At 42.9% G+C, this 72,089-nt stretch overlaps 1 protein-coding gene across 2 annotated transcripts; it reads left to right on the top strand.

Annotated features, from left to right (window-relative positions):
- The first annotated feature begins 34,697 nt into the window (after nt 1-34,697).
- Nucleotides 34,698-52,149, top strand: SC5D (sterol-C5-desaturase). Of its 2 annotated transcripts, XM_045192781.3 has the most exons (6): nt 34,716-34,824; nt 42,848-43,046; nt 47,364-47,581; nt 48,344-48,476; nt 49,972-50,072; nt 50,387-52,149. In XM_045192781.3, the coding sequence occupies exons 3-6, from the start codon at nt 47,372-47,374 to the stop codon at nt 50,840-50,842; spliced, it is 900 nt and encodes a 299-aa protein (XP_045048716.1). In that variant the 5' UTR covers nt 34,716-34,824; nt 42,848-43,046; nt 47,364-47,371; the 3' UTR covers nt 50,843-52,149. The 2 variants fall into 2 exon arrangements, with proteins under 2 accessions (XP_024413214.1, XP_045048716.1); XM_024557446.4 differs by lacking the exon at nt 42,848-43,046 and having other exon boundaries at nt 34,698-34,824.
- Nucleotides 52,150-72,089: the final 19,940 nt, after the last annotated feature.

Genomic DNA, 72,089 nt, shown 5'->3' with positions numbered 1-72,089 from the left:
GACATGGCATGTGACCAGAGTGCTAGGTTCCAAAACACACACATCCAAACGCTAGTAAAGCTGATCCCTGGGCTGTCTACTTTTACTTTCTGTTGCTTTAGAAACAAGAAATGATCTTTAAAAAAGAGGTACTTCTAGAAAAATGTTGATAAAACTCACTGATTTATCAACATTTGCTGAATCAAGATCAGCCAAGCTTGCACCCACTTTGACACGTTTGCAAAGAATACCGCCAGCTACGTCTTCTGTTCTTCAATTGATGAACAAATGACTGAAATTCATAGAAATTCTAGTAGATGGCATCAAAAGTTGCAGTTTTTTAAAAATTATTTTATTGTTGTTCAATTACAGTTGTCTACATTTAACCCCTACCACTTTCCCTGCACCCCAGCCAAACCCCCCTCCCTCTCTTGCTTCCACCCCCCATTGGTTTTGTCCATAAGTCCTTTTTAGTTGTTCCTGAAAACCCTTCCCCCCATTATCCCCTCCCACCTCCTCTCTGGTTACTGTCCGATTGTTCTTAATTTCAATGTCTCTGGTTATATTTTGCTTGCTTTTTTCTTTTGTTGATTAGGTTCCTGTTAAAGGTGAGATCATATGGTATTTGTTCCACACCGCCTGGCTTATATTCACTTAGCATAATGCTCTCCAGTTCCATCCATGCTGTTGCAAAGGGTATAAGATCCTTCTTTCTCTCTGCTGTGTAGAATTCCATTGTGTAAATGTACCATAGTTTTTGGATCCACTCATTTGCTGATGGGCACTTAGGTTGCTTCTAGTACTTGGCTATTGTAAATTGTGCTGCTATGAACATTGGGGTGCATAGGTTCTTTTGGAATGGTGTTTCAGGGCTCTTAGGGTGTAATCCCAGCAGTGGAATTGCTGGGTCAAAAGACAGTTTCATTTTTAGTTTTCTAAGGAAATTCCACACTGTTTTCCACAGTGGCCGCACCAGTCTGCAATCCCACCAACAGTGCACTAGGGTTCCCTTTTCTCCGCATTCTCTCCAACGCTTGTTTGTTGATTTGTTTATAATAGCCATTCTGACCAGTGTGAGGTGGTACCTCATTGTGGTTTTAATTTGTATCTCTCTGATGGCTAGTGATGCTACGTATCTTTTTATATGTCTCTGGGTCCTCCGTATGTCCTCCTTGGAGAAGTGCCTGTTCAAGTCTTTTGCCCATTTTTTAATTGGATTTTTTGTCTTCCTGGAGTGGAGCTGTGTGAGTTCTTTATATATTTTGGAGATCAAACGCTTGTCCAAGGTGTCATTGGAAAATATGTTTCCCATATAGTTTGTTCTCTTTTCATTTTAATGCTGTTTTCTTTAGCCAGGCAGAAGCTTTTTGATTTGATGAGGTCCCATTTGTTTATTCTTTCCTTTATGTCCCTTGTTTTAGGGGACATATCAGTGAAGATATTGCTGCATGGAATGTATGAGATATTCCTGCTGATATTTCCTTCTAGGACTTTTATGGTGTCATGACTTATATTTAAATCTTCTATCCACTTGAATTTATTTTTGTGTATGTTGTAAGTTCATGCTTGAGTTTCATTTTTTTTTTTTTTGCATGTAGCTGTCCAGCTCTCCCAATACTACTTGTTGAAGAGGATATTTTTACTCCATTTCATGCTGCTTTCCCCTTTGTCAAATATTGATTGATCATAGAGACTTGGGTTTATTTCTAGGTTCTTTTTTCTGTTCCATTGGTCTATGTGTCTTTTCTTATGCCAGTACCAGGCTGTTTTGATTACAGTGGCCTAGTAATACAGTTTGATATCAGGTATTATGATCCCTCCTACATTGTTCTTCTTTCTCTAAATTGCTGCACCTATTCAGGGTTGTTTATGGTTCCATATAAATTTTTGAAGTGTTTGTTCTATATCTGTGAAGTATGTCATTGGTACTTTAATAGGTATTGCACTGAATCTATACATTGCTTTCGGTAGTATGGACATTTTGATGTTAATTCATCCAATCCATGAACATGGTATATGTTTCAATAGTTTGTGTCTTATTTAATTTCTTTCTTCAGTGTTGTGTAGTTTTCTGAGTACAGGTCTTTTACCTCCTTGGTTAGGTTTATTCCTAGGTACTTTATTTTTCTTCTTGCTATATCAAATGGGATTTTTTTCCTGATTTCTGTTTCTGATATTTCATTGTTGGTGTACAAGCATAGTGTTAATTTCTGAGTATTGACATTGTATCCAGCTGTTTTGCCAAATTCATTTATTAGGTTGAGTGGTTTTTGGTGGAGTCTATAGGATTTTCTATGTACACTATCATGTCATCTGCAAACAATGACAGTTTTGCTTCCTCCTTTCCAGTTTGGATTCCTTTTATTTCTTTTTCTTGTCTGATTGGCTAGGACTTCCAATACTACTGTGAATTGTGGGCTTCACGACTGGCTTTCTATTCCCTTCTCTTTCTTCCTTCTTTTTGGGCCTACCTTGCTGCCTGTCATCTGACAGAGTGGCCTGACAGTCTGGGGAGGGGCACACAGGCGTGCTGCGCTGGAGCGGGGCACAGGTTGCTGCAGGAAGGAGGTCAAGGTAACCAAGGACACTGTTGATGGCATTTCACATGTAGGAGATCTTGACTCGTCCCAGTTCCAAGGAGTGAGCGGGACCTTCTGTCTCTAGACTCACGGCTGCTCTGGGGATGTCACATGGGAGGAATCAGATATTTGTCTTGCTGAGACTGGCCTCTCTCACTGAGCGTAATGTCTTCAAGGTCCATCCAGGTGGTAGCATGTGTCACAATGTCCTTCCTTTTCCTTTTAATTGCATCTACTGGGATGACATTGTTATTAAAATTACATAGGGTTCAGGTGTACAATTCTACAGAATACATCGTCTATCTAGCAGACTTTTTTTTTCTTGTGATTGGTTTCTGGTTCCATACCATTATGGTCAGAGAAGATATTTGGCATGATTTCAGGCTTCTTAAATTTATTGAGACTTGTTTTGCATCCAGGGTGTGGTCTCTCCTAGGAAATTTTCCATGTGTACTTGAAGGGAATGAGTGCTCAGCTGCTGTGGGATGAAATGCTCTGAAGATACCAAGTCAATCCCTCTGGTCTCGGGTGTCATTTAAGGCCGCTGTTTTCTTGTTGATGTTCTGTCTGGAAGATCTATCCATGGATGTCATGGGGTGTTAACATCCCCTGCTGTGGCTGTATTTCTGTCCATCTCTTCCTTTACACCCACCAAGGTTTGCTTCATATATTTAGGTGCTCCTATGTTGGATGCATAAAGGTTCACAAGGGTTCTACCGTCTTGTTAGTTTAGTATCTATCTCTTTATGTAGTGCCCATCTTTGTCTCTTAATGTAGCCTTTGTTTTGCCCTGGCTGTGTGGCTCAGTGGATTGACTGCTGGCCTGCAAACCAAAGGGCTGCTGGTTTGATTTCCAGTCTAGGGCACATGCCTGGGTTGCAGGCCAAGTCCCCAGTAGGGGGTGCGCAAGAGGCAACCACACACTGATGTTTCCCTCTTTCTCCTTCCCTGCCCCTCTCTAAAAAAAGTAAATAAAGTTCTGTATAAATCTTTAAAAAAAAGAAAACATTTTTTAAAAATGTAGCCATTGTTTTAAATTCTATTTCATCAGATATAGGTATTGCTACCCCTGTTTTTTCATTTACATTTGCATAAAGTATCTTTTTTTATCCCTTTACTTCTAGGCAGTGTGTATCTTTCATTCTGAGTTGGGTCTCTTGTAGACAGCGTATAATACGGGTCTTCTTTTCATATCCACTCAGGTACCATACCTTTGGATTGGAGCATTTACGCTCCTTACATGTACAGTGATTATTGACAGGTACATATTTGTTGGCATTGTATTTGTTTAACTATGTTCCTCTGGTTTTTTTTTTTTCTGCTTCTTAAAGAAGACCATTTAAGAGTCTTGTTACACTGGTTTTGTGGTAATGAACTCTAGTTTTTTCTTGTATGGAGAGCTTTGTATTTCTTCAGATTTATTATGTTTTACAATTTTAATTTAGTGATTACAGAGAAGAAGGGAGAAGGAGAGAGAGGGAAAAACTTTGGCATGTTGTTCGACGCATCTACGCATTCATTGGTTGACTCTTGTGTGTGCCCCGACTGGGGATGGAACCTGCAGCCCTGGCACACTGGGACTATGCTGCAACCAACTGAGCCATTCAGCCAGGGTTCTTTCAATTTTAAATGACAGCCTTGCTGGGTAGAGTAGTCTTGGTTGTAGGTCCTCGCTTTTTGTCACTTTGAAAATTTTGTGCCAGTTTCTTCCGGCCTGAAATGTTTCTGTTGAAAAAGCAGCTTACAGTCTTATGTGGGCTCCCTTGTTCTTAACTGTCTTTCTTGTGCTGCTTTTAAGATTCTTTCTCTTTCAATTTTGCCATTTTGATTATGCTGTGTCTTGTTGGGCCTTTTTGGATTCATTTTACTTGGGACTCTTTGGGCTTCCTGGAGTTGTGTGTCTTTTTTTTTCCACCAGGTTAGAGAAGTTTTCAGTTAGTATTTCTTTTAATCGGTTCTCGATACCTTGTTCTCTCTTTTACCTGGTATCCCTATGATGTGGATGTTGTTATGCTTCATGTCTCAAAGTTCTTTTAAACTATCCTCATTTTTAATTTTTCTTTCTACTCTGATTGAGTGTCTTCTGCTACCCTGTCTTCCAAATCACTACTCAATCCTCTGCTTCATCCAGATACTGTATTCTTCATTTCTGATTGTTCCTTTTATTTTTTATCATCCTCTGATGACAGGCTCATCACATGTAGAGAGAGGGGTAGGAGGGAGAGAGAGAGAGAAATGCAGACATTGATGTGAAGGAGAAACACTGTTCAGTTGCTTCTTGTACACACCCTGACCAGGGACCAAACCCCCAACCTAGGCGTGCACCCCGGCCAGGAATCAGACCCACGACCTTTCAGTCTACAGGATGATGCTCTGACAAACCAAGCCACAGCAGACGGGGCTCACTGGTTCTTTTTATTGTTTCTATGTCCTTTTTCATGCTAACTATCCCTCTGTTTAAGATCTCACTGATCTCATCCATTATTCCCCCAAGTTCCTGGAACATCCTTGTGACCATTGTTTTGAGCTCTGTATCTGACCAATTGCTTGCCTCGTCTTCATTGAGCTTTTTTCTGGAGGTGTCTCCTGCTCTTTATTTTGAGGCATGTGTTTTTGTCTCGACATTTCGGCTGGCCCTCTGGGTTTGCTCTGTGTCATGGGTGGATCTGCCATGGCTCGCAGTCCCGGTAGGGTGGCCTTATGTAGGGGGTGTCCTGTGGGACCCAGGGGTGCTCCAGGAATGCCCTTGGGGGGGTTATGTGGGTCCCCCTGTTATAACAGGGTCTTGATTACTATGGCCCGTTCATGTGTGGGGTGGACCCTCAGGCTGGCTGACTGTGAGGCTCAGCACGGACCACAGTTTATGAGCTGCTGGGCAGGTGCTGACCACACCGAGTGGAATTCGCCTCAGTGAAGTCTGCTGCCTGTCGTGCTCCCCCTTTGGACATGCTGCTGGTGAAGCTAATGGATCTGCTCTGATGCTGTCTGAAGCTGGCCCACCAGATGTGTTGGGGCTGGGGTCTCTTGCGGTGGACTTTGGTGCCAGCCAATGCCAGGTGCTTGCTGGACTGACCCTGGGCCACCTGCTTCGAGGTACAAAGCAATCCAGTTTGTGGCTGCCTCTGCTGGGCCTGAGTGACCACGGGAAGGTCCAAGCAAGGCACCAAGGCTGGCTTTTACCAGCACCGGGCCTTGGGGCAGCTCAGCATATGTCCCAAGGTAGTTCAAGGTCTGCTTCCACGTGCCCCCAGCTGCCGGCTGCCTATTAGGCTCAGTCCCTGAAAGAGCCTCTGGCAGTACTTGAGTTGCATGAGGCAGGTTCTCAGTGAGTCTCCAGGAAGAGGTAACTGGTGTTCACAGACTGATACAGGCTGGTGAACGCACTGTCTGTGTTGAGTCTAAAGCCCCTCACACATGGTCCAGGGTGCACTAGGTCTAGCTGCCCTTGGCTGGGTGCTCACACATCTTAGAGCAGTGCACAAGGCCCCCAGACCTGGCTTTCTTCGTAAGAGTGGAATTGAAAGGTTGAAACTGGCCACATCCCAGGAGTTAAGGTGTCTGGGACCCACAGTCTGAGATCAGCCTTGGGAGCTCAAGGGCTCTACAGAGTGTCCATGGGTTCTCAGAGTCCAGAGAGGTGCCTCCTGCTGGGGTCATTCATGGGTCCCCTGGGATATGATGGGGGAGTGAGACCCGGGTGGGTTCATGCAGCTGTGCTCCCGTCACTGGGTCCAGAACAGTTTAGTCCTTCGTGCGTAGCTGATCCTACAGGGGCCTCCCTCCATTTCCTTCCTAAGAGAGCTGCAGTTCTGGTCAGACACCCAATCAGAAGCATGTTCACTGGCCGCTTGGTGTGCACCAGCCTGGCCTTCTGCCCCCAAGGTGGGGCGAGCCAGGCTGGCTAGGGGTGCTGGCGTGCTAAGGGTTGTGGTCGGTGCATGAAGGTTTCTGGGGTGGGTTGAAAATAGTGACAGAACCATAAAGGCTTTAAAGAAAATTTATGTGTGTGTGTGTGTCTTCTCCCACGCTAGAACTGAGCAGCCAAAGTGAATGCTTGGCACACTCTCAAGGAAGCACAGTTCTGCCTGCACCACTGCCAGACGCCACCAGCACAGTGACAGAGGCACTGGGAGGGAGAAGACAGGACACTTCTCTCCCCGCAGTGTCTGTCCATCCCAGCAGTGAGCCCGTCTGCACAGCTGACTGCTGCTGCAGCCAGTGAGGCTTTTGGACATGAGAATGCCATGAACTGATTTATATTTTTTAAAGATCACTCTGATTTATATTTTTATTTACATATCTTAATTTTATTTGTTTACTTCATTTATTTTTATATATTCAAAATTTTCTTAAAATTTTATATTACAGTTGATATTTGATATTAGTTTCATGTTTATAGCATGGTGGTTAGACACTTATAAAACTTACAGAGTGGTCCGGCCGAGAAGTCTAGTATGGGGTCGCTTTTAAAAGAGTATCAGTCTCATTCATGAGGGCTTCGCCCTCATGATCTAATCGCTCTCAAAGGCCCCCACCTTCTATCTATTTTAATTGAGTTGATTGGGGCGACCTTGGTTCGTCAAATCACACAGGTGTCAGGTACACCGTGCAGTGCCGCATCACCTGTGCAGAGTGCGTTCACCACCCCGAGTCTCCCTCCCTCACCATGTATGCGCCCTGCACCCTCTCCACTCCCCCTGCCCCCTTCCCCTCTGGACACCACGCTGTGATTTGACACTTGAGATGAGAGCTGACATGTGTCCTGAGAGTAGGTGGGATTTAGACCAGGGGTTTTTGACCAGGGGTTTTTTACCAGTGTGCTGCGGCACATGGTGTCCTGCAAGAAGTTTTAGAACATGCACTATCTGACCATTTAGTCAGGGACCCTGGTCCCTTTTCAAGGCTTTTATATATGTTTTTCTTTTTCTCTCCATTTTCCCCTTCGTTTCTCCTTTCTCTCTCTCTCTCCTCTATTCTCAGATGTTTCTAATGAATTAACTGTTACATTTCCTAAGTTCTGAAGTGGCCAACAGACCACAGAAAGACATTTCTTTAGGCTCCTGGTTGAAGCCATGTTGTCATTATTTAAAATCTGACAATCTAAGGGAAAAGGGTCAGTGCCCCTGACTAAACAGTCAGGTATTTCATGTTTTAAAAACCTGCGTGGCACACGGGGAGAAGATCACTCAGATGAAGAGGGTGAGGTGTGCTTCAGGTACAGAGAGTGGACACGCATCCAGGAGGCAGGAGAGATGAAGCCAGCAGACCAGGGCAGCCGTCCCTCAGAGGTCTGTGAGTGAGGGGACAGAGCAGGTGAGCAGAAGACCCTCTATGAAGAAGGGAGGATGGGCGACGGGGACCCTCCATGGAGGAAGCAGGCAGGGAACAGAAGACCGGGAAGGGGCACAGCAGCGGGGACAGGGGGCCCTCCACGGATGTCACAGGTCCCTCATCCCTTGGCCCTCCTGCCCTTCCCCAGCCATAAAAGGTCCCCATTACCCCTATCCTGTCCCAGTCATGGAGAGTCCCATACACCCACTGCCCTGGCCCCTCCATGCAGGGTCCCCATCTCCCCTGCCCCACCCCCTCCGTGGAGGGTCTTCCGTTTCCCTGCCTTGTCCCTCACTCACAGGTCTCTTCCTGCCGTGCACTCTGGTCTCTGGTCTTCAGGTCTCCCGCCTCTGGGCCTTGTGCCCAGGTCTCTGTCCCTGAAGCACTTGCCTCACCACCCTCCTCTGTGTAAACCCTACCTGTGCTCTCAAGGCCCATCTCAAATAGGATTTCAAATGTCAGATCACAGCATGATCTTTAAATAATATACATGAGGTGATACCATTCTCGTGCCTAAAATCCTTCATTGTTGTGATAGCACTTTCAGCCCACCTGAGGGCCCTTTATCTGCCCACCTGCCCTGCACCCCAGCCAGCCTGGCTGTCCCTGTCCTGCGGGCACTTGCTGTCCCTTTTGGAGACGCTTCCCCAATTCTCCATCTGGCCAGCTAAGTCTGTCATAACAGTTAATTCTAGGTTTGAATATGACAAGATCTTGGGGGGCCCTTCCCTGACCCTGCTGGTGAGTCACTGCAGAGGTCCCAGTGCAGCACCATGAGGTATCATAGCACAGCAGGTCACAGAGCTAAGACAGGTCACAACGGTGAGACAGGTCATGGAGGTAAACCGTCCTGGGTCAGACAGGGGGGCCAAGGTAACCTGCTGAGGCTGGATGAAGGGACAACAGGCCAAGGTTTTGGGGGGCCCCTGGAATCCGGGAGCGGCTTTGGCAGGGACAAGGGAGGCAACTGTCCCGGAAGGAGTGGATTCTGCCAGCAGCGCAGGAGCAGGGGCCAGGGCCTCCCGCAGCCTCAGGGGCTGAGCACAGCCTGACGCACCTGCTCAGGTTTCTGACCCACAGCTCCTGCGATGGGTCGCACACTGTGTGGTGTGGGCCACTCTGTCTGAGGCCAGGTGTTAGGGCCCCAGTGGAAATCCAGTATCGTCCCCACCTCTCCCTAGTCTCATCGCCTAAGTCTGTACATCTTCCAAATACAGTGCTGTTCTTGCTCACCTGTCTGTCTCTCAGCACCTGCAAGGTGGCCTGTGAAGGCCCCGCCCCTGAGACCCAGGCACAGTGAGGGCCACAGAGGACTTGACGGCACACACGTGTTGAAAAATTTCAGGAGGGAAGGGCTCTTCTCTGATTTCTCACAGTTTTATTTTAGTAATAAAACTGATTCATTAACCTGTAAATACATATGATTTCTTCCACTTTGTTAGGATATCCCAAATAAATAAATTCATGAATGAAAAAACCTAATTTTTTTTTGGTCAATACCTGCATGTCAATTTTCGGTCCAGAGTTGCAGTTGCCGCTCTGTGTGCTGCCTCATGGCAGGAGAGGGTCCTGACTGCAGACAGGCTCACACTAGGATGTGTCTCCTGTCCCCATCCCCACACACCTGCCCTCAGGCCTCAGGGGGCCAGTTCAGCCTAGTGTTCCTCCAGAGGGGCCAGGGGACTCCCATCACGGGGCTGCGACGGCCCTGGTGATCTCAGCTCCTCGAGTTTGAGTTTTTGTTCATTTCTTTCTGGGGACCAGGAGTTGTGGCCATTGGAAGTGGGGACAGCTCGGATGCTGTGTGCTCGTGGCTGCAGGCCTGTAGGGGGGCAGGTGATGTGGGGTGGCCCCTCCAGAAGCCCCCCACTAGCTGGCCCGCTGTCAAGCTACCCACCAACAGCAACTCCCCTTCAGTTCTGTTTGGGGTTCCCAGGAACAGTTTCAGGGACACAGTGACATCCGGTCATGATGGGGCAGCCTGTGCCCCTGGCCACAGGTTTTGCTGAGGTGGTACCTGAGTGGAGATGACCTTCCTCAGCGGTGGTCCTGGTGGTGAGGACTGAGCAGGGGGTCCGAGGGCCTCTAAGCAGCGGAACTTGGGGAGCTGGATCTGGACCGAGGCCCAGAGTCTTTGGGCATGAGGGGTGGCTCCATCAGGGGGCCAGGTGCCCTGGCCCCTGGGGTGGCCTGGGAGCTGCCCCTCCAGCTCTGGACCTGCCCCGGGGCTGTGCAGGCTCAGCTCCATGGCTTGACAAGTAGGGCTGCCAGATACAGCCAATCAGGCGTGAACTATTGCATGAGACACATGAATACAGAAGGGTTATTTGTTGTTCATCTGAAATTCAAATTTAACTGGGTGCACTATTGACAAGGCCTCTGGGTGCAGGGTACTAGGAACGTAGCCTCAGACTCTGGAGCCTGGGTGGCTCATGAATAATTAGGTGCTCCTGCAGGCCTCGGTCTCCCCACCTATCAGGCGGCACAGGACAGACAGCTCCTATGTAATTGAGGCCCAAGCAGCTCAGAAACCAGCTCCAGGAGGCCTGAGGGAGCAAGCCAGCCAAATCCTGGAGGGCCCTCCCAGCCATGGCCACCAGAGGGCAGCAGCACACAGTGCTGAGGGTCCTGTGCAGGTCTTGGGCCCTAACCAAGTTGTCAGGTCACTCAGTCACTGTGCAAACTCTGACAGAGCCCATTGGGACAGGAGGGCTGTGGGGATGAGAGTGCAGCCTGACGCAGGGAGACCCAGGACCTGCCACATCAGGGTACCCAGGGCTTTGAGGAAGGGGCTCCTGACAGCCTTGTTCCCACACCAGGCTGCTTCCCCTGAAACCCTTCCTGCGCCCCACAGGGGAAGCCCACCCCAGCTCAGCCCTAGCCTCCTGCCTCAGGCCCAGTGAACAGTAGGTGGGTCTCTGCCGCCTGTCTTCTTGCTGCCCCCTGCTGTCGGGAGTGGGTAATGCCCGCCTCCAGTCACCTGCTGAAGTACCCTCAGGCCCTGCAGGCCTGGGTTCTGCTCACAGCCCACCCCACCCTGGTTGTGCAGCAGGTGAGGGCTGGAGAAGCAGGGGGTGCTGCCCTCGCCCATCCCCTCATCCCCCAGAGCCGGCCCTGATTCCAAGGTCCAGGTCCTTGTCTCCACCCACCTGTCCCAGGGCTGCCTGCTTCACTCCTCTGCATGGCTCTGTCTGAGCTCTTCCCACCCTGGGGCTGCCTGACAGGGGTGTCTGGTCCCAGCCCATGCTCTGCCCCACATATAGAGGAGCTGGGGCGCTCCCGGAGCTTGCCCTGAGGCAGAACGTCGGGGCAGATCCTGTCCCACTGGGGGACTTTGCACCACCCAGGGGTTTTGGCACTTCTTTCCCTCCCAGCACCAGCTGGTCAGCCTGGCCATGGCTGTGTGGAGGCCTGGCTACTGCGGGAGCCAGGAGGCTCTGTCCTCGGCCAGCACCCCCTGAATTCCCGGATCCCAGCACAGGGAGGCTCGGAGAGCACGTGCACCACCTGCCATTCATTTGCCACCTTAGTCCCATTGCTGAAGGCACCCTCGCCTGTCAAACTGCATTGCCCGTGAATCACCTGGGCAAGTTCTGATGCTGTGGGTCTGCGGTGGGCCTGAGGGTCTGCACTGCCACCAAGGTCCCCCCTGATACACAAGCTGCTGGGTCACAGGCCACACACTCTGAGTATCAGCTTCCAGAGCCAAGTTCCGCAGATGTGTTGCCCGTAGCCCATGCTTTAGGGAAAGCTGGTTAAGTGACTCTGAAACTAGCCTGCAGCAGCCCGAGGGGCATGTGGGAGGGTCCTGAGCAAAGTCTTCACTGAGGAGAGCAGTTCAGGGACTCGGGGACACACACGGGGACTGGGAATCCAGGCTGCAGCACTGTCTCCGGGGTGCCCAGGCCTGCACCTGCTCTCGGTTCCAGGTTCTGCACAGCCATGTCTTGCCCGATGTCCTTGGGTGACAGGGCACTTTGTCCCTGGGCCTCTGCCCTCATGGGGACTCTGCCATGAGGTTGAAAGCTGACACTTCAAAAGAAAGGAAGGCCGGCATGAACGACTCCTGACTGCATAGTGGGTCGCGTGTCCAGGTGCCGACCCCCATGGGCCTCTCTGAGCAAAAGCCAGACTTCAGGGGCCGGAGTGCCCAGGGCTGGGGGTGCGTCTCGGCATCACCCCTCCACTTCAGAGTTATCTCTCCTTCTCCAACACTGTCTGCACGCTGGGTGGTGGGAGGTACTGAAAACCTCTGCGTTTCCTATCAAGGCCTGGACAGGAGTCTGGGGGGGTGCTTGGCGATGGCCTCTCCTGAGGCCTGCCCTGCGTGGGCAGGTGGAAGGGCCACTGTACCCAAGAGTGGAGTCCGGTGGCACATAGGCTTCTCTGAAACAGCTTCAGCTCCACCCCTGAGACCAGTTTCCTAGGGGAAGAAGAGGAAAAGGAGACTCAGGAGATGGGAAGATCATTCAGGAGGGAGGCCATGTCCAAGGCTTTCTCTGGGCCCTGTCAGGGTGAACGTCTGGGCTGCAGGTGTTGAGAGGGCACCTGGACCAAATGCTCCACTTAGAGGAGGGCTGGCCCAGGCCCAGGGCTCTCCCGGTGGGCTTCAGGGATGCCTGGGCTTCCTCAGAGCCTCAGAGTCCACGTCTGTGAAACCTCTCTGAGAATTAGGGCATGAAGTCAACGCACACAGGTCCCGGTACAGGTGTGACAGCCACTTAGAGAGAGGGCTGCACACACTGGCCTCCATTTCCTTTCTAACTTCTCCCCAGGGTGCAAAGCCCGAAGGACGTCTTCCCTACACGATGCGGCCTGGTGGAACCACAGCCTGGAGGGGCCCCTCCTCACCTCCCCACTGCCCCCTGCTGCCCTCACAGGCTGAGGGAAAGATCCTGGCTCCACCTGGCTCGCTACTGCCCCCCCCTGGAATGGCAATGGTGAAGACAGGGCCAGAGCAACTGCACAGGGTGTGCCGTCCCCAGGAGAGGATGCAGGGGCTGCTGGCCCCGACCTCTCGGGCTTGTCAGATCTGGGCCCCAAACCCCATCTCCAGTCCTGCCTCTGACCCAGGGCTGGGCATCTGTTCCAGGCAGGCCAGTAGCAGCACTGGCCCCGAGTGCCCTGTCTGATTGGTCCACAGGTTTATCACCTGTGGTTCCCCAAGTCCATCACCTGTGGTTCCCCAAGTCCCCATAGAATTACAGGGACACAAGACAACCAAGATGGTTGCGATCAAAGTTCACGGGCTGTTAGGAGGCCATGGAGCCAAGGTGACTGGTTTAGCAGCACTGACATGACGCCCAAGGGCTGGCAGAGCAGGACGGCTGTGACAAGGGTCAGGGGGCACTGCAGAACTGCTGAAGACTCTCAAAGCACTTGAGGTCAGCAGAGCCATGGAAGGTCTGGCACTGAAAAGAGGGGCCTGGTGGAAAGTCTTTATTTAGAAGGCTGGACCCCCAGGGGGCACCCCCTCCACCCAGCCAGTAGACCACCCTCTCTGTTCATTACCAGCATGTTCCTGCCTCCCTGAGGCAGCCCTTGAGCCTGGCAGTGGTTGTTGTTACTGTGGCTTCCTCCTGTTGCAAGCAGCTGCCACCATCCTGCAGGTGGCATCTCACTGGAATTTGCCCCCAGACCACCAGCCTGGGGGTGGTGTGCCCAGGGCATTGCAATTTCAGACACTCCCCGTGTCCCTGTCATCACCTCATGTCCCCTCCAGACATCGACTGGGGTCCCAGGCAGCCCCACTCCCCAGCTTCCTGGCTGGGAGACGTTGGGCAAGTTACCTAAGCTCTCTGTGAACTAAACCACGTAACTCCTGCCTTGCAATCCCTGTCGAGAGGCTGAGCAATAGTGTCTGTACAGATCCTCAGAAATAGGAGGTGACGCTTCCTCACCCAGCGATGGCTTAACTAAGAACCGAAAGCCTTCCAGACTGGCCTCAGACTCACCCTGATCCACCCTAATGGGTGTCGTCTGAATTATCTCCACCCTGTAGTGAATCCTGCCTCGAGGCCCGTTGGGATCTGTGGGTGAAACCAGGGGCAGCTCTGGGGGCAGACAGGGACAGAAGCTGTCTGGGCCCGGCCACCAATGCTGAGGGGGACAGGACCAGGCTGCCTGACCCAGGGGCAGAGGAGGAGTGTCTGGTGTCCCAGCTTGGGTTGCCCCCGGGGCTGGCTCACTGGTAAATGTTGTAGGAACAAAAGAAACCCATCGAGAAAATGAAAGAGCAACCCACTGAATGGGAGAACATATTTGCCAGTAATACATCTGATAAGGGGTTAATATCCCAAATTTATAAAGAACTCATACAAGTCAACACCAAAAAGACAAGCAATCCAACTAAAAAATGGGCTAGGACTTGCATAGTCATTTCTCCAAAGAGGATGTAGAGATAACCAGTAGTCATGTGAAAAGATAATGTCACTACTCATCAGAGAAATGCATATTGAAACCACATTGGAACATCACTACCACCTGTCAGAATGGCTATCACCAATAAATCAACAACAGGTGCTGGTGAGGATGTGGACAAAGGGGAACCCTCATGCTCTGTTTGTGGGAATGCTGATTGGTGCAGCCACTATGGGGAAAAGTATGGAGGCTTCTCATAAATATTGAAAATGGCGCTGTGTTATGACCTAGCGGTTCCACTTTTGTGTATATATCTGAAGAAAGCAAAAACACTAATTTGAGATAATATATGCGCCCTATGTTCATTTGCCATTATTTGCCATAGCCAAGCTGTGGAAGCAACCCAGGTGCCCATCAACAGTCGAGTGGTTTAAAACGTGGTGGTACTTATATACAATGACTATTACTCAGCCACAGAAAAGAATGATGTCATGTGCACATTTCTGTCACATGGATGGACCTGGAGGGTAGGTAGTAGGCATAGTGAGTAAGTCAGTCAGAGAGAGACAAACAGTCCGTCTTTGTCTTGAGGCAGTAGTCCGTTTTGTCTGGTTGCTTAGCAGACCCCCTACCCCGTATCGTGAAAGTGGGCACGTAATACCTACCAGACAGAAGCTGATAGATAAGGAAGAAAGAAATCACTGGTGAGTCCAGTTTAAACACCTTTTTAATTTTACACTTCGCTGATCTGAAGATCTGTCCCTTAGCACAATGTATTCCTGTAAATGGTTAAGATTACCGTGAATGTTTGTGCTTACACAGACTTAAATGTGGTGTGAGAGGCATCCAAAATACACCCCACCTCAATCTGATGTCTGATTTTGCTAATTCATGATACCAAAGTGAAATCACGGCCACCGAATATGCAAACGTTCTTATCGATGTGATGAGAAGATTTCTTTCATATGCCGAACAGTTGTATTTTTCATTTTCCAGAAGAGAATCCCTTGTAATACTTTTTAAAAACTATTCAAAGTTTATTTAAATTGTTCATGGAACAGAGTGTTGACATCCTCAAATTCATAAATACACTTGTAGAAAACCGACGGGCCTGAGAGGAGCGCAGCAAGCCCGAGGGGTCTCCACTCCCACCTCCTTCTCACACTCAGACCTCACGTCACTTCGTGCACCAAAGGCCCTCTTACCAATCCCAAGTCTCCTCGTGGTGTGTAGTCCCACATGCAAAACCTCTGTGACACCACACAGAGAGACAGTTCTCGAAGGCTCAGCCCTGGAGAAAGAGCCCTTGGCAGGACAGCAGAGCAGCCTTTGTGAGATGCTGATGCTTTATCAGGTACCTCCCCTCTCTCCTGAAGAACATCCTCCTGTGGACTGGCCGCTTTTGGTCCATGTTACATTTGCTTTATTTTCACCTTCTTCATCCCAAGTATGATCATTACTCAGGCCTGTATCCACCTGCATTGTCTTGCTCCTGCCATTCTGTTCACACCTGAACTTCCCGAATGTTCTCTGCAATATCTGTCCCTACTTCTTCACCTGCCGCTCATTTCTCCACTCAGGGCGAGGTGCCCTCAGGCTCCCCATTCTCTCTCCTGCCCTGCTGGGGCAGAGTTTACAACAAACCACTTCGTGCCCAGGCCAGTGACAACCCTCTGTCGGCCCTGCTGGCGTTTCGGGAGCATCTGACGCTGACTCATCCTGCACTGAAGCCTGACCGTTACCTGGCTTCTCTGTCCTCACCACCTTCTGAGTTCCTCCTGCCCTCTTTCCTTTGTCGACCATCCCGCCCCGTCTTGTCTCAGGGGGTCTTGCGGTCCCTCAGAATTCTGAGCCAGGCGCCACACTTCGTCCTCTGCACGTGCAGTCTCAACCCCCCAAATTGTTCTAAATGTCATCTCTGCAATTATGACTTCATATGCACGTCGTTACTCGGTCCCATCTCCAAACACGAGGCCTCTGTTTTACCTGCTCCCTAGGAGACCTGCCCTTTACATGTCCACAAAGGATGACCATGCACCTACCTGGCTAATGCAGGCGGCTCCTGGGGAGGAGGGCTCAGCACTGCTTGCTCCAGAAGCTCTCGCTGACCCTACAAGACTTACATGCCCCAGGACCCCCTGCTGGTGTCTTATGCATGAGCATGGCTTTAACGGAGGGAGGGCTCAGTGACCACCAGCCTGGAAGAGGCGCTGTGGCAGCAGGCAATGGGTCTGCCTTGTGCCTTGTATCTGGCACCCACGGGTGGGGTCCCGTGAACACGTTTCAGTAACGTGACCTTAAAGAAAAATTATTCAGTATTCTCATGGAGTCAGGAGAGGGTGTCCAACACGGCAATACTGTCCATTAGAAACGTAATCTTGAAATTCCTGTGTTTTCCCTTTCCATTAAGTCAAAACAGTAACATTAAATTCCTGTTTTTATATGTTTTTTAAAAAGATTTTATTAATTTTTAGACAGAGGTAAGGGAGGGAGAAAGAAAGAGAGGGAAACATCAATGTGTGGTTGCCTCTGGCGCGCCCCCTACCGGCACAACCCAGGCATGTGCCCTGACTGGGAATCCAACCTGCCACCCTTTGGTTCCCACTCCCCTACTCAAGCCACTGAGCTGCACCAGCCAGGGCTAAATTTCTGTTTCGGTATAAGTAAGATACACTTTAAATAAGGTTGAACTTTCATACATGCTGCTTCAAAGGTCTGAGTGTTAAAATTAAAATTTTTAAATTTTATATTGACATTTATTTAATATTAAAGTATTTACATACTTTAAAGTTTAATACAATGACATTTTAACATTAAAATATTTTTAAATTTTACATTTGATATTTATATTGAATCTTAAAATATTGTAATATTTTTAAAAGTTGAAGGAAATGCTCTTTTGATGATCCCCCTCTTGAGTTTTCCTTTACTCCACTGGTGTAACGTTGTAATGTTGAACAATCACCATAAAAGTCTAAAATACTGTACAGAGGTCTCTTCCTGCACTCCGGCCCTGGTGGCCGCACCCCAGTTCACTTCTGCAGTGGCCCCAACAAGGCCCAGTCCTGCCCTACCCTTTCGGCGCTCCAGTCTCTGAGTCCTTGGGCATCTCCTGCAGAAACAGTCCAGAATCTGTAAAGTGAACCAAACACGCTGACTCCCAGCTTCAAAGCCCTCAGTAAAGGATTCTTTGTAAAAATGGCTTCGCTGGAGTTTTTGTGCACAGTAAAGCTGAAAACTCGGGGGAAAGCGCAGAAAAGGCAAGGTTCTCTGCTCAGTACCTAAGGGAAGTGCCCTGGCAAGGCCCGGGCAGAGCTTGGGGTTCAGCAGGCAGGGCCGCCAGAGGAAGGTGTTTGGCTCAGTATTACAGCAGCTGGAAGTTGCTCGGTGGGGCCACGACGTGACATGACGGTGTATCTGTCCTGAGACCCAACCCTGAAAACTAAGCTTGCAGGGAACCAGCTGCAGAAACATCGCGTTAATTGAGCCCGCGACGCCCCCTGGCGGCCGTCCCCTGAATCACCGACGTGCTCAAAGGCCGAGACCTAGTCCTGGCTGGTGGCTGGAGTGATGCTGCCCTGCTCCATTGCTGCCGGCTCCCTTGGCGAGGCTGTTCTTTGGAGCCACAGCCGAAACAACTGGAGAATCTCTAATTTTTGTAGACAGTTGAAGAAGATTCCCCCTCCGTCATGCCTACATGACAAAAACGACTTGAAATTTCCTTGGAAAGGAGGAGCTGTCTCCCACAGGCAAAAGACACAACGCACCTGCTTCCACCATGCGATGCTCCAGCAGACCTTCCAACTCTTCTCAGCAGGACACAGCCGTGCACACGGAACCGCTCCCTCCTCTGCCAGCTGCTTGGGAGCCTGGTCACAGCCTAGAACACCTGGATCAGATGGAAGTCCCTGCTTGGGAATTCTTGTCCCTGCTTGAGAGTTCTTGTCCGGAAGTCTGTGCAAAGGATCCATCACCACCACAAAGAACAGAAATACAGCCCCTGGGCCTGGGAGGTTGTCAGAGTCGGAGCTGAAGAATGCCCTCCCCTCAGGAAACAATCTTCAAAGAAAAGTCTGAAATGAACAAGAAAGTGACATTCATAACTCTCTGTATGCTAAGCCCCAGGTCGACTCACATTTCTGCATAGGCTGAGAAACACATGAAATCAAAATCGTGGGGTTATTTAAAAAATACATAGTAAGTCATGAATTTACAAAATCATGATTAGACAGAAGAACATGACCTACTTTCTTAAATAATTTAATGACAATTTGCTTTACCTTTTTATGTTTTTGGAGGAGTTCAGGGAGAAGCACAGGTTTGAAAGGCGATAGTCAATCAAAGAAAGATACATCAAAGTTAAGAGTTGCAGGCTTTTCTCCTTCTACTAAGCTGGTCCTCTGAGAAGAAGTAGTCTAAAAGAAAAAGATACAGGATAAAAGTGTATTAAAATATTACCCACAAATTCTAGACAGCCTACTAAAGCATTGGTGAGGTCTTCTGGAGCAAAGATTCAAGAAATCCTCCCAAACTGATACCTCTCCCTGCTATCTGAGAAATTCACACAACACACACAGACAGTGGATGGAACTGAGCTGATTCCTTTCACCTCAGCACCTCACCTACATCTTCACTGTGACAGTGGTGTTCGCTCAGGGCCCCCGATATCTAATCTCCATCAGGACTCACAGAAGCAGCCCTGCCTACAGGGATTTGAAAAACAAACACCTTCCACTCAACTTTTGCTCTATCCCTTTGACTTTGTACTCTGAGTAGCAACCTTGAAGCTGAACCCACAACAGACCAGAGCACCTGTGCAGGCGGGCAGTACGATGGGTGGGGGGAAGGGACTGTGGAAATTCCTCAGGATAAAACAGTACTCTATGTCCTCCAGCAGTGGCACTTCAGCGTGTTCCCTGAAGGATCAGAAGGCAGGGTTTTGAAGAGATATGCACACACCCATGTTCACAGGAGTGTTATTCACAGCAGCGAAAATGGGGAAGCAACTCAGGTGCTCCACTGATGGACAAAAGTGTAAAACCTACACAGTCCACCCATAAAATGGAGTATGATTCCTCCTCAAAGAGAAGGACATTGTGAGAGATGCAAATGATGGCAGAGAAGCTGGATGTTACACTCACCATCTCCCAGGACAAACCTGAATTACAATTAAAATATAGAGCAAGCAACCTGAGTAACCAACTGAAGACTAGCTGAAGAGAAGTCTCATAACCAGGGATATAAAGAAGAAGCAACATTGAGACTGGTAGGAAGGACAAAGATGTGCAAAGGGACAGACTGAGCTGTGTGGCTGTTAGGCGATGTCTCATAAGAGCCACACAGCTCACCTTCCCCCCAGTCTGACTGGCACCTCTTCCTCAGAGGAGATCCACTAAGCCCACCCTCTACACTCTGAGATGCCCCATAGTGCTGGAGCCCAGCCTCCCAGCAAAGCCTTGAGCAGACTAAGTTGTGTGGCTCTAGGATGAGGGCCACTTTTCCCTCACACACCTGACGGGTGCAGAGCCCTCCCTTCACATGGCCAAATCTTGATCTGTTTCAGCCTGATAAACTCTGCTGGCCTCCCCCTAATGATTTGCAGAGACCCTGCCCACCACAAAGATGTGTGAGCACCCATCGAGTGGTAGGTAGACTTGGTGGGCCCTGGGACACTGGTTGAGTGGCCTCAGTCCCAGCACTTCAAGTTGTATGAAGCAAAGGATTGAATCAGTGATTTGGAAGACAAGGTAGCAGAAAGCACCCAATCAGAGCATCAAAAAGAAAAAGAGAATTAAAAAAAATGAGGGTAGTTTAAGTGACCTGGGGGACAAGATGAAGCATCCTGCATCATAGGGGTACCAGAAGGAGAAAAGAAAGAACGACAGATCCAGACCTTTTGGAAGAAATAATGACTGAAATCATCCCTAACCTGGACATTGCTGGGTGGCTCAGTTAGTTGGAGTGTTGTCCTATACACAAAAAGTTTGCAGGTTTGATTACCAGTCAGGGCATATACCTAGGTTGCAAGTTCAGTCCCCTGTTGGAACAAATATGGGAGGTAACCAATAGATGTTTCTGTTTCTGTTCATCCACATCCTCTCTCTAAGTATGTCCTTGGGAGAGGATTAAAAAACAACAAAACAAACAAATGAACTTCTCTAACCTGTAAAGAAAAAGGATATACAAGTCCAGAAATGCAGAGATTCCCAAACAAGATGAACCAAAAGAGGCCCATTCCAAGACACATCATAATTAAAATGGCAAAGGTTAAAGACAAAGAGAGAATCTTGAAAGAAGCTAGAGAAAAGAAGTTAGCTACTCACAAGGGAGCTCCCATAATATTGTCATCTGATTTCTCAACAGAAACTTTGCAGGCCAGAAGGGATTGGCAGGAAATATTCAAAGCAATAGAAAGCAAGAATCTGCAATCAAAACTACTGTACTCAGAAAGGCTATCATTTAAAATTGAAGGAGTAATAAAGAACTTCCAGACAAGAAGAAGCTAAAAAAGACCATCACCACCATACCAGTATTACAAGAAATGTTAAAGGGACTTCTTTGAGAAAGAGACAAAAACAGAACATAAATGTGAATAATAAAATGGCAGTGAGTACATACTGCCAATCAATATTCACTTTAAATGTAAATGGCTAAGTGATCCTATCAAAACATATAAAGTAGCAGACTGGATAACAAAACAAGATATATATATTTTCTACAAGAGACCCATCTCAGAGCAAAAGATAGACAGAGATTAAATGTACAAAGATGTAAAAAGATATTTCCTGCGAATGGGAATTTTTCAAAAGCTGGGATAGCAATACAGACAAACAGACTTTATAGACAAATATATCAGACAAAATAGACTTTAAAACAAAGGCTATAGTAAGAGACAAAGAAGGACACTACATACTGATTAAGAGAGCAATTCAACAAGAAGATATAACCCTTGTAAATATTTACGCACACAACATAGGAGCACATAAATATATAAAGCAAATCTTGATGAATATAAAAGGAGAGGTCAACAGCAATACAGTATTAGAATTTTAACACCCCACTGATGTCAATGGACTGATCTTCCAGACAGAATCCAACAAGGAAACACCAGCCTTAAGTGACACACTGGACCATATTGGATTTAATTGCTGTCTTCAGAGCATTTCACCACAGACCATCAGAATATTCATTCTCTTCAAGTGGAATATTTTTAGGATAGACCACATGGTAAAAAATGAAATGTCTCAAATTTAAGAAGATTGGAATCTTACGAAGCATGTTCTCTGACCATATTGGTATAAAACTAAAAATCAATCATAAGAAAAAGAACAGAAAAATACATATAGGTTAAATAACACATTACTAAACAATAAGTGGGTTAATAACAAGAACAAGGAAGAAATCAAAAGATACCTTGAAACAAATGAAAATTATAACACAACAACCAAATCTATGGGAAACAGCAAAAGTGGTCTTAAGAGAGAAATTCATAGAATTACATGCCTACATTGAGGGAAAAAAAATCTCAAATAAACAATCTAACTTTACATTTAAAGTAACTAAAAAAGAACAACCAAAAAGCCCAAAGTTAGTGGAAAAATGAAGATAATAAAGATAAAAGCAGAAATAAAATACAGTCTAAAAATATACAAAAATCAATGACACCACGTGCTGTTTCTTTGAAAAGATAAACAAGATCGATAAACCTTTATCTGGAGTCATTAAGAAAAAAAGAGAGAACCTAAATTTAAAAATCAGTAAGAGAGGAAAATTAACAACTGACACCACAGAAATATAAAGGATTTAAGAAAATGTTACAGGGAACTCCAAGATGGCTGCAAAGTAAATGGAATCTGCATCTACTTGCTACCCGCCTCAAACCACATTTACACCTAAATTACAGAGCAATCAACCTGGACAACCAAATGTAAGGTAGCTGATCTAAAATATTACAACCAAGTACAGAAGAAGCTACATAGAGACTGGTAAGAATGGTTGAGCCACAGAGGGGGAAAGTCCTCACACAGGTGCAGTGGCAGCAGAGAAGCCAGATATATAGCAGCTGCAGAACTCCCTTTCATGACTTCCAGCTGCAGAACTCCTTTTCTCAACACTCTGCCTCCTCCCACAACCAAAAGTAGGACAACAACAAACTTAAAAACAAAAAACAACCGGAACTGACAGAAAATTGAACTGTATTGAAGTCCGATAACCAAGGAGTTAAAGAAGAAACATTTATCTAGACCAGTAGGAGGGGCAGAGATGGGCAGCTGGGTGGAGAGGACTCAAGGCAAGGCAGGACCGGGGCGGGCAAGGTGATGGCTGATGGACCAGATGAGGCAGTGGCTTGCAGACTGGGCAGTCCCACCTCATGTGCAGATAAACCAGGGGGAACAACTAGGGAGCAAGATAGACCACATAACCCAGGGTTCCAGTACAGGGAAATAAAACCTCAAAGCCTCTAACTGAAAACACCTGTGGGGGTTGATGTGGCAGCAGGAAAAACTCCCAGCCTCACAGGAGAGCTCCTTGGAGAGACCCACAGGGTCCTAGAATGTACACAGACTCACCCACTGGGAATCAGCACCAGAAAGACCCAATCTGATTGTGGGTAGCCAGGGAAGTGACTGAAAACCAGTAGAGAGCAGAGCAAGTGACACTCTTTCCTCTTGGACCCCTCCCCCACATACAGTACCACAACGCAGCAACGTGGGTTGCCCTGTCCTGGTGAACACCTAAGACTCTGCCCCTTACCATGTAACAGGTGCACCAAGACAAAGAAAAAAAAAATAGCCCAAATGAAACAGTTCAAAGCTCCAGAAAAAAATACAACTTAAGCAACAAAGAGGTAGTCAACCTATCAGATATACAGTTCAAAACACTGGTTATCAGGATACTCCAGGAACTCGCTGGGTACTTCAACAGCATAAAAAAATACCCAGGCAGCAATGAAGTTTGCATTATGTGAAATAAAGAAAAATCTCCAGGGAACCAACAGTGATGGGATGGAAACCAGAACTCAAATCAATGGTTTGGAGCAGAAGGAAGAAACATTCAACCAGAACAGAATGAAGAATCAAGAATTCAAAAAAATGAGGAGAGGCTTAGAAACCTCCAGGACATCTTTAAACATTCCAACGTCTGAATCAAAGGAGTACCAGAAGGAGAAGAGGAAGAGCAAGAAATTGAAAACTTATTTGAACAAATAATGAAGGAGAACTTCCCCAATCTGGCAAAGGAAATAGACTTCCAGGAAGTCCAGGAAGCTCAGAGAGTCCCAAAGAAGTTGGACCCAAGGAAGCACTCACCAAGGCACATCATAATTACATCACCCAAGATGAAAGAGAAGGACAGCATCTTAAAGCAGCAAGAGAAAAGGACACAGTTACCTACAAAGGAGTTCCCATAAGACTATCAGCTGATTTCTCAAAAGAACCTTTGCAGGCAAGAAGGGGCTGGAGAGAAATATTCAGTCATGAAAGGCAAGGACCTACATCTAAGATTACATTACCCAGCAAAGCTATCACTTAGAATGGAAGGGCATATAAAATGCTTCCCAGATAAGGTCAAGTTAAAGGAGTTCATCATCACCAAGCCCTTATTATATGAAATGTTAAAGGGACTTATCTAAAAAAAAGAAGATAAAAAATATGCACAGTAAAATGACAACAAACTCACAGTTATTAACAACTGAACCTAAAAAAAAAAAACCCAAAACATAAACAAACTAAGCAAACAACTAGAACAGGAACAGAATCACAGAAATGGAGATCACATGGAGGGTTATCAGTGGGGGAGGGGGACAAAGGGGAAAAAGTTACAGAGAATAAGTAGCATAAATGGTAGGTAGAAAATAGACAGGGGGAGGTTAAGAATAGTATAGGAAATGTAGATGCCAAAGAACTTATATATACAACACATGGACATGAACTAAAGGGGGGAACGCGAGTGGGAGGGGGTGTGCAGGGCAGAGGGGAATAAAGGGGGGGAATGGGACAACTGTAATAGCACAATCAATAAAATATATTTAAAACAAACAAACAAAAGAACTCTCTTTCTCTAGGAGCATGGAGTCTTAACCCCATGCAGGGATCCCCAACCCAGAGCAACAGAGATAGGAAAAGGAGTCTGGGTAACATCTGGCAGTGGGAATCAGTGGGGATTCACCACACCTGGGAGACTCAGAGTGCACCCTCCTAGCATAGAGTACTCCTACTGTTACAGCACCAGTCTGGAAAGATCACTGTCCAGACTCCACTGCTGGAGGAACCATGCTGCTGTACTTGAGTCCTGTGGAGGGGTCTGCTGGCTAAACCCAGCAGTGACTTTAGGGGCCTTCTGTTTTCTGGGGATGCTTTAGGCAAAAACCCAAACTGTGACTTAACTGTGTGGCTTGGGAAAGAGAACTGGTTTCCCCCACCCTGAGCGCACACCCAGTACCCTTCCTCCCACCTATTGAACCTCTCCTGCTGCTGAGTTTGAAGGTGCAGAGAAGCTGCCCTGGACTAAGACTTTGGCCCCATTATGCTGTATTCAGCAGCATGGGAAAGCTGTGCCAAGCTGGGACTTTCAGATTTGACCTGCTGGGTTAGGAGTTTCCACAGACAAGACCTTTAGCTCCACCCTGCTAGGATTGCCCGTGTGAAGAGATCAAAGTGATGCACAGAGCTAGAATTGTCAGCTCTGTGCTTCTTGGTTTGGCAGCATGCTGAGGAGCCACAAAGAGCTGAAGTTTTTGGACTTTGTCACCCAGGGAGGCATCTGTCTGGGAGCCAGATGGGCAAGTGCTAGGCTGTGTGGCTACATTTTGGAGGGGCATACCCAATCTCTCCTGCAACCTCAGCCTGCACCTACCTGAAAATGAAAGTGTGCATCCCCCTCTTACAGGTTTGTGGGAACCACCCCCCAACAGAAAATTGTTTAAATCAGTCCTGCCAAGTCCCAGATACCCCTGCTGGGTATAGTTCCATGGGGAAAGGAAGAGCAAATGGGAACAGTAACTTTCAAAATGTGAGACCCTCAGAAGCTCCTGTCTGGGACCAGGATGAAGAGCTTAGGCCCTTGCTGTGGGCTGGACTAGCATCATCCCCCGTGGGAAATTCTTTGGATCTGTCTCCCTGAGTCCAGTGTGGTTGAGCGTGTTCCTGTAAAGGGAACAGCTTGCTGTAGTGAGCCCTGCAGAAGGAACTAGAGTTGAAGACTCTGGCAGAGACTAAAGGGGTTGGCTTTGGAGCAAGGGCTAATTTCCCCTCATTGAGTGCCTGACTATGTGACCCCAACTAGGGGAACAACTATCCCTATCTCAATTATCCTGGATTCATCCTATAGTCTTCCATCAAAAGGTTCATGAGAAAGACCAGGAACCTCAGGGAGAGGCAGGGTGGCTGACAGTTGGAGGTCGACCTCAGGGGTCCTTTTATACTGCCCCCAGCTCTAAGCAGGAAGAAACCAACCCTTTCCCACAGATTGGCCCTTCCCATACACACTTCAGTCCGGTAGACACAGACACAAAGAGCAAACAGCATGGTAGCTACAGACAGGTAGCCCAAAGTCATTTACACACAACACCTGACAGCAACCAGTATCTGAACCACAACCAAGTGGTCCCAGAACCAACATAACCAATGGTGGGCTTTAGACAACACCACAGCTTGACCCAACTAGCCACACAACTTGCACACCCAAAGGAGAATTCCGGCAGGCACCTGGCCCTCCTGAGAAAAACTCCACCTTGGCAGAAGCCCTTGCACAGCATCTTATACACCATGACTGAGGTTTACCTTTATATTCTCCTAGCCTGAAAGGTTAACTCCACCCACAAAAGGGCCAACAACGTTCAAGACTCAAGTAAAATAGGGAGTGCACGTAACCCACCAGAAACACTCCTGGAGGTCTAAACTCTGGTGATCTGGAAGATCTGCCCCTGAGCCCAACAAGACACTTTTATTATAAAACCATCAGAAAAAGTTTGGGAGATATAGTGAAGCTACCTAACAAGAAGAAACCAAACAGGGAGAATTCAATACAGCAATCAAATTCTGATGAGCATCGCCAGCTGAGAGGATCCTCAATATCCAGGTACAACAGTGAGGAAAGAAGTGGTAAGAAAACCAGACCAAGGACTTTCTGTATTCAAGTCTCAACAAAGCCCTTTACAGGCAGTCTTTAAGTGAGCAGGAGAAGTGCAGTGATAATTCTAAGGCCCAAACAGAGAGGAATCAATGTCAATCAAAGGAGACCCAGTGTCAGATGAACCGGTCTCAAGGCCAATCAGACGGAAAATGATACTCTTCAGAGACATCTAGAGGCCGTTTAGAGAGATCTCACCATCAACCAGAGAAAGCTCTAAGCCAGTTAGAGAGATCTTATGGTCAATCAGAGAGATATCATACCCCTTAGAAAGATCTCATGCCCATCCAGAAAGATCTTATGGCCAATCTGAGAGATCTCATTGCCAATCAGGAAGATCTCATAAACAGTCAGGAAGATCTCCTGACCAATCAGGGAGATATTGAAGATACTCACTAGAAGAAAGATGCAAAACTTCACCCCAAATTGAGTATGAATTTGACAGGTCTTTTATACTGAAAAACAGGAACGTCTGCCTCCAATAACAGCTGCAGCAAAAACATGACCAAATGAGCACTAGTCAAAGGGTATCACTGGAAAAATATCACAGTGACTATGAAAATAAAGAAGGACATAAGAGGTTCTTGCATAGAGATGTCGGCACAACTAAATATTATTGTTACTAGGGGAAAAATGAAACAAAAATGAATAAATGAAACATCCAACAGGGGGCCTCTAGAATCCGATTCTGAACAACCTGTAATAATTTCTGTAAACAGTCCTAATGTAGAACTAGAAAATTCATAAATAAAACTTCCTGGCTTGGTTTTTTAAAAAAGAACTTATAAAACTCAACACCAAATAAATACATAAATGAACAATCCAATCAAAAAATGGGCAAAGGACCTGAACAGACACTTCTCTGAAGAGGACATACCAGATGGACAACAGACCTGTGAAAAGATGCTCAGTGTCACTGATCATCAGAGAAATGCAAATTAAAACCACAATGAGATATAACCTCACACCAGTCAGAATGGCTATTGTCAATAAATCAGCAAGTGCTGACAAGGAAGTGGAGAAAGGGGGAACTCTTTTGTACTGTTGGTGGGGATGCAGATTGGTACAACCACTGTGGAAAGCAGTATGGAGATACCTCAAAAAATTAAAAATGGATCTGCTTTATGATCCAGCAATCCCACTTCTGAGCATTTATCTGAAGAAACCCAAAACACTAATTCAAAAGAACATAAGCACCCCTATGTTCATTGCAGTATTATTTACAATTGCCAAGATTTGGAAGCAGCCCAAGTGCCCATCAGTAGATGGGTGGGTAAAACAATGGGACATTTACACAATGGGATAATACTCAGCCATAAAAAAGAAAATTTTACCTTTTGCAACAGCATGGATGGACCTGGGGAACATTATACTAAGTGAAATGAGTCAGAGAAAGACAAATACCATATGATATCACTCATACGTGGAACCTAATGAACAAACTAAACTAACAAGCAATATAGAGACAGACTCCGAAAGGAGGCTGACAGCTCAGGCGTGGAAGGATTGAGCAAAAAGAAAAAAGGTCTCATGGACACAGAAAACAGTTGGTGATAGCAGCGGGGGACTAGGGACAGAAGGGGAATAAATGGTAATGAAAAAAACAAACATTCTTTTAAAAATCCTCGTAACATGAATAATTACCCTAAATGTAAATGGACTGAATTCACCAAAAAAGAGACACATAGTAGCTGCTCCCTGTGTTTTCAATGTCCCATTTCCCTCTGTCCCACCAAGGAAAAAGTCCAACTATGTCATCAGCAAGGCCAAGACAAAAGCCAGTGTCCAGACTTTCTGCTCCATGTTAAAGTACAGCCCTTTGGGGCCCACAGGGAGCTGCTAAGCAGTCTCAGTCCCCATCCAGGTAGCTTAGCTTGTTCCTGGCTGCTCCATTTTCAGAGTCCATGTCACTGCCAGAGAGCTTAGTCCTTTGGAGTCAGCACCATCTGCTGCCGGCTCAGCAGCTGCTAGACCCACATGGTTGTGCTCCCGGGTGAGAGAGCACAGGAACAAACAGGGCCAGTGCATTACCAGGTGGGGAGTGGGGCAGAGAGAGACTGAGAGCGAGCGAGAAAATGGGAGTGCAATTCTTTGCTCCCCTGGGATTATTTTAGCTTGGGTTTGGGACAGACCAGGTGCACTTTCAAAAGAACCAATCAACTTCCCAGGCTCCCTCGGGCTTTTGTTGGGTTTACCTTTCAACCAACGCTTTCTTTACCCAGGCTAGCCTGACAGGCCATTATGGTCCAGCACCTCCCCCTGTGCCATTTTGATTTCAACTGTGCATGGGCCTGCCTGCCCCTGCTCCCTCTTGGTAACCTAGTAGCAGAGAGGGGGAAGGGAGGAGTGTTATCCTTTCAGCAGAGCACAATGCTGTGGCAGTGAAGCTGTAGCTTCTTGGCCAAGTAAGCCACACAGGTTCCTGCTTCCCAGTTTATTAGGCTCATTTTCTAGTTCCCTTTGCTCTCTTTCCTTCTCAATATCTAGCTAAACTCTGATGATAACACTTCTGTCACCGGCTCCTAAAGCAGTACTGCACCTCTTCAGTTTCTAGCTGCAAACCGATTAACATGGGATCTTGGCCTCCCCCCATATGCATGGCAATCTTTAAAATACTTTTAAGAAATATTTTTTCTTAGTGATTTTTTTAAATGCTGTGGAAAATGGTGCATATAGGAAGTGCTTCAAGTATGAGTTCTTACTTTGGCTTTTTTAAGATGGAATAAAAGGGACCAGATTTATGCTCCTGCCTTGAAAAAAAATACATCAAAGAATGGCTTTCAAGACATTGAACATGAGGCAATGAAGGACTCAGTTTCCCATTTCTCAGTGTTGCCTGAGAAATGGGAAACAAAGGAATGAGCTCAATGTTTCCTGCCCCTGAGTCTCTGGGCTGCAGGGGAGGGACAGAGAACTGAGGAGCCTAGCTGATTCCCAAACAAATGAGACAGCTGAGCGTGTGGAGAGACCACAACAGCCTGAGGTCATGGACAGAGTGCAGAGAGCAGTGAGCTGCACAGAGAGAGAACCCCAAAGATCTGGAGAGGGTACCCTGTTGGGAAAAAAATCCAGGGGCCAAGAGACCAAAGAGAGGCTGACAGCTCAGAATTACTTCAAAAGTTTATTTAGGGACCTTACCGACAGAAGCAGGTTCTAGATGGCTCAAGATTGTAGAACTCCGCACTCAAAAAGGGTGGGACTTGTTATATACAGCCGAGTGGCCCATATTAATACAGGTGGCTTACCGCCACGTGGAAAGTGCTTTCTAAAAGCTGTATAATCAAAAACAGTAAGCAATTTAATGGGCCCTTTTATCTGTGGAAGTGTCTTCCCTTCAGATGATGTGGGCCCACCCTCCCTTGGTGAACTGGTTTAAGCTTGCTTCCTAAACCAGCACTGGTCACATTAAGTACATGCATTCAAGGAAACTGTCCAAGGCCTGGGGGTAAAACCACCAATGAGGATCAGAGGGAGCAGGGCATAATACTCAGAGAGGGCCAATATCCCTACCAGGAAGATTTTCTTAAAAACTCCTAATTCTCCCTCTACCTCATTAATTGTATGCCCTTTGGCACTTATTTAAATTATCTGTGTTTCAAATTCTTTTTCTTTAAAATGAACTAAGTAGATGCACTTACCTCAAATAGTTGGTGTAAGCACTTAAGAAGTTACACACATAAACAATTTAGAATAGCTCGTACACCTGTTAAGCATTAGCTATTGTTATTATTCAACACATTTGGGATAGGCTAACAAAGTTTATTAAAGTGGGGAACCACCAAAAAAAAGAAACATGAATATGCTAGAAGCGGTTGCTTGTGGTTTCCCAATATGTTTTTCCCTTTTCTCATAGTGATCGTGATAGCCTCTAAAGTACTACCCAGTAATCCCTGCCTCCCGGTACACTCGCCTTTGTGTTCTTCTCTCCCCTTGAGTGTGGGTTGCACCTAGTGGCTTGCCTCTCGCAAACAGATACAGCAGAAGTGATGGAATGTCTTTCTGACATTAGGTTACAAGAAGATTCTGGCTTCTGTCTTGCTCTCTCCCTATCTGCTGGGAGGGAAGCCAGATGTCGGCTTACACAATAAGGAGCCAGTTTCTCTAGCAACAGCCAGCAAAGACTTGGTGGCTGCCAATGGCTCTGTGAGGGAGCTTGGAAATGAGCCTCCTCAAGCAGACTCGTGAGATGATGGCAGCTCTGGCCAGTCCCTTGGCTGTGGCTTCCTGATGGATCCAGAGCCAGAGGACCCAGCTAAGCTGCATCCAGATTCCTGACCCACAGAAACCGGGAAGGAAATGTTTCTTGTTTTATGCCACTAGTTTTGGGGGTAGTTTGTTACAAAGGAACAGGTAACCCTCAAAACAGTGAAGTAAATGTTTATAGATACTATGTTATAGGTATACTATGATACACTAAATGTAGTAGCAGTCATTAGAAACTGATAGCTGAACAGACTAAATATCTAGCCTTTATAATTGATGTGGCCCTGTGACTGAGATGTGACTAAGAATGTGACAGGTAATGTGTGGAGTTTTCAGATCAAGGCTATTAAAAAAGGGGCCATGTGTGCTCATTTTCTAGTTAAAACACAGAAAATTATAATAATGCTGGAGCTATAAGATGGAAAATCCTGAGTAACCATGTGGAAGAGGGCTGCCCACTGACTACGTTCGTTCATTTCAACTACTGTGTGAGTGAGAAATAAATTTCTATTGTGTCTGAGTCATTAACATTTGGGGGTTTATGTGTTACCACAGACAACTATGCTAATTAACACTCTTCTGTGAAAGAAAAATAAACTTCTCTCTGGAGTTAATCATTTTGAGACTGTGTCATATGAAGCCTAAGACAACCTTACTAATATATATGGCTATGTATATTAATATGTAATCCTTAAAATGTTAATTATACACCCTTATTAATATATTGTATTGCTACCCTTCAAGGCCAGGCAGGCTCATGGTATTCGTGCAGACAGACTAATATTCACAGAGCCGTTGGGACGTCTGGCACGCCTTTATTCACGGTTGGGCGAGCCACACACCCTGCAAGCTGCGTGTCTATCTGCATATCTCATGTCATGGCCCTTGCTCCCCAGCGTGGCACCTGTCCCCTTGTGTGTCTGTCATCATCATCACCACCCCCAGCAGGGAGTCCCTACCTGTGTTAAGTACTAGAGGGGAACACAGCCGGAAAACTGCCAGAACATTACGTAACATAATTCTGTGCATGCGAGCCCACTTCATGTTATGTGAACAGTTTATCAGACCCAGTCTCAAGACTATGAGAACACTGGTTATCAGGTGCTTCCAAGGCTATGGGAACACTGCTTCCCTTAGTTACCCAGACACCTGGGTGAGGGAGCCAGACTGCCTCCACTTACCCTACATATATATACCTTAAGAATTTTATTTTTTACCTAAATATTTATTCCATAGTCATTAAGGCTTTTTAAAAATTTTTTAAAGATTTTATTTATCTTTAGACAGGGGAAAGGAGGAAGAGAAACATCAATGTGTAGTTGCCTCTCAAGCATCCCCTACTGGGGACCTGGACCACAAGTCAGGCCTGTGCCCTGACTGGGAATCAAACTGGCGACCCTTTGGTTCGCAGGCCTGCACTCAGTCCACTGAGCCACACCAGCCAGGGCTCATTAAGACCTTTTTTAAAATATGGTTCCTCTGACTGGAGTTCCAGGTGGTCTTTCTTACTTAAACTATAATCCTAGTGCTTTGCACTGGATTTTAATTTTATTTTGTTCAAAGTGGAAACAAGTTAAAGACTCTTGCAAAGCAAGTTGAACAGACTCCTACTAGATTTGGGGCTTTAAAAAAATTATACCTAACTCAATGGCTATTTTTATTAGCAATCATCTTGATCTGGTTTTTCCAAAGCATTCTTCTTGGTTTTCATAGAAACAATTCTCTTTGAAGACTCAAATTTTATCAATTTATATAATTTAATTACATAATCCTGAGAAGCAAACAAATACAATTGACTCTCGGTAAGCATTCCACTCAGCTGGTGAAAGCTGGTGTGCAGGGGTGAACCAAAGTGAAGGCAACTTGCTGTGAAGCCTCAGTATTATACAGGAATCAGTTGCCATATTCCAGAAAGGGAAATGAGAACATTAAGTGGACAGTGGTTAGGGAAGAGCTTTTGCCACTTTCTGGCAACAGAGACTATAGTTTTCATTTAATTTTCAGAGGGATCTCTGATTCCTAAAATGTTAAGTACCATACTATAAGTAAAAACCCAATCCTGGGGGCCTGGTGGAGGAATAAACACTATTTCTTCCTGTGATCTACTTTTGAACACTTACTACCCACCTTTTCTTGAATACTATTTTCACCCTAAAACATAAATTCATGCAAATAAATATCTGTGACCCAGTGGCCCCACCAGTTCACCAAAAACATTCTGATTCTATATCTCAGTTGAATGAATCTTCTCCATTCACATTAATTTTGACCTCATCAATTTTGACCCCTTTACCTCTTGTCTTCTGGTTTTGTTTTCTTTATAGCATTTATCACTATCTGACATTGTATCATAGATTTACTTGTTTAGTGTCCCTTCACTAGTATGCAAACTTCATGAGGCAGGGCTTTATTTTCCTAACTCACCAGTATATATTATGTGCTTGGAAGAGCAGCTGGCACGTCTCGGCCATTCCAGAACTACTTACCGAATACACGACTGAATGGCTTGTTCACGTGTTTATGTCGCAACCAGACATGCAGGCGGGCACTGTAATAGCTTATCTCCAAATTCCTTGGCACTGGCTAGATATGACATAACTTTGCAAATAATGAATAAATAAATTATTCGTAACGTTGTTCCTGGACAGGAAAAGTTGCATCCTAAATTCTCTATTAACACATTTAAAATCAATCTTTTAAAAAAGATTATTCTCTTGGGGTTAATTTATTACTGCTTTGGAGTGGCAAGAGCAGGCTGCATATATTCAAACCTTGGGAACTTATAATTTCAAGAATAAAAGACCATCAGTATATATTTAATGCTACAATTCTCTGTATTCAGAATATTATATTTGAAATTTTCTTATAATTTCAACGTCAGATTCCCCAATCTTTCAAGTCTATTACTTATAATGTAAAATTAAAGGGAAAAATATATGTGTGGACTAAACAAACCACATAGGCAAGATTTATCCTACGGTAGCCACAAATTTGGAACCTTTGTACTACGTAAATACCTTTTAAATCTTATTTTTATATTTCTCAAGTAAGAATATAAAAATCTTAATCTAAAAAAACTAAAGAATGAAATAAGAATAACAAAGAAGAAAAGTGATTCAGAAAGGAGGAAGCAATTTTACAATATGTACAAGTATAAAGTTTTGTTCATCTGACACTGATGTTAAACAGCAATTTTTTTAAAAGTAGAAGGCAAGCTACAGATAATGAAAACACTGATATGGAAGGCTCTGATTATAATCTAATGATTTCCCCCTTAATTGCAGCACTTCTTTTGGTTCTACAAGGAAACAGAAATGGTTTCTCCCAAATTTAGTCACCGCCCATTTTCATGTATTTCCTTTTATTTATCAGTCGAGAGGGAGCAAAATTAAACTAGTCAGATTTTCTTCTGATTGGTAAAGCTCGCCAGAGCAGCGGTTCTAAACTGGGCCGAACAGTAGAATCGCTCTGAAACGCAGCCTCCTTGGCCTTGCGGGGTTTCCGGTGCAGAAGGTCCGCGCGGCTGCGCGAACCTGCCTCTCCGGTGTCTCTCGGGCCGCTGCCGCCGCCGCGGCGGGAGGATAGGCGCGTGGCTGCGCCCAGAAAGCCCCATCACAGGGGTGACCACAGCAACGCACATTTAGCAAAGGCTAACAACCACAAAAAACTGAAACTACACATTTGCACACAAAAGGAAGCCTCCAGGAACCTACAGCACTCCAGTGAGGTCACCTAGGTTTGCTTGGCAGATGTTTCGCCTATTTCACTTGAGAGCGGAAATGCCCCCGGCGTGCTCCTCAAAGAAGTGTCACCTATTCCTCTCAGGGTGTAGCATCATTTTTAGGAACGTATTTACCATAAGTACGGTAAACCTGCTTGACACAAGACTCAGCTACAGACGTCAGTGCCAATTAAAAGAAACCACCATCCATGAACGCAAGCTCCGGCACCTAAATCAGTTCCCGCCCTTCCTTCAGTCAGAAGAAAGAGGGTGTGGCCTAGCGCACGGTGGTCACGTGACCGCGGTGAGCCCCGCTGGGCGTCCAGCTCAGGGAAGTCGCGCGATCCACCGTCACATCAGCTTATAGCTCGGGCCCCTGATTGGCTGGCGTCTCCTGCACATCTGAGTCTGGGTTCTGGCTCCGCCCCTCCAGGCAGCGCCCGCTATCTGGCCCTGGTGGTGCGCCGACCCGTCCGTTCTGTGACCCCGCAGCAGCTGGATCCGCGGCGCATCTTCTCCTAGGTAAGGATGGCAGGAGGGCGGGGAAGGAGGCGGACGGGAGCTGGACGGGAGCGTAGGGGGCATGGAGAGAAATAGCCCGAGGAGGCCCACTTGGGGAAGTGGAGAGCTCACCTGGCCCTTTCTTTTCCAACGTGCCACAGACGTTTATTGAATGCCTGTTGGATGCCAGGCACGGGGCAGGAGCTGGGGTATAGGGCTTCTGCACCGACCTACCGTAGCAGAACCTGGTGGGTAAGTGGACCCTCCGAAAACGCAGGCTGCGGGGTGTGATGGGGCGAGTGCGGGGTGCAGGGCACTGCCGCGAGCTGGCCCCGGCTTGGAGGGAGGGGCGTTGCAGCCGCAGACTAGTTAGGGGTCGCTTCCCGGTTACAGACGGAATCTCGGAGCGCGAGGGGGCCTGGGCGTGAAGGACACTGACACACGGATGGACGTGAAGAACGGGAAATATTTGTTGGCTATTGTGGATCTCTTATCCAAGGGATGTCTGTCCACGGAACACTAATGCTTTACCCTGAGACGAATTTCCCTCTGTTCTTGGAGGGATACCTTTTCGTTTGTTTTTTGAGGAGCAAAGGAGTTAGGCTGAAGAACTAACCATTATCTGTGACTTCTTGAACACTGCAATTCGAGCTTCAGTTACTGGAACATAATAGGGTGGGGGCGGGGGACAACAGTCCACGGTTTGAGAAGATTAGAAGAAAAGGGAACTAATTTATTACGTTTAGCATCCTAAAAGGAAAAATCGTGTCTACTAATAGCGGAGTCAATTTGGTGGTAATATAGAAGACAAAATTACTTGGGTAAAGTTTCCAAACTGGAGAGTTTGCGGTAGCTGGATATTTTTAGCCAAAACTTGGTAGCTTACCTGTCTTTGCATCACCTTCCTTTCTTTTTTTTTTCTGTTAACTTTGTATTGATAAACACCTACCAATAATAAGTACATGACCCTTGATATTTAAACAGTACTTTTCCATTCATTATATATTATAATTAATATTGGATACTCCATTCCCCAGCTGCATATATAATAATATACTGAGAAATAATATAATAGCTAAGTGAACAGACTCTGAAATATACATAGCAGCTGTTACTTGTTACTGAACAAGTTATTTAGATACTTTTTACCTCAGTTTCCCCATCTATAAAATGGTTATACAATACCTGCCACATAGGTTACGCTAATTAAACAATAGATTAACATGAAGCACTCTTTAAATAGCACTTGGTTCTTAATGTTAGCTATTAACTGTACTTTTAAGGTAAAGTAAAAAAGTAACTGTAGACTCAGTCATTCTAAGCTTAATTTTGTTTTATTGATAACTGTGTCTTAAGAAAAGTTTTGTTTTTTTCAAAGGTAAAATAATATTTACTAAAGGTTCTATTTCTGGCACGGTCCTCAAATTAGGGTTTGTGGAGCCCCTGAGTCCAGCCCTTTAAGATTATATGAGCTTGTAGAATCACTGAGAATTTTAAAAATTAAAGAGTTGAAGAGATGAGAGTGACAAAGGGGAAGTAGAGCTTGGTTAAAGTCAGTGGATTTAGCATTTATTACTCAATGACCTTGGGCAAGTTACTTGAATTTCTGTGCCCAGCTTCATCTGTAAAATAAGGATGATATTAGTACCTAACTCTTGGGGTTTCTTGAAAGGGTTAAATGAGTTACTGTTTACATTACTAGTATATCAGAAATATTAATATTTCTACTATTACCAATGATCAATTAACTATTAGTTATTTTTTAAAGAAAAGTCAAATGGCACTTCTTTTTGTACTTTTTTTGCTTCAGGTTACGGTAGTTTGGACTTAGCTTTGCCTCCCATTACAGTAATAATAATAATAGCTCATATTTATTGACTACTTTCTCTGTGTCAGATGATGCCCCAAAACTATGTACATAGTCTCTGAATCTTACAACATTCTATAATGTAAGTATGTTATTGCCAATTTATAGATGTGGATTTGAATTTAATTTTCAAAATTGAATTGCAGTTTTGAAATCATACTGCTATTGATCTCAGAAGATTTTATGTTAGATGTCAGAAGTTACAACAATGTATTCATGAATACCTACTTATTACATTCAACAAATAAAATAAATTGAAACCAGAATTCTAAAAACACTTAAACCGGGTTTAATTTCATAGTATCTAAACTGCCTGTAGATTGACTGAGGTACATTTCCCCTCCCTTCCAGACACTTGTTACTGTAAGAGCAATTACATACAGAGAATAGACAAGTTAATTCAATTAGCATGATACTCAGGAAAAAGCAAAATTAAAGAGTTTTTTCAAAGTTAAGGATTGAGATCTTAAGAAGGTTTTTACACATCTGGTATTAAAGATTGAATAAAGAAGATTCTTTGTTACTGTTTCTTTTTGGCTGCATTGTACTATCTCAGGTACTATATGGACTTGGGGCTATGTGGTACTGTAGGTAACCTGCAGATTAGTCCATCAACTCCTAGCAACCTTTACTGGGGTGGCAATATCCTTTTCATTCATTAGTTTCTTCTTAATGTTTCTGTTTCTGGTTTTACATACTTAGTGTACTACTTCCCCTGCTACATTGGCTGCCTTGACAGCCTCTACCCCTTATGGCTTCAACTTCAACTACTGGGATCACTGTTGAATTTCAGATTCCTATTTGCATGTAGTCTCCTGCTTGTGTCTAGTAGCCAAGAAGAGCCACAGGCAATTAGATTTAAGACCCACGCTGAACCCGTCTTTCCTCACATATCCCCATCCCAGTCGAACCCAATCTATCAGCTCTCCCAATAGTCCCCATTTCCGTTTGTCTGACAATGGAGTAAAGGTACAGTCCCCCCAATTGAGAAGATATTTTAAGACTGAAGAATGAAAGCAGGCAACTCTATTGATTATAAAAGAATTAATTGTATAGTAATTTACTTATGGGAAGATTTGGTTGGAATGGACAGACAACCCAGCACTCTGTGCAGATTATTCTCCACTGCTAGACAGTTGTTACAGTAAATGTTCTTTAGTACAGCTGAGCTGCTATTGGCTGGCGAGACAGAGGTACAAAGAATGTAGTACGAGCCAGGAACCATACCTCCTTGCGGTCTTAGGATGGATAATTGCTTACAGTTGACACCAGCACCTACTTTGATAAAGATCTCAGTTGCTATGCCCTTCTGGCCTTCACTGACAGGAATCTTTATGGCTTCATTGTGTAAGCTTATGGGTCACAGCTAATTATTAACTGTGAGGCTTTGGTGCTGGCTGAGACTAGTTAGGTCAGGGTTCACAACATGTGTACTAACTAGAAAGACACCAGAGGCACACAGATACGGAATCAGCTTTGTTTACATCTACACCTATGCAACATTACAGTGACACCACCATCCCCTCGGGCAAGCTGAGAACACCATAGTCAGCTTGTATTTTTGTCTCTCTTGCATTCCAGTATCTAACCAGTTATCAAATCCTATTGGATTTTTTACTTGCTAAATCTCTGATGAATATGTCTGTTCTCTCACCTACTTTGGGTTAGTCTACCTCAGGAGCAACCAAACTAGTCTTTCTGCTTGTCATCGTTCTCCATATTCCTAATGGAATGCCTTTTTGAAACATGGGTATAATTATACCTCTTTCCTACTCAAGTATCTCTGGTTTCTCCCGATCATGTGTGGAAGTCCAAACTCCTCACCAGGACATCAGACACCTGCACAGTCTCACACCAGTTTCTATCTACCAGGTCTATCCTTGAGCACTTTTCCCCTCCCCTTTATCCCATCACCCTGTTCGTCACCCAGCAGCCACACGCAGTGAGCCATGAATGTCCTGCGACCTTTCTGTGCCTTTGCAATTGTTCCTATTCGACGTGGCTGTTCCTAACCTTTGCTTTATGGTAATGTCCTTGAACGTCCAAATCAAATGTTTTCATTATGCTCCTTCCACTGTAAGCTGAGGTAGTTGTGTTGTCTTTTCTAATTTCGTAGAATTTGCTTATATACCTTTATTAAAGCACTTGTCATATTAATGTAATTATTTGTTTCTGTACTTGCCTTACCATTAAGATGGATTTAGATAATGTCTTTTTAAATTATGTTTTCTTGATTATTACAGTTGCCCCAATTTCACCCCCTTTGCCCCCCCCTCCACCCAGCACTCCCCACTCCCTCAGGCAATCCTCACACCATTGTTCATGTCCGTGGGCCGTGCGTGTAAGTTCTTTGGCTACTCCATTTCCTACACTGTACTCTACATCCCCATGGCTATTCTGTAACTACCTATTTGTACCTCTTAATCCCCTCACCTCTTCACCCATTTCCCCACACACCCCTCCCATCTGGCAACCATCAAAATACTCTCAATATCCATGGTTCTGCCTCTGTTCTTCTTGTTTCCTTAGTTTGTGTTTTAGATTCAATTGTTGATAGGTATGTATTTATTGTCATTTTATTGTTCATAGTTTTGATCTTATTTTTCTTAAGTAAGTGCCTTTAACATTTAATATGATAATGGTTTAGTGACGATGAACTCCTTTAGTTTTTTCTTGTGTGGGAAGCTTTTTATTTGCCCTTCGATTCTAAATGATATCTTTTCTGGGTAGAGCAATCTTGGCTATAGGTCCCTGCTTTTTATGACTTGAATATTTCTTGCCAATCCCTTCTAGCCTACAAAGTTTCTTTTGAGAAATCAGCTGAAAGTCTTATGGGAACTCCCCTGTAGGTAACTAACTGCTTTTCTCCTGCTGCATTTAAGATTCTTTCTTTATTTTTAATCTTTGACATTTTAATTATGATGTGTCTTGATGTGAGTTCATTTCTTTGGGTTCATCTTGTTTGGGACTCTCTGTGCTCCTGGACTTGTATGTCTATTTACTCTACCAAGTTAGGGAAGTTTTCTGTCATTGTTTTTTCAAATAGATAATCCATTTCTTGCTTTCTTTTCTCCTTCTGGCACCCCTATGATGTGAATTTTGGAACGTTTAAAGTTGTCCCAGAGGCTGCTTGAAACTATTCTTGGGGTGGGGTTTTTTTGGATTTTTTTTTCTTGTTGTTGTTCTGATTGATTTCTGGTTTTTTGCATCCTTATGTTCCAAATCATTGATTTGTTTCTCAGCTTCATCCACTCTACTGTTGATTCCTTGTAAATTGTTCTTTATTTTAGTTAGTAAATCCTTTGTTTCTAACTGGATCCTTTTTATGCTGCTGAGGTCCTCACTAAGTTCCTTGAGTGTCCCTGTAACTGGTGTTTTGAACTCTGCATCTGATAGATTGTTTATCTCCATTTTATTTAGCTCTTTTTCTGGAGTTTGATCTGTTCTTTCATTTGGACCATGTTTCTTTGTCTCCTCACTTTGGCAGCCTCCCTGTGTTTGTTTCTATGTATTAGGTAGAGCTGCTATGACTCCCTGCCTTGGTGGCATGGCCTAATATAGTATATGTCCTATAGGGTAGAGTGGCACACCCTCCCCATGTCACCCAAGCTGTGTATTCAAGGTTTGCCCTCCATGTGGGCTGAGTACTTCCCCTCTTGTAGTTGAGCCTTGATTGCTGTTGGCAGGTCAAAGGGAGAGATTTACCCAAGCCAGTCAGCTGCAAGGACTGGCTGACACCACTGACCATCAGCCTCAGCCCTCTGTGGAGGATCAGCTGTGCAGGGGCAGGATGGTGGTGCACCGATGTGGTTTGTAGCTGTCCACTGGGTGTGCTGGCTCTGGGTTTTCCTAGATGGTGCAGGGCAAGGTCAGCCACCACCTGTGTTCGGCCTGGGACCACCCAGCATAAGCTACAAAACAATCTGAGATGACTGCTATACGTGCTGGGCTTGGAGATTCCCGGGTGAATCTAAGCTGTGAATCTAGGCTGGCTGCTGCTAGTGCCAGGCCTAGAGCCACTTAGGAAGAGGTAGGGGTCATGGGGGCTCACTGAGGCCAGTGGGTGCTTTTTTGAGAGGATTTAGGAGGATGTGAAGGATGCCATGACCAGCCATTCATATAGAAAAGTCTCTGTTAACAGCTTGGATAGGCCCATAATTTGGGTGGGGTGGTGCCTCATAGAAACACCAGGTCAGGGCAAACAGTATGAGCTAGGTTAATGGAGTCTCACATATGGCCCTTGCCTGCCATCTCTGTGGCTCTGTGGGGGAAGGGCTCAGAAAAGGAACGATGGCTTCTGCTCGCTGTTCTGTCTGGGACAAAGCTGTCCCCCAGCTCTCACCCTGATGCCGGACACTTCAGTTCCTCCCCATATGCCTGGTGCCTTTCAAGCATCCTGGTGCTAAAGCTCAAAGGGAGTAAGTGCAGGTCCGTTAAGAGGAACTGCTTGGGAATCCAGCAGTTTTTCCCACCAACCCAACCCCTGCTGGTTTTCACAGCTAGAATTTATGGGGACTTATCTTCCTGGCACTGGAACCCTGGGCTGGGAGGGCCTGGTGTAGGTCTGAGACTCCTCACTCCTGAGATGTCCCTTCCGAATTTTTATCCACTGCGCATGGGTGTTGGACCAGCCTGTTCCACATCTCTGCCCTTCTCACCAGTCTGGATGGATGCATTTTTGTTTTTTATTCCCTAGGTGTCGGACTTCCATTCAACTCGATTTTTGATGGTTCTGAGTAATGGTTGTTCTATATTTTAGTTGTAATTTTGATGTGGTTAGATGATATCTTTTTAGTCTTTGCATGCTCGTTACCTAATGTAGTGTGCAAAGTCTGGAAAGCCCTGTATACCAAAAGTTTTGTGGTTTTTAAAATTGGCACTTAAACTCATTTAATGGCAAAGGTTGACTCCAGCTGATTGATGTGCCCATTGTGTCTTTGTGCACCTACCAGATACTCCTGCCTCTACTTTTTATTTGTACTATTTTGTTGCTTTGGGTTTAATTGCACGTGAAAATATAAAAAATAGTTAACAATAGCCCTGTGAATAGCAGAATGAATGGAAACATCTGTGATTAGTAACAGCACAGAAAATAGAGCTATCCTAACACTGGAGCATGGTGCGTCTGTGGAGCATCGTACTGAAGAAGACGGTGTGGAGACTGCCACCATGTGATGTAAAGAGTAGAAAGACATATTGTAGAAGTTTAACACTGATAATGATGACCAAGAACTGATGAAATATAAGAAACTGCTGCATGGGACAGAAAATGAAGATCCTAACCACATGTTAAGAGAATTTGACAATACAGACGTAAATAAATGCCACTGATTGTTTTGTTGATCGTGAAACAAGCTAGAATATATCATGAAGAACTGCTCTTGAAGATGAATGTTAGCGTTAAGGAAGGATCAGAAATTTAGGAAGCAGCATGGTTAAAAAATACCTGAAAGTCTAGTGAAAACTATTCTGTTGATCGTGAAGCAGCTAAACATTACCTTGATGAATTCGCTAAGGTAGTATCTGATGGAAATGTGAGTGCCGAATAAATATTCAATGATGATGAAATAGTTCTGTACTTGTATTATATTCCTAAAAAACTGTAGACCACAGGAGAAAGAAACACCAGTGCTCTAGGCACATAAAAAAAAAGGTTGGCAGTGATTAGAAAAAGCCAGCTTCTGAAGTGTTTGAATAAGTCTCACAAAATACCTGAGCACCTTTATGCAGAAATCTTCAGGCTATTGGTGCAAGCTCGAGGCACGCTGGACTGGAAGACAGCTGAAGATCTTTAATTATTCCTAACAACTCTTTTGTGTATTCTCCTTAACTTTTTGTTAAAATAATGTGTTAGCATTTACTTTCCATCCACTATGACTGGAATGCAGCTTTTTTACCAAGGTGTGTTACACTCTGGAAAAGCAAGTGTTTGTACTGCTTTCAGTAGTTAACAGAAACATAAAAATTAAAACTATCTCTAAGAGATCAGTCCTAAAGATCTTGTTTTCAAAACTGTTAATGCTTGAAATGATTTGAGAAAATCAGCATTAATAAATGCTTAACAGTGTAGCTGACAATGAGGTTTGAAAATGAACCTGCAGATAAAGATTTTACATCTTACATCACCAATGAGAAGATGATACCTCACTTCATTAATTACACCATATATTTTATCAGCCCAAACCATAAATGAGTCAGGAGACTCTGGCAGGAAGACGGGCATGACGCTTCTGTTATGCATTTCTTGGGTGACCGGAAAACTGCTGAAAGATTGGTAAACACGCTTACTCATGAAGAAAGTCGTGACTGTGTTAATGATGGTGAGAGCGGTGGCTATAGTGTGGACCCAGATGGGAAAACCACTGGAGGCATTATGGTAAGCAGGTAAACAGCAACTGCTTAGGCAAAAATATGTTGATGAGGCAGATGACACTGGAGAAATCTTATCAACAGGCCATCTTGGGTAGTGCTGCTTGACCTCTTGAGAATCCTGAGCCTGGCCCATCATCGGTGCCTGACACTACCCTCACGGACCCTTCTCTCTTAACATACTCAAGCAGCCCCTCTCATGAGAAGTTATTACACATATAAGTGCACATACATGCACAGATAATTAACTTTGGTGTGTATTTGAAAGTTTACTGAATACTTTCCTTGAAAAATAGAAGTAATGAAGTACTATTTTAGTCTACCAATTCTATTTTTATTGGTTTATTACTACATACATAATTACTACATAAATTACTACCATACAAATGGACTGTAATAGTATTTCCAGTGTGTATCCATTTAACGTGAATATTCATTTTCTAAACAAATATTGTATTTACCAGCAGGGAGATGTTTTGACCTTTGAAAAGTGTAGAAATTCTGAATTCTCAAATACATCTGAAATGTTTTATGAGGAAAAAGGTAGACATGCGCTATAAAAAAGGAGGAGATGGCGACTTCCAGAATAGCAGAGTAAGAACTTCTGGAAGTCTTTTTATAAAAGCAACAAAATACTGACAAAAGTTGTCAAACTCAGCTTTTTTGGAACTCTAGAAATTAAAGATTTACCAAAATCTTAGGAAGGTTTGTTCTAGAAAAGTGGCTGAAACTCAGAACAGAAAGCTTGGCATTTTCACATTCCCTACTTCCATGCTCCCTTCCCCAGCTGTGTGGTAGCCTTGGAAATGTAACAGCCTTGCAGCAGCAGGAGCTATGAACCATAGCCACCTGGCAACCCTGGATGGGGCAGGACAGGTTTGCAGTTCCCCAAAAAGCCCCAACCCAGAAAATTTTCACTTACTGATTTCTGGCAGTTCTCTGAAAATCTTGTTTCTCAAGGTTTGTCTTTATTTGATCTGGCTTAGAGTTTGCTTTGTGTGAATAATCTTATCCCCAGGGTTTTTGTTAAGACAGTCTGTGGTGATTGCTTAACATCATAGCTGTAGGACACAGTATTGACAGTTGGCACTAACCAGAGCCTGGTGAAAAAATTTAAAAGAAAAGACTGAGGAATGCCCATAGGAGGCTTTGAAAAGCTCTGAACCTTTATTGGGAATCTGGAATGATTTCTGTGAGAAGGGTTGTGCATGTACCCCAGAAAGATGGGAGTCAAGGCCCTAATCTCTCACTCCTGGCTGAACTTGCTGGTCTGTGCAAGCAGGAAGGAATGGTAAGTGAGAGTTGTGCCCTGCTTGCAGAAGCATTTGGAGCATTGCCCCAGCACGCAGCTCTTCAGCAAAGGCTGGGGGACTTGTTGGTACGGGGCTGTCCAACCTTTTGGCATCTCTGGGCCCCACTGGAAGAAGAGTCATCTTGGGCCACACATTAAATACATTGTGACACATAATCACAGAAACAACTTCATAATGTTTTAAGTAAACTTACAATTTTGTGTTGGGCCACATTCATGACCATCCTGAGCTGCATGTAACCCGTGGCCGCAGGCTGGACACCCCTGGTTTAAGGCATTTAAGGAAATCTGCCCAGTCATTAGTGAGCAGAGGCTTCTGTAGTAGGGCATGACAAAGAATACAGGTGTTATGCCTTTAGAACGGGAAAGTCACTTAAATAATAACAGCAGTGTGAAACCCTGAGGGACACCCATGGGGAATCTGATTTCCAGAGCTGCCACATTATGTTATTTGACATGTTCTACTTTCCACAAAAAATTATGGGACACTAAGGAACAGGTAAGTACGGCTTACACAGGCATAAAAAGAAAGCAGTCAATCGAAACTGTCTTGAAGGAAACCCAGATTTATTGAACAGAGACTTTAAAATCAGCTACTATAAATATGTTTAAAGAACACCATCTAAATAACTCACAGAAGGTATAAGAACAATTTCCCACCAAATTGAGGCAATCAGTAAAGTGAGAGAATATATTTTTATAAAGAAAAGAACCAATAAAAATTCAAGGGTTGAAAATGTAACTGAAGTTTAAAATGAACTATCAGACTTAAGATCAGATTTGAGAGAGAGAACAAAGAATCAAAGAACCAGAAGATAGGTCAGTTGAAATTTATCCAATTCTGAGGAACAGAAAGTAAGAGTGAAGAAAAATTAACAGCCTCCGAGACTTGAAGGATGCTATCAAGAATACCTACCTAAGCATAATGGGAATCCCAAACGAGAGGAGGGAGAAAAATAGTAAAAAGGTTATTGTAAGAAATAGTGGCCCAAAACTCCTTAAATTGGGTGACAAATATTAATCTACACATCCGAGAAAGTCAGCAGTATGGAATACGAAGCTGCTTACGGAGGTGATGAGAGTTCTGAAATCGGATAGTGGGGATGATTGCACAGCTCCGAGAATGTGCTAAAAATTTTGAATCATTCTCTAAAATGGTGATTTTTAAAGTATACAGATTGTGTCTCAATGAAGGCATTTAATTAAAAACAGAACTTCAGAACACGTAATAGAGAAGAGTGTGACAGTGTATGTAATGTCACTTTTTGTAAAGAAGGGAAGGAAAATTTGTGGTTGGAGCCAACATTTTAAAATATTGTAAGGATTCATAGAAAACTAATAAAAATGCTTACCCAGAAGGCTGGAAGTGAGATGTTCATTGTGGTGTACAGAGATATGTATGGAAGTGAAACTTACCTCTATATCTTTTTATATCAATTATTTTAAACTACAGGTATATATGATTATTTTTAAAGACTTTCTAAATTCTTTTGGGGTTTTAGTGGGGAATCTAGTAGGGGAAATAGGCTATAAATAAGTAATTAAATAATTTTTTTTAGTCTTTCAGTTTTACTTCATAAATTGATGTTTATATGGCCGAATATGTAACAGATAATTTGAATACTTGAAATCAATATGGGTAGACATTTTCCAGATTGTTTTTTGTTGCTGTTCAGATGTTTCAGTCATAAATGAGAGAGGTTTTAGAATGTTGTATACATTCTCCTCTATAAACTGTGCAATAAAGAATGAGGGAGTAGCCCTGACTGGCTCAGTTGATTGGGCATCGTCTTGCAAAGCAAGAGGCCCATGGTTCAGTTCCCGGTCAGGGCACATGTCTGGGTTGCAGGCCAGTCCCCAGTTGGGGTGGATGTTTCCCTCCCTCTCTTTCTCCCTCCCCTTCCCTCTGTCTAAATAAATAAATAAAATCTTAAAATTGTTTTAAAAAATAAAAGAGAATGAGGGAGTAGATAAAAAATGTTCTGGATTCAGTGGTCAGTTTTCAAAAGCTGACCATAATTATTGCTGGACTGAATAACAGATTTATGAAAATAGAATATACTTATTTACTGAATTAATTCAAGTTTTTCAAAAGTTTAAGTATCTTGACCAGGAGTTGACAAACTTTGCTTTTAAAGGGCCTAATAATAAGTATCTTAGGCTTTGCGGGCCAAACTGTCTCAGTTGCTAAATCTGGTCTAGAGAAACAGCCGTGCACAATATATAAACATCAAGACATAGCGGTGTTCCAATAAAGTTTTTTGTTTTCTCTCTTTCTTCTTCTTTTTTTTTTTTTTTACAAAAACAGGCTCTGGGTTTGGGCCGTGGACCCCCATTTCCTAGCCCCTGACCTAGAGTATTGCTTAGCGGGCAGAGGAATAAATGTATTCTAATTCTTAACATAAGGATACATCTCCCTTTGTCTATCAATGAGAGTGGCCCTTTTTTCTGTTACAAGAACAGATCATCCCTGACATCTATGTTTGTGGAGGCAACATAGTTACCTTTTAGGAAATTCATCTTAAGTTTCAGCACTGAAGCAGAAACTGTAAAATATAAGGTTTTTGGGGGGGGGTATGTTTTTTTTTTTAGAAGAGAGAGGCTACTGAAACTTGTAGCTGAAAGAGCAAACCATTAGCCTGCATACCTAGTGCCCTGCATCCACCTCTTTACTGTGGTCCATATTGCCCTAGGATGTAGTAGAAAGATACACCAAGATGGAATTCGATCTAGAGGCCACAGATCAGCTATACCTTAGAGAAAAGTCTTTCTGGGTCTCAGTTTCTCTAGCTGAGCTTTGGTGCCCCCATGTATAATACGAAGACATTGGACTAGAGACAATATTTAAGATCTCTTCTAGCTGTAAAGATGGCACCTGGGCGATCTGATAGGAGCAGACTCCTACTACACATGCTTCTTAAAGCTGGAACTCCACATATAGTTTTCTGAGAATTTTTTGCCTTGAGAAATGTCAGTGTGGATAAATAATTGTTGCATATATTTATCCTTTAGGGGCTAAGATGGATCTTGTACTCAGTGCTGCGGATTATTATGTCTTTACACCATACGTCTATCCAGCCACCTGGCCAGAGAACAACTTCTTTCGACAAACTATTAGTCTCCTGATTATAACAAATCTTGGTGCTTATATCCTTTATTTCTTCTTTGCAACACTGAGCTATTATTTTGTCTTTGATCATTCATTAATGAAGCATCCACAATTTTTAAAGGTAAGTGATTTTCTCATCTATTTTTAATTACTGTTACAGTAAAAATAACAAGATAATGAATTTGTGAGCTATTCAGATTAAATTGATTATAAACATTAAGTAAAGGTTTTGAAACAAGCCCCAAATGGGTTCTATATTTTTCGGGCTAGTCCCACTTCTTCCTTAATTTAAACAAATAGATGAATCCAACTTTTTTTTTCCTCCAACTAAAAGCCTGGTATTTTGCTAGTTACATAAACAAGAATTTCTTTGCTAATAGTGATGAATAAATAAATGCATACATTTATGTAGTTATTTGAATGTTTGACCCAAACCGAACTATGTTTTTACTATGTATACTTTTCTTTGACTAGCTGGAGTATCGAAACTCAGTAGTTTTAGGTTGTTTACATTTTTCTATTTCAGTTACTTGTACATGTCAAGTACAAATCTCAAATATCAGTCTCCAAGGACTGAAAATTAAAGGGTTACGGATGGAAGTTAATTATGAAAGAAATGGTTATTCAGTAAATAGAAATTTAGAATACAGATTTTGTTGGAAGGAGAATAAGTTTGAGAATTTAAAATATGTATTGTTTTTGCTCAGTACAAAAGGAATTTTTTTCTTACCCATTCCCACATAATAACATTTTAATAGAAACATTTTAGAAGTAAGCTCATTAATATAAAAGAGATTCTAAAAATCCAACTCCAGAAAACTTTGTGCTAGTTTTGTTTAAGAGATAGTTTGTGATTTTTAAGTATTGGAAATTTCATTTTCAGAACCAAGTCTATCGAGAGATTATGTATACTGTGCAGGCTCTGCCATGGATGAGTATTCCCACTGTTTCCTTGTTCCTGCTAGAGTTGCGAGGTTACAGCAAATTGTATGATGACATAGGAGGCTTTCCACATGGTGAGTGAGCAGAAGGTCGGACACAGACTGGTTTCCCTAAAGATAACCAAATCAGCTTTTTAAATATTCTTCAACTTTTTATTTTATGCACCTATGTCCTGCCACATATATGCATTTATTTAAGTTTATCCGTTTTAAAGTCTTTGTTTTAGACGAAATTGTGTCTGGGGAAGATTGGTGAGATCAGATATAAGCCTTTGCATTTGTTTCCTATTACCTGTATTGAATTCAAACTTCTAAAAAAGAGTAACTCAAGTAGTACATGACAATAATGGAAAATCAGATAATACAGATTTTAAATATCGATTATCTTGCTACATAGCCACTAAATCTTTTGATGTCTGTCCTCTCACTTTTCTGTCTTGTATGCTTCATTATTTACATTACAAAAATGGAACTTTACTATGCATACTGGTTTGAACTCTGATTATTTTCTCTTGGCAATATATATGCCCATATTTTCATGCCTATAAATACTGGCATTGTGTAGTATGTTACTAATAGTATCTCATTTTTAGAATGTTAGATGTTCCTTTTTTGTCTATTATAAACAGCCCTGAAGCAACTAAACTTTTTGTGAAATTCTGAAATGATTCCATCAAGATATATTTCTGGGGTTTAGTATTAGAAAGTAATAATAGTTAACATTTGTTGAGTATTAATAAATACCAGCCATAGTTTTAAGCTTTTCATGTATATCAATTCATGTTATTGTACATCAGTTCTATGAGATAGGTACTATTATACTCCTTTTTATATAGGTTAGTAAATTAAATTTACAGAAAATTTTAGTAACTTGCCCAGGTTTCTCAACAAATAAGTGGTGGACCTGCACCAGCACCTCTGCTTTGTAAGTAAGAGATTAGTTAAAGGGGGGAACAAAAATCACACACTAAGGTGATGAATCGACTAGGCTTTGAAAAGTAATGGGATAATGAATAAAAATAAAAGGAGGAAGGGCATTCTAGATCAATGGAACAGTACAAGTAAAGGTTCACAGGTAAGATTTTCAGGATGCTGGGAGGACACTGAGTGAACCAGCCTGGTTAGTGCAGGGACAGATGAGGTTGACAAGATCAGAAAGCGTCAGGTCACTGAGGTAATGCTCAGTTTAAGGTGTTTAGTGGAAAATAAAATTCTAAGCAAGGAGTTAATGTATAAAGATATGTTTATGAAGGAAAGTTATTAAATAGAGTTATTCTCAGATTTGAATAATAAAGATGCTTCAGGAGTATCCTTTTTCTGTCTCATAAATATCTTAATAGGTTAAGAAATATTTTAGGTGGGAGTCTTCCTAGTTTTTATGTGAGGGAAATGAGTAAAGAAGCAGATTCCAGAGAGTCTAGGGGATTAATTTATAATGTGTTTAGTTAGCCAGAACAGATAGTTTACGGTTTTGAGTCTACGGTCATATTTTGTGTCTAGACATGTAAAAAGTAAGCGCTAATCCTGGAGGCTGGGTCTTGATTCTGTTCTGTACTGTTCTCTCCTCCAGGCTGGTTTCACCTCGTTGTTAGTGTCCTGTCCTTCCTCTTTTTCACCGACATGCTCATCTACTGGATTCACAGAGGCCTCCATCACAGACTTGTCTATAAGGTAGAGCCATTTTGGGGGGAAAAATGACACATTTCAGCAGCTTGTGGTTATACATTCTATTCTCTATTTCCAAGAATTTTTTCTGTATTAAATTCCACCATAGTCATGACAAGTAGTGGGTATGTTTTGTTTGTATTTTTTATGAGTTCGGAGGGTTTATGCTAGTTTGGGGGTAAGGGAGGGCATTTTATAAAGTGACTGGCTCATTTCAAAGGGACTCTTTGGTTAAGTCGTTTCCACAGCTTGAGTGTGAAAAGCTAAGTTGATGTTGCACTTGGTGCAGTGTGTGCTAATGGCGTTCTTTCCTTCTGTAGCGCATCCATAAACCTCACCATATCTGGAAGATTCCTACTCCGTTTGCGAGCCATGCTTTTCACCCTGTGGATGGCTTCATGCAGAGTCTGCCTTACCACATATACCCTTTTCTCTTCCCGTTACACAAGGTGGTTTACTTAGGTTTGTACGTCTTGGTCAATATCTGGACAATTTCCATTCATGATGGTGATTTTCGTGTCCCCCAAATCTTAAAGCCCTTTATTAACGGCTCAGCTCATCATACAGACCACCACATGTTCTTTGACTATAACTATGGACAGTATTTCACACTGTGGGATAGAATTGGAGGCTCATTCAAAAACCCTTCCTCCTTTGAAGGGAAAGGACCACTTAGTTATGTGAAGAAGATGACAGAAGAAAAGTGCAACAGCCATACAGGAAATGGTTGCAAATATGAAAAATTATCCACTGAAGAGTTTTCAAAGACTGAGTAGATTATTGCTGAATTATTAAATATTTTTAATAAGAAAAATAATCTATATACAGCCAAGAAACATGGCAGGAAAATGGTGTCATTGGAAGGTCAGCATTGCGGGAACTGCTGAGGAATGATCATAGTGTCAGGTGAGGGGAAGATGCTGTAAACACGATGATTTTAACCTCGTTCTTAGAATACTAGATGTTGGTCTAAGGGACAGCCTGTGTCTTTCCATCCAGCATCGCTGTAGTTTGTATGGCCTCTACAACCATTTTTTTATAAGATGCAAAATAAATTATGGAGGGGACTAGGTTATGTCCTTTTGCCTTAATCTACTATATTCATTAAGAAGAATTCATTGTGCTTAATAATACCAAGACTAAGCACCATAACAAAGAAATACTAGTGTAAAGATGGTTCCTTGTTTCAGGAATGGTTATGTCTTTGGTTTTGCTGTGATTTCTTCAAGTGGATACATCAGTGTGAAGAAATATACTAATATAACATATTAGTGGCTTTGTAAATGCCGTAATTAATAGCCGTGTAATTAGATTATCACTTCCTATACATAGGAAGCTTATTCTCTGGGGACATTGTCAAACGTTACATTTTGCTGATGAATAAATTTGGGATTTTAAAAGATTCTTGACACTACCATGATTTAATTCAAATCTGGGGTTATTTAAAGATGTTGACAGTTATTATTGAAAACCATTTTTTAATAAGCATAAAATATGTGAATCTGAATATATAGTAGTGCCCCCTTATTTGTGGGGGATTTGTTCCAAGACCCCCAGTAAGTGCATAAAACTGCAGATATATACTTCCAAACCACATATATACAACATATATATACACATACACACAACATACACACAGTATGTTTTTTCTGTGCATACATAAAGTTTAATTTATAAATTAGGCACAGATTAACAACAATAACTAAATATTACTGTAGTTAGGAAATTTGATGCCCAAATAATATATTTGACACTATTGATTTTTTAAATTAAGTTGATAACACTGCACTTTTTTTATTCAGTGTATTTTGGAGAAAATGAAATGTACCCTTTTTATGAAATTCTTACCACAGAAGCTATTCAACATATAAAGATAACCATTACTGATAAAATACAACATTTTTTCATATGATTCATAGGGAAGTAACAAGATGTTCAGTCAGAATTTTCTAATTTCTCACACAACCCTGAAACCATATATGTCAAAAATCATAAGACAAAAATTGGTTCAGTTTTGAAATATGAATGGCATGCGTCACACTGAATTAATTTTACAAAATAAAATATCCAATGAAACTATTCATTTTGGCTGGATGCACTGCACTTTCGATGTTTCAGTGTTACAAACCTGTAATTTTCTATTAATTGGAATATTTAGGCCTGTCTCTGAAGATGAGTTTTGAAATATTCTCCCTCTTCTCCACTCACTTTAATATGAAACCACAGCCCTGACTGGTGTGGCTCAGTTGGTTGGACAAAGTCCTGTAAAGCGAAAGGCTGCTGGTTAGATCCCCAGTCATAGCACGTGGTCCCTGGTCGGGGTGCTTGTGAGAGGCAATCAATCGATGTTTCTGTCTTTCATGAATGTTTCTCTCCCTCTTCCTCCCTCCCCTGCTCTCTAAATAAAAATATATAAAATCTTTTAAAAAAAGAAACCACAGAAATGATGTGGGTTGTCAAAACTGTTTTATAATATCCTCAAATGTTCAACGTCAAGGGGAGAGAGAATCACATTCTTTCTATGTTTCACATTTTTACTAGTATTTTAACACTGAGTTTTATGAGACTAGTCATAAAACCTAACCTTTGGGATCCAGATGAAATTACTTTTCTCTTTTGGTTGCCGTTACAGTGTTTGTCGCTGTCACTTCAATACACAATGTAGTAATTAGTATTTTTAACTGGTAAATGCATCCAAGTACTTTTCACTCACCACCCTCAACCCCTAGTACTCCACTTGGCCCAAGAAAAAGAAGGAAATTAAGCAAATTTTGTTTCCTCATAATAATGGAAGCTAATATTCATTGAGCGTTTATTCTTGACCAGGCTTTGTTGTAAGTACTTGACAGGAAACTGGGACCCAGTTGTATAACTTTCCCAAAGTTATTTATCGTATATTTCAGTGTGGATGTTGCTGGTCACCGGGCAGCCTTCCACGGTCAGCCTGAGTCCCAGGCTCCTTCCGTCTTGGGAAACTGCCTTCTCCCAGTCAGTTGGAGGAGCATGTAAGAGAAGAAGTAAAAGCATACACGGAAAATGTTTGGGTCAGGCCTGGCAGTCATGCATGTGTTCCTTTGGACAAAACTCACGCATGAGGCCCATCTAACTGAAAGAGATTCAGAGAATTTGGAAATGTGTCTAATTGTATAGCTGGGAGACCAGGTAACCAGTTTCTTCAACAGTTAGCCAGTCTGCCATAACCTTATAATTTATTCCCCTTTTTTTTTGAGGGTTCCAATAAAGGTATTGAAGAAATAAATACACCAAAAAGTATCTCGTTTTCCTTGTACTAGCTGTCTTTGTGTTGTCAATTCTATAACTCCAAGTATGTGTGTTAAAGGTTCCTCCAGATTGTCACTACTGTGTAGCCAGTAGAAAAGGAAGGGCATAATTTTTGAAGAGAAGGAAGCTTCCTCAAAGGTAATCAAAGTAGTCTTGGCCCTCCCACTGTTTTTCTTAGGCCTGGTCTTACCGAGCAGTACTAGTGAAGCAGTCAGAATGGGGGGGGGGTTGTTTTGTTTTGTGCGCTACCATCGCAGTCTTCTGTTCTCCATTAAAGGAATTCAGGGAACATTCATTGAAGTGAGTATCTAACGTCCCTTCCACAGGAACATCAAGTGAAAGACACTTTCCCTTGACTTTGAAACCTATAGGATAGGAAGGGAAAACCAAGATTACATTTTCCACTCTTGGTTAAAAATTGGAACATGGATGAAGGGGGTACAGAACCCAGAAACCCTTCCTGAATCCTCAGCTTCCCCCCATGTCTCCCTCTCTCCCCATCTCCCTGTGTCAGGATGCTGCCATTGCCTACTTCTCATCACCCTGTGTCATTTCTTCTTCCAGCTTCAGTAAGTGAGCGACAGATGTGGGAGAGAATTATAACCAGTGTTTGACACATGGAGTTTACGGGGCAGGCTGATTATTTACGTAGAGATGATGTCTGGAAGAAAGAGGAAAAGTAGGGACACGAATAAGAACAATTATATTTGGGATTAACTCATGGAAGAAAAGTTTGAGGCCATGAAATCGATTGCCAAGGAGAGCATGACAAACATGATGTCCAAAGAAACAAACCAACTGAAGGGGGAAAGAACTCCCTTTCCTTATTTTCCTCACTTCAAATTCACAGCACTTGATAAGCAGTCTGTGTCAGTATTGACTGCTGTCCATCGTCTAGCATTGTTACGTGTACTATTTATTCTAGAGCCCGAATTCCTTAAAAGTAGAGATCATGTGTGAATCGTGGTTGTGCCAAACCATGTGTCCTTACAGAATGCCCAAGACATGGTTGAGGTTCACTAAACACTTTGCTGAATGAATTAATGAAGTGGTGGAAATGCCATTCTCTTCAATAAATATTTAACGAACACCTACTAGTTGTCGAACACTGAACTGGGTGCAAATATGTAATCCCAGACTCTTACACACTGTCTTTTTAGCCAACAATTTGTTTCTTATTTATTCATTAGCTGACATTTGCTGTGTGCCTTGGTGGGGTGGTCGCAAAGAGAGCTAAAGGGAAATAAAAGATAGTCCCTAAGGCAAGAATAGACTTTCCTTTACTCAAAGTTCTACCTTCCTCTGGAAATAAATCCCATGAAGCACCCTGAATTCCGACCATATATGAATCCATAATATGAGTACTGATTAAAGATGTGGGTGAATCTGTGTGGAGTTATTTTTTTAAAAGAGTGCTCTGGATACAAAAATCATAATTATACAAGAAATTACAAACCTGGGAGAATAAGCTATAACTTCGGCTGGACTGTAATTCATCTCAGGAACTGGAAAAGTGAAGAGCTTTGGAATTAAATAGTTTTGAATCCTGGCTGTGCCCTTGGCAGATTGCACGACCTTGGTTTCCCCATCTGTAAGCTGATGAAAATACTACCTATCTAATACAATTAAACTAGAAACAAATGTGAATGGAGGCTCTTATTCATGTCAGTTGTGCTTCACGTCTCTTTCTAGGTTTAATGATCATTGTTATTATGCCTAGGGTATAATTCCAGGGAGAAAAAAAGCCTAGATTCTTTCACCTTAAAACTGGGTAAAAAACAGGAGACAACTATGAAAGTTGATGTGAAGTTATTTGGAGGAAGAGTACCAATTGCCAAGGAATGTGGGCAACCTCTAGAAGCTGGAAAAGAACCTCCAGTGCAATCTTAAATAGAAGTAGCAGGAGTGGACATCCTTCTATTGTTCCTGATCTTAAGAGGTCATAGTGAGAAGTGCCTCTAGAGAAGCCAAAAAGAAAACACCAGAAACTCACCAAGCTGGCACCTTGATTCTGGACTTCAGCTTCAGTTGTCAGAATTCTAAGAAAATAAATTATTCAGCCCAAAATAAAAGAGTAAGAATCATGAGGTCCACTAGAGATAGGGAGTGCAGAGGAAAATCATGTAAGTAAAATTAAAATTGCTACATTATTTACTGTACATTTTATAATAGCTTAAAGATACCCAAATTATTAGCTGCCAAATAATTTTATTTTAAATATTGCTGTAAACCATAAGATCAGTCTACAAGATTTTGAGGTAAAGAGGAAGGAACTTCCCTGAAAAGTAAAAAATGTATTAATAAAGGCAAGGTGGAAGTATTGTGTGTACTATATTGTCAGCGAGCCTTCCTGTCAAAACAGAAGTTTGGTATGGAAAGAAAAACATTTATAGATAACTGTTTTACTTAATATTTCCTTTATTGAAATACATTTAAAATAGTTTTTTTGTAAATCTCTGAGCTCAATTTAGAGATCTTATTAAGATGTAAGTAAAATTTGTATAAAAATGAGAAATTTTTTATTGATACAATTGATCAAAGACTCCTAAACATTTAACGTCATTTACATACTTGATTAATCACATTTTCTTAAACATTTGATAAGAGATTTAATGTCTTTGAGTCATCTCCCACTAAGGCAGACTTGTATACTGGAGAGATTTTTCTTAGTCTCCTTGACAATGCACACTTAATATACTTAAATATACTTAAACATAAAAATAGCATAATGATATCAAAAGTTAGTTGCTCAGTATTAAAGTATTCATACTACAGACTTTTATTTACTTCCCATATCATTTTGTATGCCTTCCTGTATTTTAAGATTATAATTTTATTAACTGTGTCCTTACTCAGATGAAAACTTGGCCCCCTGACATGTGCTACCAAACAAGAAGTAGGGACCCAGAAAGTTGGTGTGCGCTCCATTGCCCACACTCGTAGTGGCTTCTGTCTTCCCCTTCAGTAGGACATTTTTTCTTTTTACCAGCTTAATGGGGATATAATTTACATACAATAAAATTACCCATTTTAACTGTCCGCATCAATGAATTTTGACAAATGTGTACGTGTAACCACCACCTCAGTCGAGCTACAAGGATTTTCTTCCCCAGAAAAAGTTCATCTCCCTTTGCAATCTCCCCAGCCCTAGGTAACCACTGATCTACTTTTTGTCACTGGAGATTAATTTTGCCTCTTCTAGCACTTCATATAACTTAAATCAGATGATATGTATGTACTGTTGTGCTTGGTTTTTCAGCTTACCGTATTTTGAGATGAATTTGTGATGTTGCATATATCTGTAGTTTGTTCTTTATTGCTGAACAGTATTCCACTGTATATCACAATTTGTTTATCTGATGATTTGTTGATGGATATTTGAGTTATTTCCAGTGTGTGAGGTTATTATGAATAAAGCCACTACAAAAGTGCACAAGTCTTTGTATGGATGTATGTTTCCATTTCTATTTGGTAAATACCTATTAGTAGAATTGCTAGATACTGGATACATACATGTTTAATTGTATAAGAAACTGTCAAACTTTCCCAAAGTAGTTGTACCATTTTTAATTCCCACTGCTAATATGATGAGCATTTCCATTTCCTCCACATTTTCACTAACACTTAGTATCCTCAGTCTTTATTTTTAGCCATTCTAGTGAGTGTGAAGTAGTGTCTCATTATGGCTTAAATTGTATTTTCCTATGACTAATGATGTTAAAAACCTTTTCTTCTGATTCTTGGCTGTTTTATGTATATTCTGTGAAGTATTTGTTAAGTCTCTTCAACATTTTTTAAATTGTGTTATTTTCCTTTGTATTATTTATAAGAATTATTTATATGTTGGCAATAATACTTTGTAAAATATATGCATTATACTTAATCTGTGGCTTGCCTTTTCAATCCCTTCATTTTGTTTTTCATTTTTAAACTTATTTAATTAAAAATGATTTAATTTCAATTAAGACCAATTTATCACTTTTTGTCTTTCATAATTATTGCATTTAATGTCCCATTGGAGAAATCTTTGCCTATCCCAAAGCAAGTCAGAATTTTGGGGGTGAGATTTTTGATAATGAATATTTTTATCAAATATAAGGCTTTTCATATTTTTATTTCCCTTGTGAGTTTTGATACAGTATTTTCAAGAAGTTTGTTCATCTCAATTAAGTTGTCAAATTTGTTGCCATAAAATTCTTTGTGACAGTCCCTTACTATCCTTACAATGTCTGTATGGGACCTGTACCAGTTTGCTTTTTAATTCCTGATATGGATGATTTGTGTTTTCTTGTTTTCTTGGTCAGCCTAGCTCACAGAATATCAATTTTGTTGATTTTTTTAAGAACTACTCTTTGGCTTTTTTACTTTTCTGTATCATTTCTCTTCAATTTCACTAATTTCTGCCTCTTTTATTTCCTTCTATTTATTTTGGGTATAAATTGCCCTTTCCCCAGCCCCTCAACTTCTTAATGTAGAAGCTCAGATTATTGATTTAATTATTTTCCTTTCTGAATATAAACATTTAAAGCCACAAAATTCCCTCTAAGGTTTGTTGGTGCTGTATTCCACAAATTTTGATATGTTGTATTTTCATTATTAATTGAGGTCATGGTTTTCTCTATATTCAATGAGATTTCTTTGGTGATATGGAGGGCTCATATTGTGTGAGATTCAGGTGGAAGTAGAGTAGCAATCATCTTACTTTCTGTGCTGGGGAGATGGAGCAGCCTGTGAAACTCTTGCTGTTCACTCCTGTTGTCACGTAGCTAACTGCTCACCTGGCTGACCTAAGGCAGCATCTGGCACACACAAGCCACAGTCTGTCTCTGATACACTTCAGCTTCTCCAGATTCTAGACCTGATATGGGATTCACCCCATGATGAAGGGCTCCAGCCTCTGCTGCCCTTCATCTCACGCTTGTGAGAGGATGCCAGGTGAGAGGATGCCAGGTGTGCCCATCTGCCATCCTGAGTTCCAGCTCAGTCAGCCTCCCTTGCTCACCCCTCACCCCCTTGTCACACCGATCCCTTCTTCCCGACTTGCTGCCCTGCAGACTTCGGATTCCGTCACCAGACACAGAAACAACATTTCACATTGATTGTGTAGCTTCCTTTCACAGTGGTTTGTGGTCAAATCCTTGCAACTCTGACTAAACCCTAATAATGAATTTGGTACCAAATGTGGTTCCAGAGAGCAGAACCTTAAGAAAACTTCCTGAATTGACCCTGTGTTATCTGCAATTGGTTCACTGATTTGATTAGGTTTAAAGTCATTAATGACCTTGTCTCCAATATTAAAGGGGATATTGGAAATCCATGATATGCAATAGCTAAAGTTATTTAAATAATCCCTTATAGGTACCTGTAATCAAGTGCCTATGGAAGGTAAGGCTTTGTAGGACCAAGTACTTGCTGCATAGAACATTTTAGTGGGTATTAAGGAGTATAATGCAGTTGGTTGATTGCTTGCTAGTGTGCTGAGGAACTTGGGCAAAGAAAATGATGAGTTCATCACTTTAAATGATCAGTTCAGAATCCAACTAAGGAATCCAAAAGCTTCTATGATTGCCCTAAAAGAAACCTTTATTTCCTATAGTCATAGGGCCAATTACAATTGGGGTGGTTGGGGTTCAGGGTGTACCTCCCCACACCAACAAGCAATTCAACACCAGTAAGGTGTCCAAGAGTTTCAGTCAATTCTGACATTATTTTCTCAGAGACACCAGATTCCACATGTTAACGGCTCAGTCCCATAAGACTGCCCTTCACTTCTGATGCCAGTTGCAAGTTGATGCCAGTGCTTCTGACTGACAGGTTATACATCAGAAGTTCTCACGACCACCTCCTTGGTTTTGATTAATTTGCAAAAGCATCTCACAGGACTCAGGAAACCTGTTTCCTCACTAGATTACCAGGTTATTACAAAGGATGTTAAAGAGTACAAATCAATGGCCAGGCGAAGAGGTACATAGGGTGATATATTGAATGAAGGAGCTTCTGTCCTCGTGGAGGACAGAGCCTGAAAGCTCTCCCAACTCTGTCCTGTTGGTTTTTACAGAGGCTTCATTACAGAGGCACGATTGATTTAAAACATTGGCTATTGGTGATTGATTCAACCTCCGGTTCCTCTCCCACTCCAGGAAGTCCAGACGGGACTGAGAGTGCCAACCCTCTAATCACTTCGTTGGTCTTCCTGACAACCAGGGTCCAACCTGAAGATTATTCCAAAAGCCATGCATTAACATGGCAGAAGTCACCTTTATAAGTCTTTATGTTTAAGAAATTTTGTTCTTTTTTTTTTACTTTAAATTATTCATATACTTTTAGAGAGGGAGGAGGGGAGGAAGAAAGAGAAGGAGAGAGACATCGATGTCTGAGAGAAACATTGATTTGCGGCCTCTCACATGCCCCCAACTGGGGACCTGGCCCACAACCCTGGCATGTGCCATGACAGGGAATCCAACCAGCAACATTTCGGTTTTCAGGACAACACAACCCATTGAGACACACCAGTCAGGGCTTTTACATTTTTTAATTGCAGTTGATATACAATGTTTCACTAGTTTCAGGTCTATAACCAAATAACTAGATATTATATAACTCAGTAAATAATCATCCCAATAAATCTAGTACCCATCTGAAACCATACATAGTTATTACAATATTATTATTATGTAACTACCAATTTGCACTTCTTAATCCTTTCACCTTTTTCACCCATCCCCCCAAACTCCCTGCCATTTTAAATAAGACCCTTTAACATTTCTTGTAACACTGGTTTGGTGATGATTGACTCCTTTATCTTCTTCTTGCCTGGGAAAACCTTTATCTGTCTTTCAATTCTAAATGATAGCTTTGCTGGGTAAAGTAATATTGGTTGTAGATCTTCGCTTTATATCATTTTGAATATTTCTTGCCAAACCCTCTGGCCTGCAAAGTTTCTGTTGAAAAAAATAGCTAACAGTCTTATGGGAGCTCCCATGTAGGTAACTGCTTTTCTCTTGCTGCTTGAAAGATTCTCTCTTTGTCTTTAAATTTTTGACATTTTAATTATGATATGTCTTGGTGTGGGCCTGTTTGGGTTCATCTTGTTTGGGACTCTCTGCACTCTTGGATTTGTATGTCTATTTCCTTCAACAGGTTAGGAAAGTTTTATGCCATTTTTTCACATAGGTTTTTAATTCCTTGCTCTCTCTTTTCTCCTTCTGGCACCCTTATGATGAGAAAGTTGGTACACTTGAAGTTGTCCTAGAGGATCCATATACTATCCTTTAAAAAAATTCCTTTTTCTTTTTGCTGTTCTGATTGGATGTTCTCTGCTTCTCTCTTACAAATCTCTGATTTGATCCTCTGTGTCGTCTGCTCCACTGTTGATTCTCTGCAATGTATTCTTCACTTTACTTAATGTATTCGTCATTTCTGACTTGTTCTTTTTTTTTATGTTTTCTAGTCTCATTTTTATGTTTCCTATCTCTTTGCTGAAGTACTTCTTTTCCAGAAATTTTGTTCTTTCCTTTCACTTGGGGCATGGTTATTTTGTCTCCTCATTTTGGCAGCCTCCCTGTGTTGATTTCTATGTATTAGGTAGAACTGCTATCTCTCCCAGACTTAGTAGAGTGGGCTTATACGGTAGGTGTCCGTGGGGTTCACTATACAGCCTTCCTGGTCACCCAAGCTAAGCACTCCAGGTGCATCCCTCTGCCCCTTGTGTGGGTTATGTACACCCTTCTGTTGTACATGTGTCTTGATTGCTGTTGGCATGTCAGTGGGAGGGATTTACCCCCCAGGCCAATTGACTGCAAGGCCTCACTGCAACAACCATAGAGAATTGACTATGCGGGGTCCATCTCCACAGAGCAGGACTTTCTTATTGGGGTTCTGGTGTCCACTGAGTTCATCCCTTGTGTGCATTGCTTGAGAAGGTGGCTCTGGGGTCTCCCCAAAGTACAGTCCAAGGTCAACCAGCACCTGTGTCCTGCCTGAGACCAGTTGGCTTGAGCTATAAATTGATCTGCAGTGGACTCAACTTGTGCTGGGTTTGTAGGTGCCCAGGAGAGGCTAAGCTGCAAACCAAGGCCAGTTCCAGTAGTACTGGGCCTGGGACCACTAGCAAGAGGTACTGGGCATGCCAAGGCCAGATGTTGCTTGTCTGAGAGATTTTAGGAAAGTCTGAAGCATGAGCCAAGACAGGACATATCTATGGAAAAGCCACTGGAAACAGCTTGGGTGGGCCTGCAAGTTGGGTGGGGTGTGGTCTCAGGGAATCCCCAGGGCATGGTACATAGTGGGAGCCAGGTTGATGATGATTCAGATATGGCACCTACCTGCTGGCTCTGTAGGAGGAGGGCTCAGCAAAGGAACAATGGCCTCTGATAGCACTTCCATCTGGGAGAAAGTAGCCCCTCCAGCTCTCTCCCTGAAGACAGACAGTTCAGTTCCTCCCGTTATGTCTCTGGCACCTTTCTAGCTGCTGCCCTAGTGCTAGAACTCAAAGGGAGTGAATTTGAGTAAGTTCGTGTGGGGGGCCTTTAAGAGGGATACCTGAGACTCCAGAACCTTCACCTTAGTCACAATCCCCACTGATTTTCACAGCCAGAAGTTATGGGGACTTCTTTTACCTGAACTGGAACCCTGGGCTTGGGGTTCTGATGTGGGGCTAGAGGTTCTGATGTGGGGTTGGGACCCCCTCACTCCTTTGAGGGAGCCTCTGAAGATGAGATATCCCTCCTGACTTTTAGCTCAGTCTGCAACTCTGCCCCTCCTACCAGTACGATGCAGTTTCTCCCTTAAATTCTGTTGTAGGACTTTTGTTCAGCTAGATTTCAGGTGGTTCTGAATAATGGTTGTTCTGTAATTTCGTTGTGATTTTGATGTGGTTGTGGGAGGTTCCAAGTACTGCGCTTACGTATGCTGACAACCAGTACTCTTCCTCCACAATTTTATAAGAGTCTAATTGTTTTTCATGAACCATTGGTTGGTTTGGAAGCAGCGGCTGATTAGAAAGTGGGACAACTCACAGGGACCAACTTCCTGAAGGGATGTGAATATTTTTAAATATGGATGTTCGGGTACGGTTATTATCATTTAGGAAAATGTATAAATACAACTAGTAATTTTGAGCATATTGTGTATATTGAGTACTGGGTTAGGAAGTGGGATAGACAGAACATAAATAAATAAATAGGAATATAAGTAAACTCTGGTCAATGCTTTGGTAGGAAATGTACACAAGTGCTATGAGATCAGAAGTTCGTAGGACCTAACCTGGACTGGAGTGAGGAAAGTTCTCCCAAAAGGTCGGAACACTTAACTAGAGACCTGAAGGTGACAGGTGGGTGGGCCAGTAGAAGAGGGTTCCAGGGAGAAGGAAATGGTTCAAGGAAGACTCAGAGTTGAAAGAGCATAGACTATTAAAGACAATGAAGGAGGTCTAACATGGCTGGAGTGTAGAATTCTAGGTGAAGGCTGGAAAGTGACTGAGGCTGGGGTGCAAGGTAAGGCCAGATCCTGGGGGAGCTTTTTTGCCTAGCAGAGAGGTTTGGTTTTACCCTAAGAGCAATGGGAAGACCCAAAGAGTGTATTTGGTGAAGTGATAGGATATGATTTGTGCACAAGAAATGCCATGCTGGCTGCTCTGGGAATGTGTGGATGACAGGGGATATGGTTTTGGAAGTTAGCAGTATATAGACGTGAATAAAACACATGAGAGGGAGTGCCCAGAGGGTCTGTATTGAATGGGAAAAGGGCCAAGGACAGAATCCTGAAGAATATTTGAAGATCAAGCTCAAGAGGAGAAATAAGGTTAACCAAATAGTCAAATATTGCTTTGCAGGAACAACAACAAAATAAGCTTCAAAAAGGAAGGAGCTGTCAGTGGTGACAAATGTTGCCAAATAATAGCCAAGGAAACTAGGACTAGGGTAACTTAGTGCATTTAACACAGGGAGGCCAAAGGTGAGCTTGGTGCAAGCAGTTGCAGTAAGATGGTGGGAGTGGGCATTAGGTTACAGTGGGATATTCAGTGAACAGTTGGTGAGCACCTGGAGATGGCTCTTCGAGAAGTACGATTCCCAATGTGGGGAGAAGATAGATCCCTACAGTAGTGGATGGATGGTAGAGAATTGCATCAAAGTGTTGGGTGTCTTATAAATAGGGGAAATTTGGAGGATATTTAAGTTCCTAAGGAAAATAACAGACTGAGTGGAAGGGGTTGAAAGAAGTCCAGATGGAGGTTATTGAGAAAGATGGAGAGGCTGAGGCCAGAGCATGAGAGGAGCAACAGCTTTGGATGGGAAGGGGCCTGCGCTTCTTTTTAATTCAGGAGGGATGGAGAAGAGAACAGGTGTGAAGCATGGCTCACTGGTGGATTTAATAGCAAGAATTTAAGAGGGTTCTCCTCTGGTGACTCTCATTTTCTCGGTGAAGGAAAAAGGAAAGAAGGGGTTCCTATTTCAAAGGGCCCATTGTGAAAATTTAAAGTCCTTGTTGAACAGGAAGTTTTTAAAAGGAATTCATGAAATTGAGAAATTACTTTGTAAAACAAATTAGATAAATGTAATCCATGGTCAGGACAGAGGATGAAAGTAAGAGAGTCATTGTGAAAATTCTGCTTGTAACAGTTGGTGGTGAGTGCACTATGATATTAATTCAAACTAAAGTTCGATATTTTATTTCAATAAATGTTTTTTAAATCAAATCTAATGGGTAGATGAAGTAATCAGCTTATACATCCATATTTAATGTTTTCTTCTCTGAGCAGTTGAGTGAATACATAATCAGTAGTTGCAGTAGGATTATATTAAAATCAGTAGTTTAATAGTTTAGTAAACTTTATAGAACTGGATAATAATTAACACAATAACCTGAACTTAGATATTTGTATAAAATGCTGGCAATGAGCAAGTGCCTTCTTTAACATCTGCTTTAAGAGCATACTAAATATCACAGCATGGCCCAATAAAAATATACACAGACTTAATGAAGATTGAAGAAGTCAGAATAAATGAGTTACACTTTTATTCATATGGATCCCACCCTGGGGGGGGGGGAGGAACAGGGCACAGGGAAGCAGCACAAAGTTTTTGCTCCCTTGTTGTAGCATCACTGACAGAGTCCAGTGTTCTGAACCATAAAGAGTTCATCCTTGAAGCGGAATCAGTGGTGATATTTTGAGAAGAGGACGCACCTGTCCTTAGATGGAACCTAGAAAGCACTGGGAGCGCTTCCCAACAGCAGGCACCAATATTCCCATTGTTATGACTCAACCTACATTTTTCTCTATTTCTACTCAAGTACATTGAGAAATTCCCCAAGTAATCATTATAATACTCTAGACCTTAGCTCCTTGGGCATCATTTCTGTGATAAGTCCCATCTATTAATTGTCCTCTACAGTAAGGTTGGAAGATTAACTTGAAACCCACAGTTGTGCAAGGACACAGAAACTCCCCTGCCCCATTCTACATAAATTACGATTTCAGATTTGGTGCGGCAGTTTTGGAAACCATATTCCCATGGGTCCTACTCCAGCAAATGTGCCAGGAACTGCTGACATCAGCTTCATGTCCCTTTGCCACATCAGAGTAAGTTATTTACAATAGCAGAAAGGACACAAAGCTTTGCTCTTTTCCTGAAAGTCACTGCCCTGGTTTCTCTAGAATCTCCCAACAACTTGGAGGTACCCTGAATCCTAAAGGCCAGCATCCACTATACTGGGGCATGCGACATCTTGACCATTTTTCTCATCCTTCCTGGTTCTATTTCAGGCCAGGGCCCAAAGGCCATTACAGCTCATGGTGTTGAAGGGCCCAGGAGTGACCACCGAGAAAGCCACTCTCACGTGCTTCCTCCCTCGCTCTGAGATCCAGTGAACTGCATTTATCTTCTTGAAAGGCTTTCAAGCCCTGCCTGTTCCTGTTATCTCCTGCACCTGTCCTTTATGTATTCGGTTCCTCGGAAATGTCAGTCTTGCCCTTGCTCAAAGCACTTTAGGTGGGGTTGTGTGTACAGTGACTGCGTCTTCCAACATAAGATGACCACCTGGGCAGCTCCCTTCTCCTTTACTTGTTCTCTGGGATGCCTGTCCCTGGTTCTGCATAGGCCAGGGTAAGACCATGCTACTTGCAAACCAACTGTTCATTAGTAATCAGGGTGACATATATGGGTTTTGGCATTGGACAGACCTGGCTTTGGATTCTGCCTCTTGGCACTTGATAAGTTTGGAGGTTGGATAAAGTTGTTGAATGTCTATGGGCCTCATTTTTATCATTAGCAAAATTAGATGATATCAAGTATTGATATAGCATTGTCACAGTACCTCGCAGATAGTGGTTTTTCAATTCTGCTTTTATTAAGAGTTTGAGATTTTATCTTTGCCTTGTGCAGTTTTGTAAGGGAGGGGATCATGATTTTTTGTCCACATGCTGTGTAAGATAATTGCCTTTGTAGATAATAAGGGCTCAATGGGCAGGCATTCGCATTTCTTTGATAAGTAGTAAGAAGAACCCTGTCTCCATTCAAATGAAGATGAGCCTTATATCACACTGTATCTATTAGAATAATACATTTTGACACTCATACTGGGTGGGTCTTGAATAACCCAGCTTCAAATGCCACTTATCTTCAGGTGAATCAGCTGAGTGAAATATCTTCAGGTAAATCAGCTATGTGAATTTCCTACATAGAACAGCTAGTAGGAGATCCCATTGACAGATAGACAAATTACATACAGTGAGCATGATGCAAGTGGTGGGGGGCAGGGTGGGGCATGCGTTCAGTGGCATGGTCAGTCAGGCCTCTTAAGAGGTCATGTTTAACTCTGAACCTAAAGGATGAGAAGACAACAAGCCGGAAAAGGGGGAAGGGAAATTGTCACAAGCAGAGGTGGGAGTTTCTAGGTTAAACAGTCCTATTGGGTCTAGTCAGGAGCTGAATGAATAAAAGAAGGCCACTGTGTCAGGAGCTTGGGGAATGTGGAGGGGCACTTTCTAAGAAGTGTGATCGTATTTCACCTGTGCCTCCCTGAGTATTTCAGGAGCCTATTCAAAAATACTCTCGGAAAACACCAACCTACAGAGTTCACAATTTGAAAACCGTTATGTTATTAAAGCAAACTGGGAGTTTGGGGAGAGCATAACAATTTATAAAAAGGCATTTTAGGCTTGGTAAACTGAATTGGAGACTGGAATTGCGTTATTACTTTTATTTATTTATTTTTAAAGATTTTATTTATTTTTAGAGAGGGGAAGGGAGGGAGAAAGAGGGAGAGAAACATCGTTGTGTGGTTGCTTCTCACACGCCCCCACACTGGGGACCTGGCCCGAAACCCAGGCATGTGCCCTGACTGGGGTGGAACTGGCAACACTTTGGTCCGCAGGCCAGCGCTCAATCCACTGAGCCACACCAGCCAGGGCTGCATTATTACTTTTAAATGGTCCATCTGCACCTTTTACATAGAAATGATTACACCATAAATCTCTCTGTGTCAGGAATCATCTGGAGAGTCAGCAGCTAGAGGCACCTTTAATATGTGTCAGGCTTTCTCTTTTATGATGACTTGCAACACAATCATAGTCTCTAAAATTCTCTCTTGCTCAATTTTCTTTAATGTTTTAAAAATATATGATACCTGTGTGTATATATATTTACAATTTAAAAGAACTGTCTGTAGGCTTTCAATGAAATGTTTTGGAGCACCATTGACAACACTGGGAATGCCATTGGTAAACTCAAATCCAGCTTCTTATTTGGTTGGGTCATTTGACCTATGACTGTTTGTTTTGCTTTGTTTTTGTTTTTTTCCAACTATCGCACACCCCTCTCCCTCTCTGCCCTCCCTCCAGCCCTTCCGGAAAGACTTGTTCCCACAAACCACAGAAAATGAGTGACAATAAATGAACCTCAGGTACATATAGTCTCAAACTCTAATTTGATAAATAGACCTTAAGGAGTTAATAATAGTTTCCAACCAGCCAAAGTAAAACTCAAGTTTTCCTAGTTTCTAGCCTGTTATATATTTTTATCCTTTTAAAGGTATCCCCCTTATGGTCACAATTTATACCTTTTTTTCTAAATGTTTTAAAGGCTAAGTTACTGTGTTTGTACGCAGCTGAATGGTTGAAATAAAGTGAGCATGATTCAGATACCTCATGCAGTAATCTAGTAAGTTTCATTATTATTTTACTTACTTGCAGGCACCTTTTTTGAAAATTTTTAATTGGCAGAAAAACAATTCAAAGCCAAGAATGAATGCACAGATGAATCCATACTCGGCTCTCTAACAAAACTGTTAACAGTACGTAGTGTGTGTGTGTGGCAGGGAGGATTGCATAGTTCTCACTCAGTTCACTCATTCATTAATTAAAATGGTTTATCAAAGGCCAGCCATGGTTGGCACCGAGCTAAGCACTGAAGATGCTATGGTGAGCACCTGTACTTGGTGCCTGCCCTCAACAAACTTAAAGTCTAATTAGAGAATACCTATGATAAAGAGGAAAACAAATGACTGAAAATAAAAATAAAAGTTGAGAAACTTCTTTTGATGGTTGTGAACAGGACGCTGTGACTGGGAACACAAAGAAGACCAACTGAGACATTTATCTAAATAAATCACACTAGTACATTTTCAAATGGGGCAAAAGCAAAAAAAAAAAAGAAAAAAAGAAACTGAGTGACAATGCCTCAAAAGTCCTGTGCCTCCCCTCTCCCAGCCCCGCCCAGCGGCCCTGAGCAGGGGCAGCCTTGTCTGTGTCAGGCTTGGGAAACAGAGGCCCAAGCCTGCCTCTGTGCAGAAGGAAACGGCCTCCACATTCGTGGCAATGGGCTGGCTCCATTGCTGCCTCCTTCCGCCCCTCACCTCACTGACTCTAACAGCAAATAATAGAGCCTTGGAGAGGGAAACACTCCAGCTTCCTTCATGGGTTTTGAAAACATGATCATAGTAATGATGAAAGCAATAACCTCCTCCACTGCCCCTTACTACTATATGAATTAATAAATGTGAAGTACATCTGAATGCCTGAAATACAGTAAAGGAGCAATACATATTAAATGCTAGCGATCATCATCATCAGTATCATGTATTCAACATGTACTAAATTCCAGGACACTATGCTGATCTTTTCCATTGTAGTCTCATTTAATCATTGCAAGAAGCCCATGAGGTGGCAGATATTTTACACCCATTTTACAGGTAAGAAAATGAAGACTGTAAGAAGTGAAGTGTCCAAATTCACACACCTGACATATTTTGAATTTAGCATTCAAATCCAGTCTTCATAACCTGAGTGTTTATCCTCTAAGTCAACTGTATTTATGTTCAGGTGGGAATGATTTAGCAAGTGTCCTTGTGAAAGTTTGCGAGATCATCAAACTAGGAGATTCTCTTGCACTTCAAAGTTGTATAATGAAGACTTATAATTAGATGGTTTATTATAATGGAATGTATCTGAGTGAGGTGGAATGGAAAAAAGAAAAACACTTATGAATTATATATTTGTACATTGATATTTATTGAGTATATACATTTGTTTATACACAAACAAAATTTGTAAGTACTATCTTTTTTTTAGAGGTTAATTTGTACAAGGCCAACCTGGTAATTAGTGGTCACTCCAAAATTCAAACCCAGGTTGGCCTAGCCTCGGAGCCCAGTCTCCTACCTAGGGTACAACCCAGAACTCCAGGGTTATACATTTGTGCTCCAATTCCATAATTCTACATCACTACAATAATAATAATTCCATGTTTTCCTATAAGACACTAAAATGTCCTATCAAAGGAGGTCAGGAAAGTAGCTTCCTCAGGGCACAGTCAGTAGAAAAGCCAGGCAGTTGTATCTGGGGGATGGGTTTTCAATGAGGAACTACCCAGACATATGAGGATGGATGAGATGACTTCTTAGGTCCTTTCCAGTCCCAGAATTGCAGGATTCATTTGCTGAGGAAAACGTCAGACTTTTGCTTCCATAAAATGATGTATGATGTTCTCGGTACATTCCATTCCTACCTCATCTTCTTATATCTGATTAAAAAGTAAAGATCAAATCAGCAGAAAGAGTGGAAAGGAAAATTCTCTCCAGGAGTGATGAGGTTTTCCTGAGACAATGCCACAGCAGGCATAGAGGGCGTAAGGGAAGCAGAGTGGACTGGGAGGGACAAGCTGGCCCAGGCATAAAGTGGTACATGGGACCACGGACAGATACAACTGAGCTATATGGACCATCACTTTGCATTAACCATAAAGTGTTAACCAGGTCTCTACTTTTGAAAAATATACTCTAATTAAACAAACTAAATTAATACATTTTAAATAGCTTGAGAACCATCTATTTCTAACCAGAACACATTTGTTCAAAAAATATTCACTGAGGGCCTACTCTGCTGACATCATTCTGGGTACAAGGGAATAATACAGAAGTGAACTAAATAGTTCTAAATAGCTGGCCTACTTGGGGAGGCAGACAAGATAAGTAAGTAAAAAAGTAATATTCTAGTCAGCATTGAGTGCTAGGTAAAAAAATAAAGCAGAGAGGTGGGTGGGAAATATCAGGGGTGGGAGGAAGCAGTTATGATGTTTGAAAGGGTGGCTCGGGGTGGGGGACCTCACGAGAAGGACATACTTGAGAAAAGGAGAATGAAATCTGACTGAGGAGAATTCCAGGCAGGGAACATCAATGCAAGGTCCTGAATGGGAGTGGGCCTGGTGCCTGGTGCCTTAAGAAACACTGAGGGTGCTGCTGTAGCTGAGCAGACCGTGAAGCCGGAGATCACAGTGGCCAGATCATGTAAAACACTGAAAGGATTTGAAAGGATTTTGGCTTTCACATTCAGTGAGATGGGAACTATGGGGGCTAACGAGCAGAGGAGGGACTTCATCTGACCTATGCTCTAACAGATGGTTCCAGTGCTGGGTCAGGAATAGCCTGTACTGAGGGAAGGCTGGAGAAGGGAGACCAGTTGAGAGGCTGTTGCAATAATCCAGGCAACAGATAATGTTAGCCTGGACCAATGGTGAGAGTAGAGGTGGGGAAAAGTAGTCAGTTTCTGCATATTTTAAAATTCTAGACCTTTAAAGGTGAAAAGGAAGACAAGTCTTAGGGCAAGGAAGGAAAGCCTTTGCCAATTTTCTGCCCCTGCACACTTCTGCCACATCTTGTCATTTCTGCAAAAGAATAGCAAGATTGTGTTAAAATTGACAGTGTAATAGACTGACTCAAGCTCTTAGTTGGTTTCCACCGAGACTGGTGTTAAAGGATCAGGTCTATTTCCTTTATTTACAGGTGACTGACCCATATTTGCACCAACAGCTGTGTTGGGCATTTTGAATGAAGGTAAAAAGTTCCTGCCCCAGAGAGCTTTCTAGTAAGGGAGACAGGTGTTACTAGCAATACTATCAATGTGAGGAAATGAGGAAAGGGTCCAGGGTACATGTGGGAGCACAAAATAGGGCATTTTGCTCAGCCTACAGGAAGAAAGGTGGTTGAGTTTTGAAAGTTTGAGGGGTTGGCCAGGAGACAACCACAGAGAAAAATCTAGGCAGAAGGGCAGTGGGTACAGAAGCAAGAAGGGATAAACTAGCACAGGGTGAGCTCACATGGACCTGTGTGAGCTGTGTGGGCTGAGTAGCCAGATGCAGCCAAGACATACCTTGATACAAATACTATGCCAGGAGCCATTCGGCTGCACTGTGGTTATGGTCACAAGGCAGAAATGAAAATATCCATCTTTACTCCTGGAAAAATTAGCCCCAAATGTACATTTTTATTTCTGACTCGGATCATCAATGTCTTTTAATATCAGATCATATATGTGTGATGCCTGGAGACCAACTATCTAGTTCAAAGTGTCTACCCTGTGGAGCTTACGCCTTGCTGAGGAGTACAGCCAGAGGCTCTTTCAGCAACTGAGCCCACACAGGCAGCTGGTAGGTGGAACCAGGTGAAGGGGATCTTGTGGCGCACTGGAACTTTGCTGACCTGACTCCAGGCCTAGTGCTGGTAAAGCCAGCCTTGAGGCACAGCTCGGTTTTTACCATGTACACCAAAGCCCAGCACAGGCAGACACAAACTGTGGATTATTTGTGGCTCCAAACAGGAGCTGAGGGCCAGTCATAGGCAGGGTCTCATTTGGCCATCACCAGACTCCTTCCTAAAGGACCAAGAAACCAAAACACCCAGTGGAGAGCTTCAGACAAGATCAGAGTAGGATCCAATAAGCTTCACAAGCAGCATATTCAAAGAGGGATCTTGGAAGACACCAAACCCTGCTGAGGGGAATACAGCTTCATGTGATCAGGAACTACATAAGAGCTCACACACAGTGATCAGGGTTGAGTCTCACAGTCAGCCACCCTGAGGGGCGATTCCATATAAAAATGAGCCAATAGCAATTCAGATGCTATTATAACAGGAGGGCCCACAAAACCCACACAAGGGAAATTCCTGGAACATCCAGATTAGGTGATCAAGGAGACTGCACCACCTACTACATAAGACTACTCCACTAAGACTTGGAGCCAGAGCAGATCTACCTAATACATAGAAACAAACAAAAAGAGGCAGCCAAAATCGGGAAACAAAGAAAAATGTACCAAATGAAACAACAGGTGAAATCTCCAGAAAAAGAGCTAAATGAAATGAAAGCAAGAAATTTACCAGATACAGAGATTTAAAACAATGGTTATGAGGTTGCCAAAAAAACTTAGTGAGAACTACAACACATGAAAAATGACATAGAAACAATAA

Source organism: Desmodus rotundus, chromosome 7 (assembly GCF_022682495.2).
Source record: "Desmodus rotundus isolate HL8 chromosome 7, HLdesRot8A.1, whole genome shotgun sequence".
Lineage (NCBI taxonomy): Eukaryota > Metazoa > Chordata > Mammalia > Chiroptera > Phyllostomidae > Desmodus > Desmodus rotundus.
This window is presented reverse-complemented; position numbering and strand designations above follow the sequence as displayed.

Bases quoted from the DNA above. Each gene is read 5' to 3' on its own strand.
- SC5D (XM_024557446.4), top strand. From the start codon at position 47,372: ATGGATCTTGTACTCAGTGCTGCGGATTATTATGTCTTTACACCATAC. The intron at 47,582-48,343 runs GTAAGTGATTTT...TTTCATTTTCAG, and splicing joins AGCATCCACAATTTTTAAAG to AACCAAGTCTATCGAGAGAT. The intron at 48,477-49,971 runs GTGAGTGAGCAG...TCTCTCCTCCAG, and splicing joins CATAGGAGGCTTTCCACATG to GCTGGTTTCACCTCGTTGTT.